This window comes from Coenobita brevimanus, chromosome 25, assembly GCF_032717465.1.
Source record: "Coenobita brevimanus isolate Jiangsu-jjx chromosome 25, ASM3271746v2, whole genome shotgun sequence".
Taxonomy (NCBI): Eukaryota; Metazoa; Arthropoda; class Malacostraca; order Decapoda; family Coenobitidae; genus Coenobita; species Coenobita brevimanus.
In genome coordinates, this window is record NC_136978.1 from 8,295,889 (window position 1) to 8,367,977 (window position 72,089).

A 72,089-nucleotide genomic window follows, 5' to 3' on the forward strand; every position below is an offset into this window, starting at 1 on the left:
TATACTGGTATTACAGGTATGCTGTGAAATAATGCTGATTTTGTGTGTGTGACGTGTAGGGGAGAGAGAGAGAGAGAGAGAGAAAGGATTGATCTTGCTGGAGATTCTCTTAAGTGTGTGGTGGAGTTTTGTTATTTGTGGGATATGATATATGCCGGAGGTGGGCTGGACCTAGCACTGTGACAAGGGTAAGGAGTGGTTGAAGGCAGTTCATGGGGGTGTTGCCTCTCTTGACAGGGTTCTCCCTCCATACTAAGGGGCTCTTGTATGCAGCATGTATAAAAAGTGTAATACTGTATGGTAGTGAGATCTGGGCAGTAAAGGAAGAGGATATTCATAGGCTTAAACACACAGAGATGATGATTAGATAATGATTAATACATCCTTGAATATGAGGCCTGGGAGGCTAGGATTGCAACTGACGAGCTGAAAGGAAGGATGGGATTGAATGTATTACTGTTGTGATGAGAAGGGGTAGACTAAGATGGTCTGGACATGTGAAGGGGATGGCGAATGACAACTGGATGTGGAGGGTAAGAGATGTGAATGTTGATGGTGGGGTTGCATGAGACAGACTGAAAAAGACTTGGGACGGGGACACAGAATGTGACCTCAGAGACAAGGGACTGAACAGAGATGGTGCTAAAGATCGAATTCTGTTGAAAGCCGCCTCTAGGTGACCAAAGCCAATGCATGCAAGCATATTGGAGCCTTTAAAAATGAACAAATGAAAAGTGGTTATTCTGTACAGTGGATAAGTGAAACTACCTTGTGAAATGGAAGTGTTCCTCAAAAAAATCAGTATGCACCAGAGAAAATATGTCTGCATATTCATCAATCCTTTTATTATGAGATGTCCTTTCTGAGCAAAATATAATCAAGCTGCAGTACAAGGAATTAGAGAGAAAGTTACCATCACAGTGAAGGAATTAATGGAGGCTGTATTAAACTTCTGCAGCCAAAGATCTTTCTTGGGCGTTCAGTCTGGAGAAATGGTTAGTTTTAATTTTATTTTATCTCCATATGATTATAAGCATCTAAGAGAGATTTTTAAAACTGATACTAGATACTGCCTTCATTACATCAGTCTCTATTAGGGTACTCTACTAAGCTGAATAAAATCATGTGGAGAGGATGGAGGGTGAGAGACGACGAGGAGAGTATATGTAAGTGAGGTGGAGGGAGGGAGAGGGAGGGAGAGGGAGGGGGAGGCTGAGGATGAGGTGGAGGGATGGAGTGGAGAGGTATATGAGAGAGGGGGGTGTGAGCTGGGAGCAGGGCAGTGAAATGGCGGAGGACAGGGCGACATGGAGGCGATTTGTTTGTGGCCACCCCATACGGGATTAAGGCGTCTGGCAATAGATAGAGATAGAATATAAATTACTTGTACATCAATAGGAGGAAAGGACAAGGGATTAAACTGAATATTAAAGAAGTAAAAAAAAAAAAATGAAATAAAACAGCATAACCTGGAACCAACAAATTATGTCATATTACTGTGAACTTTGAAAGCTTCAAAGAACTTCAATGCCTGAGGATGATGCAAGCTGCAGCTACATCAAAAGAAAATAACGACAGGTAGATGCTGTTCACACGTTCTAAGGTGTTCCTATGTATTCTGGGAGTAACCTGCCATGAGCTGAGCAATGTCTAGTTTTATCAGAAATGGTGACCAATGAAAATGTTACAGAAAGACAGAATGATGATGATAAGGGTGCAAAACATGGGTTGCAATGGGTGATGTAGGCAGTGATAACACCCCCAGAAGAATGTGGATCAAGGGCAACAAAGCTCTGTTCTGCAATGAAACCCTTCTGAATATGATGACATCCTTCTTAATTTATTCTCAATACCTCCAGACAATTATTTTCAACTTATGAGAGACCTTATTTACTGAAGAGGTCAATGGTGTTTAAAAAAAAAAAAAAAAAAAAAAAAAAAAAAAAAAAGGGTTCAATGAAATGCTGAGGTGTTTTACTAACCATTCAGCTACAGATTTGCTGGGATCAACTTCCAGAAAATGCCTATTCTTAACCTATTTAAAAACCTGGTCATTTTCATCACACAGACAGCAGCACTTTTACATATTCCATAATTTTATATTCTAACTATTTGGCACTAATACCACATTTCCTCTGGTATATGTCTAGTATGTCCTTTCATCCACACAAATGCTTAAATTGTAATTCTCCAAATTATTTTCAATCATGTGTTCTATCAGATATAAGTTTGAGTATTCACAAGCCCTTCCATTCCATTCTCGTACTTGCAACTAATGCTTTTCTTCTTCAGTATCTCTACTGCCAGTTCTTCTTCTGTCACTTTTGATGTTAAGAGGCAACTGAAGTCAAATATAAGACAGTATATTTCCTATCCTCCCTGATGATATAAAGGCAACTTTTCTCAATCTTCTAGCTTTCTTCCATAGCTGCCTCCATACTAATATATTTTCATTACTACACAAACAGTTCTTCACTTCCTCCTCCTCCTCTCATATACTATTAACTAACAGAATGTGTTTCATGGGCTCTACACATGTTCAACTTGCACTCAGAAGTCAATCACATGTCCATAATTTTTTTCCTCTGCACGTACCTCATGTAAAGTATGTATCATCACTCGACCACAATCTTTTCCACTTTCACAATGATGGGCTTTTCTCCGGTGACCTATCAGCTTTTATTTCCACTCCTGAAACCTCCAATGACAGAAGCATCCTCAGGAGTTGCTGGACTCACACCACTGTGGTGACTTTCTAGATCACTAGGTAAAAGTTCAGCAAATAAAGAAAACTTGAATTCCTGTAAAGTACACTCACTATTTTCGCGATATATACTCTCGCAAAATATTGTTTCGCGATGGCAAGGGAATGTTTTTTTTCCTAGGAGTCTCGCGATTTTCCTACGATTTTTGTGAGCCCCCACATCTCCGCAATCACTTGTTTTGAACTGACCATTGAGGAGATGTTGGGAACAGACAAACAAGTCAATGACAATGAAGTTCAGGAAGAACCCTTACCTGTCCCACCAGGCGAGTCAAGATCTTGCCAAATCACAGACTTGCTGGCAACCACTGCTCGTTTGACAGAGCAAATTGAGGAATGTGATGGGAGGCAAGAGATCACGGACACCTTCCTTCCGATGGTGGATAGACTTCTGGCTAATTACAAGGACCTTTTCAAAGCCAAAGTTCATGCACATCATCAGACTCTGATAACATCGTTCCTGTCCTCTCGTATTCAACAAGCCAGGCTTTGGAGAACATACAGGCAGAGAAGGACGACGGTGCTGTGGACGAGGACATTGATGACATTGGGGAGCTTGATGAGCTCCCACTGGATTTTGAGGGCTTTGATGTTGAAGCATCGGGAAGTGGTGGTGTGGGGGACTCAACAATGTTGGCGGGGAACAGTGAGTGGTCAGGTGGTAACTAACCACCGCTCCCAGCCTCAGAACTCATCTTCAAGCCCCATCAGGCAGTTCAGCCTAAGTGTCAATGTTAGTATATTCTTTGTTCAGTAATATATTATATGTCTGATTAACTGTATGTAATTTATAGTAGGGGTATTGTGTCATTAATGGGTAGCTAAGGGGGAATGAGGTGGCTGACCCCGGAACCAATTACATTACGTGTAAAGTATACGCACGAATTTCACGAGTCTGACTTTCGCGCCACAATTGCGGTACCAATTAGGCCCAAAAATAGTGAGTGTACTGTATATACCAGTAATATAATAAAAGCCCTATCATTTTCAACAAATATAAAATATATCAGTATCACAAACACACACACACACATGGTATATATACAGGTATATATATATATATATATATATATATATATATATATATATATATATATATATATATACAGTATATATTTAAACACCACTTCTCAATGGTAACTACACCTGTAAAAAATAAAAACAAACAGTACATAACACCTGCAAGAAATATGCAAAGAATTAAAATCTTTCTAATAAAATATAACGTGGCTGCCACTGATAACAGAGGAAAGGTAAAACACTAACTTTTCCCTAGGCTCATTTGTCCAGGCTCGCATTGCCGCCTCTCCTTGGAAACAAAAAACTTGAATTCCCTCCTGGCTATAATACAGCCAGTGAGCCTCTTCTACTCGTGCTAGCAGCGAGTAAGAGCACGGACTTGCTCCATCTTGAGAGGCAGCAGTTGGACCATCTCACGACACACAGCCACCTCCTGAGCCATCACATCCTGGCACTCGGGATGTTGGTCACAGTAGTCCACCAGTCGCTGGCAGAGTGACATAAAAAAATTATTTAACTACGTGTATCAATTAGGCATTACGGCACCACACACTATAACATATAAATTACACTGGTACAAAGATCATAATTCTAACACATAAATTCTTAAGGAGAATCTACATAAACCCTTATCATCCATGAAACCACAAGCTTTATCACATAATACTGTACAGCCATCAGTGCAATAACTAAATAATGTTGAAATTGGAAACAAAACAGATATGTAAAAGGCAGCCAGGAGCCTCTTCTCCCATGGCCATCCCCAGTGGGGGAGTTCCCGGGAAGCAGCAAGGCATCAGTAAAAAAGCTATAAACAGACAAATAGATACTACCAGTGCACATGCAATTGTGAACTATCATTATCATCAACATCATAACCCTATTTCCAACAAAAATTACTTATGGTACGACTGAAATAAGAAACAGGAATTATCATCAAGTAATCCAGTGTTGCCCCGTGAGAAGCATAAAAGCTTGGGGCTAGGCAAGTTGGTCCTGACATTTAAGATGAGACTGGCCACAGAACACTCAGTGAAATAGGACATAGCTACTGTACAATCATTTCCACATCAATCAAACCTTTAAAGTCTTGGCTCTACTTCAATGTGCAGATTTTTTTGTACAGCAAATATTTCATGTGCTTAACATACCTGTGGAATACACTATGCAACCAATACCATGTGCACCTTCATACATACTTCATTCACCTATTTCTATCCTTTCTCAGGTCTTTCCTTCCCCAAAAATTAAATGAAGAATATGAGCCACCTTGTAGTTTTGCAATGACTGTGCCAAATTCTGGAGTTTGGTGTGATGGTCATTGGCCACTAATTTAGACCAGAGGCGACCTAAGTGGAACCACGCCACCAGAGCTGGCCTTATTGAGTCTTCTGGGTACACTGCAGGCTGCTCACCCGTCCTGGGAAGATACAGAATAAAAGGTACATTACACTGTAGTCTTCAACATACAAGTGCTGCATTAATAGCTTTTTAACCTCTTCTCCATGACTGTGTCTCTTCCCTTTAATTCTTAATATCTCTAGAGAATTCTATTCAGCTATGAAGGGACTTTCTGAACTGATGGGGTTAGATGTAGCTTTCACTAACACATTCACCAATAGGGTGCTGTCATCTGTCATATGTTGAATAAACTTGTCTACTGTAGAAACAACCAGAATTAAGCATGACATCCCTGGGCTGAGGGGGTTAATCACAATATAAAACTGATAACAAAGATGTAGCCTTCATTAACAACTTAACTATTAGATTGGTGTCCAAAGCTGAATGAAACTGTTTAGTGGCAACCAGAATTACTGAATGACACCTCCGGGCTGAAGGGGTTAATCAGAAAACTGCTTACAAATTACAAACTGTCTACTCTGTACTGGCAATCAAATCCTTTAAAAAAAAAAGATGCACTATCCAGAATTTTGTGCACAAATTTACTGACATCTGTGACCGTAATGCTTTGAAAATAAATGTATTCAAGAGCACTGTCATGGCTATTGAGAGGGAAGTTTATTTTCTGTGTGAGCTGCTGGTCAATGGCGACTAACTTGAATTGGTGAGGAAGTTTCAGGAGCAAGGTTCTGAAGGAAGAGATGTGAATGTGTAAAGGAAGTGGAAAGCTTTGTAAAACAAGGAGGGAAAGGGCTGGTGCTGACGGTTTTCATACAACACAGAGGACTGGGTGTGGTAGGTGCAAAAGGATTGCATGAAGAATTTTCAGTGCCAGTACCAAAATATGGAGAGGAAACTTTTATGTAGCTTGAAAACACATATAATACTTCAATACAGCCTCTGGAAGCACCTAGCCAAAGCAGGTATGTTCCTAATGGACAATGGGTATGTATCCAGAAGAAAAGGGAATCACAACAAAACAACAGCAACGAATTCCCATCCTATTTTACCTTACCTGTCACTCGCCTGCCTTACACATTCATGCCTCATTCTGCCGTACCAGTATATGAAGTCAATGATATGTCTTACACATTGTCCTTGAGGGAGTCTAGGTAGTGCAAGAAGTGCTGTATGCTGGATGTTGCGAGTGTGTTGATCTTGCGTGCCTGAGGTGGCGTTGGCTGGCCTCCACTTGCTACCTGGGCCAACTTGTCATCCAGCATGGCTGAGTATGTTTCACCAAGCTCATAGTTGATCTGACGACACACCTATGGGAGGAGGGTGACTATGGGATTGAACAATTTCATTTACCTTGTGCTTTCATTTTATTACAAGAGTTTGCCTTCTGCAGCAACGACTATAAGTTTTCATCACCATCATCATTACCACCATCACCTAAGTCCAATTCCCACTAATACATGAGGTGGGGTCTAGAAACAGGAACAAGAAAGCACAAATGACTGCAAACACAGACATGGATTAAGGGAAAATTACAGTACCTTATATATGTTGGGAACTGAACAACCCTAAAATTAAAAGCAAACAATCTTTAAACTACATGAAATACTTGAGCCACCCTTTTTCCTCTGCCTCACAATGGGCAGAATTATCTGAAATATTCATTCCTTATGTTTTTCAACTGTCTTACAGTAATATTTCCACTACTATATAAAATTACTTTATTAACAGACAAATGATGGACCAACACAAAATTTAAATATCTGAACCTGGAGTTACAGGGGTGGCAATACAAGGTAGGGCAAAATATTGACACTCTGGAACATTTAGTACAAGGGGTGGCGATACAAGCCAGCTAGGTAAATGACTCCATAGCGCTTGCTAATATACTGAAGAAATACTTACATGAAGATAATACTGAGGGTTAAGTTCCTTGATTAGAACTGTCAGCAGGTCCACTCGTCGCTTATGCATCTTACACCGCCTGAAGAATAACCGCTGATAATCAACTACTTCACTACAAAGGATCTCTTCTAAGTCAAAGGAAACTGTCTGGCAACAGAAATAAAACAATTAACACGCCAGGCTGAAGGGTCTCCCTCAGGCTGATGGTAATTGTCTGCCAGCTGCAAGAATAAAATATAAAGACACCATCAAACTGAAGGATTTAAAAATATACTGCTGAATCTGAAAACCAATGCGGACAATATATTTACTTTCACTGTACTCGATGGAACTGAGGAGTTAAAAGTTATGTTCATTAAATGACAAATTTACTCAGCTAATGAAGGGTCGCTAGCATAGTACTAGACAAGAGGATGTTTTGTTCAATGGGGTAATATATTCAATTAAAATTAACGTTATGATTCCTATTCCAGAAAATTTCAAATGAGTAGTCGCACATGAGGAATGAATGAAACGTTCATGGCCTCTCCAAGAAGGAACTATAATAGAGGGACTTTTTTTTGGGGGGGAGGGGAGGGGGACATTAAATTCAGATGACCAAAGACCAAATTTCAACTTAATACACATTCTTCTTTGTTTTTCAGGTTTCCAGACTAAATAGGAAGCTCAGTTTTACTAGAATGGATGACACTGGCCAAGCGTGTTGCTATCAAATATCTCCAGATGAAAGAGATAACTTGCACACAGATCCACAAAAATATGGCAGTGATGCCAGGCGAAAGTGTGCCTTCTTATTCCACTGTTAACCCTCGCAGGAACGATAACACAAATTGCGTCATATCTGTTGGGCTGAAAAGTAACTGATGACGCCATTTGCATCACTTTGGACAAAAATATTCACCAAAAATTAAGTACTATATTAGCAGTAAGTGCATCAAACTTGGGTGGGTTATGTGGGTGTACATAATTTGCATACATGTACAGTGGGGCACCAACTTTCGCTACAGCAGGATTCGCGGAATCCACTTTCACGGCATGCACCAAATATTCCCTAACTTCCACTTTTGCTTGAAAAAAATCGATTTTTGCGCACAAATTTTGGGTTTGGGACAATATTTTGAACTTTGAATTTCCTGCACCGCCCGCCCGCAACCCACCGCCATCTTGAATGACGTCATGTCAACACTCTGTCCACCCATTCCCGCCATTGTGTACGAGCGTGCTAGCTCCATTGTGTTGAATTCTCACGGTTCAATGGCCTCTACTATACCTGGTAGTGTGGGGAAAGGGCCTGGTGGTGTGGGGGGAGAGCCTGGTGGTGTGGGGGGAGGGCCGGGAGGCAGTGGTGGTGATAAAAAGTGGCCGGGACATTCAAAGTCGGGAGGAAAGGCCAAGGCTAAAAGAGAGTATCGTGTCGGAGTTTTTATTGTTTGTATCTCACAATGCAATGTACAATAGTGATTTGATGTACTGTATTGCAAGTGAAAATGAAAATCTGATGTTACTTTAGGATAACCGGGAACCAATTAGCCTTTTTGCCATAAAGACAATGCCCCAACTTTCGCTAATTCCACTTTCGCGCATTATTTTTGGACCCAATTAGGCGCGAAAATTGGTGCCCCACTGTACATAATTTATATATATGTGAGTTACAGATTCAATAATAATATAAGAAAAGATAAATAATAAATTTTAGGCAATTTTATTTTAGTTTTAGGCGATTTACGTGAAAACTACTGGTCATATCGAAATTCTGAAAACACCATGAGAAAGCTCATGAAATTCTGCATCTAGACATATGCTTTGCTCTTGCATAATGCAGGCAAAATTTTGCCCACACCACGCAAGAGATGAATCAAATTCTTTGCCTAGTTTGTTCCTTTGATCCTGTGATCTCTGTCCGTGAAAAGTGTAGTCTTCTTTGGTGAAAAACTTATTTTCTTTCTTTTAATACGTCTGCTGGTGAAAACTAGGAGTATCTGAATAAAAGTATAAATCATGAACTATTCATACATATATGCAAAAATCGATAAATACTCATCCCTTGACGTATATAGCCAACACCACAAAACATTCGAACAACATCACAAAGTATTCTGTGACCTCATTATTAGGCATCGGACTCAACTTAAATGAATGAGAAAAATCTGTGCATAATATCATTATGAAAAAACACCCATATGTGAGCGTTATGCAACTGGAAATTCAAAATTCTGGCAGTAGGTAGTATCTGTACCTTACTACGAATGCTCCTATTAAGACAACTCCGGCAAGACAGCACTATATATTTATTTACTTGATTACAGTGTACTGTTCCATGGAACCAGGAATAATATCTGATTTCATTACATATTTGCAGGAGCATCCTTAAAAAAAAAAAAAAAAAAAAAAAAAAAAATCTTGTTAAATAGTGCTGAACTCTTGGTCTTATCTGTCCTTATCTGATATTTATAATGTACAGTACCGTGGGACATGGCCTGAAATAGAGCTTTATGTACTGAAAAATTTTCATGCTTTTCTTTCAGACGTACAATATGACTTTTATTTTTGTACATTTGTGGCTTTATAAATCTGTGACATGTACTGTACATGATTAAATCAACCGTTTTGTCATGACTCATTTGTGGCATGCTTTTTTCCCAACTCTACTTAAAAGTTCTTTCAATTAACTCTTCAACAGAATGAAGTCTCCTGTATTTCTGCTCTGTACTGCTACCGCTGGACAATTTTTTCAGGGTACAGGAAGATGTCTTTTACTGAACAGATTAAAAACAATCTCCATTAACTCCATCATAAATAAAATTGTTCCCTGAACTTTATTACCTGACAGTAGCAATAAAATACTGTACATACAGTACAGTATGCCACACCATCATTGTGATGATGTTAAAGTAACATTTTTACATGCACAACTCTTACAAATGGGGACAACCTATACATAAAAATCAGCACACCTGTCTTCAGCTGGCTCAAAGAATGCCAGAGCTTTATAGAGCTGACTCATCTCCTGCGTGAGTGTGACATGGTCAGAAGCATGGTCCTCGAGTGTATAATACTGGCGCCCTACCGTCATCCACCGCAGCCCACACAGGAACACTCCCCGCGCTTCCTCGAATTCCTTAACTGTACTGGCCGCCACCTCACTCTCAAGGTCACTCACTTCAAGTTGCACAAATTCCAGCTGAAACATCAGATATGGTACATACAGTATATTATGCATTGTATGCTACTGTCTCTTTTCCCAGTTCCTGGATCCTACATCATTTTATCTTTAGGTGGGAAAAAGTTTATAATGAAAAAGACAAAATTACCAAGATGAAAGTGATTGCCAGTCTCATATTACCCTTTCTGTGGTGTAAGGCTCCAAGACTAAACCAAAATAGTCCTGACCACTGAAGGGTAGGTGCAGGGCTACGCATTTTGTGGAACTATATAATTCAACGATCTCCACGCAACTCCTACCTGATATGCATGGTACCCAGTTTTAACTCTGAATGGCAAATTTGATTACTAGACCACTAAATATCATTAGCCCTGGGATGTCTTTCATTTTTTCTTACTAAATACTGATGATTTTATTCAACTTAACAAGTCTTTCTCATGGTGAAGAGGTTACTGGAGACTGTTTCTAACTCTTTCAGAATGATGGGTCTCCACTCGTCTGAATAAAACTGCGTGCTTGTAGCAAACATGTTTGGAAAAAGAGATTAATGCAGTGAACAATTTAACTTGAACATATTTATTACAGTCCAGCCAACTATCCACTGATGATAATGTTGTTACCTGCCTATCTATCTCCATATCCTATCAATTATACAATGATGATAATGATGTCATCTGCATATGGTATCTACCAGTAACTCCTTATCCAACTAACTATGCAATGATAATAGTGCAGTCAGCTGCTTAACTCATATAATCAATTAGATAATTATGTGTGTTATCATCTACTAACCTAACTCTTCATTTACTCACCTCTGCAAGACTGAGTCACCTGCTAAACTCCTCATCCAATCAAAATACACATAATAAAATGCTGCCACATGCATGATTAACTCCTTATCCAGCAAATATGCAATGATACTATATGGTGTCACCTGCTTATCTAAGTCCTCCTCTTGGTCCTGCTGCTCCTGTTGTTGTTGCAGCTCCTGGTGTGTGTCATTGATGCGGTCACATGACACTTGTAGCAGTGCCAGACAGTATCGCCCCCAGTAACGTGCTACATCTGCACGACACTGCTCGAACTTCTCACGTCTGGGTAAAGAGAATCATTAAACTGGCAAGTATAATGTGATCTCAGCCACTGTTTTTATATTGTAACCTCAAAAATATAGCTAAGCTCCTTTTGAGCTGCTTTATATTTATGAATATAAATGTCTTGATTCTTCATACAGAAAAAAAATGCAGGTAAATTAATGGTTTAGTTTAAGTAGAAAAAGACCTTACCAATTTTCTTATCCTTCCAGCTTGCTTTCCATATTTTTCATTGTTTTTGTGGTTGCAAACAACTGTTGTTTTTACTACTGTTTTGCTTTTCCAGTGCAACTTGTTTCTTGGGCATAATGGCTATTCAGATCTACCAAAATTCATTTGTTTTTCCGGTTCAGTGGGCTTAGTTAAGTTATTGTAGGTCAGGTTAGGTTAGGCTAGATTAGATTACGTTAAGTAAGGCTAGGCTGGGTTGGATTGATCGTGAAGTTGAGTTAGGCGTGGTTAGGTTATTTTTGGCTAGGTAATGTTACACTGTTTTGTTAAGTTACATTAGCTCATGTTAGATTAAGTTAGTTAAGTTAGGATAGGATAAGTAGGGTGAGCCAGGGTTGGATAGACTGTTAACCCTATCTGTGAAGGGAGGAGCGTAAATTCTGGCTGTGCACATAACTCTCGCTCGAGAGCTTTCAGAACAGTCACATAGAAATACAGTACTGTATTTCTTTAGAGATTACATCGGATGACGGGAAAAGTCGTCATACTGACGTCAAAGGTTGACTAACACATGACTACCCAGGTCGTCATTGGTAAGTCTAAGAGTTAACACAAGTTAGGTTTGGTTTGGTTATTTTTGGCTAGGTAAGGTTACACAGTTTTGTCAGGTCAGATGAGCTCGTTACTTGTCCAAGCCCTGGAGGGCTCAGGGGTGGGTATTGCTTTCACTCAGTTTGTTTGTTTGTTTGTCTGCCTGTCTGTTAACAACTTTACATGAAAGCTACTGGTGTGATTTTGACTAAAATTACAGAGATAATGGGCTATGTCCCTCTTATCGCCTGATTAAATTTTGGGCCAAACTGGGCCAAGGCCCAGACTGTAGGCTCAAAAAATAAAAAAAAACAAAAATAAATAAAAAAACAAAAAACAAAATCACTTTTTCGCAATAACTTTTCAAATTCGTCATATCAACATGAAACGAAAACCTAAAGGTGTTTCTTTCAAATTTGCATCCTATAACATGCCTCATTACATCAGAGAGGTCACCCCCTACTTAACAGTAGGGAGGTCAATGTCACGTGGGTCGGGCCTAAAATTTTAAATGGGCATAAAATCGTCAATTTTCATCCGATTTACTCCAAATCTCATATGTGACATCTTTGACTAGAGAGCCTGTTGTGTTTATACGTCAGCATTAAAATGACTGCCGGGGAGGGGTTTGCTGTGCCCTGGCACCGCTTCTTGTTAGATTTGATAAGGTTAGGTTACTGATAAGGTTAGCTAGTATGAATTGTTAGATTTGTGTAGTTTTGGCAAGTTGGCCATTACACTTGAGAAAAAAATAAACACTGGGAAATCACAATGAACATGGATAAAAACAACAAGGAAACAATTGTTTACCATCTTTAAACTAATCAGGAAAAACAAAAAAAGGGAGGGGGAGAAAAAGCTAAATTGGTCAGGTGCTGCAGCTGCACAAATTAAATTGCTACTTTTACCATAATACACAATCAAATTCACACTCTTTGGACCAAACACACTAACAAAAGGTACAGCACAGTAAAAAAGATTTATGACAGTCACCCTGGGAACACCAGATGCTGTTGGCATCCCTACGTGTCAAGTGGGGTTGGTGGAGGATTGGTGCCCTTCCCTGTAAAACAATTAACTCTAAGCCCTTGGCCACCCCATTTGGGATACATGGCGTCTGGCAATGGATGGATGGATGGAAGTTTGATAAAACATATAAGGTATGACAAGCCTACATAATACTGATACAGTAACACCTGGTTTATATTAACTGATCAGGGGCAAACCCTGTCTATATTGACTGTTTTTTCTGGATAAAATGAGTTTCAGAAGGGATGGATGGGGGAGAGGGACACAAATGCATGCACACACAACTAGGCCTATGCTCTAACCAGGCAAGTGAAAGAGCAGCATTCTGTGAACAAAGGCTTGATCACTCTACAATACAGTACTAGACCATTTTTTGTCCTCTGCCTTTTGTTTTACTGTAATACACAACAAACACTAAAAAATGTCTTAATTATTATTAATTTATAATAAAGCCAGGGGAGAAGTTATTAAAACAAGCAACCATGTACACACCATAATAGTTGAAGTGAAACTTGCCAGCTGTGGCTCTAGATGTTGGCATGTTTCATCTCAGGTTTATGGTATGTGCACAATTGCTTTTTTTTTTTTTTTTAAATAAAATCTCTGTTGTCTGTAATTTAAACTTAATATGAATTACACGTCCTTGTTGCATTTGCTGTGCAATACAGCAAAACCATAAGCAGAAAAAAGTATTGTACAGTACTGTATTGGAGAATGTTCAAACAACCTCAAGCCTGTGTTGATGCCTCTCAGTCATTTGGCTACAGCACATCTGTGTCTTTCCATGGCTTTAACAACTTGCACATGTCTCATGAACTGTGAATGTCAATTATGTACATTAATAATGACACAAGTATATGTATATTTTACTTTAAGAAGCAGAAGGACCTTACCAATTCAACTGCTGTTTCTCAAGTTTGTTTTCTGTATTTCTCTAACCATTTTCATGGTGGTAAACAACTGTTTTGTTATCTTTTTTCCTCTTGTTGTTATCATCATGTTCCTTATGCCTCATCGGTTTGTAATGGCGTACTTGCTAAAACTAACTAGCATCTTGGTTAAGTTAGGTTAGGTTAGGTTAAACTGCTGGGTTAGGTTAGGATAAACTACAGAACATTACTACAGTCACGGTGAGTGTCTGAAGGTGTAATTATCATGGCCTGGAAACCTACCTGTCATACAGTGCGTCCGATTTCATGTATAAAATGATACCGTAATTCGTGTAATGAAATCCAAAATCAGATGCACTGTTGACTGGCAGGCCGCCAAGGTACGATAATGACACTTCAGACTCGTGCACTGTGACTATAGGTTATGTAAAGTTAGGTTTGGTTAAGTTGGGTTGTAAGGTTAGGAAGAGGTACAGTAAAACCTCAATATAACGGACTTCAATAGACCAGATTTCGCTTTTACGGAACTGAGGAGCTACCGGACTAAATTCTTATACTGTATACTGTATAGAAAAAAGTCCGATAAAGCCAGAAGCAGTCCAGACTGCCTGAGTACTTCAGCTATGTTTACCACAATAAGATAAATAAAAGACACACTTATTAGTGTACAGTACAGTATTATTATATATACTATACCATTTGATTACTGTAGTGAATGTATAATACAGTACAGTACAGGCAAACCCTGATTCATGATACCCCTATACGCAATACCCTGGATTAGCGTCTAATGATGGTCGAGCCCCAGTTTAACAATGGGCTTTGAGGAGGATAAGTGAGCACTAGGGAGCACCACATGTCCCCTAGCTTAGGGGGGGGGGGGATAGCAAGAATGACAACCAGTATCGACCAAGGACTCACAAGAAATAAATGATGAGAGGTGTTTGATATTTGATTACCTCTTCTTCATGATTTTCAGATTTTATTTGTTGGTTTTGGTGAGTTACATGTGTTAGGCTTAGGTTAGCTTCTTTTACAGCTGTTAGACCATCTAGACTGACTTTACGTTTTTTTTTTGCACTCATTTGGGTGGGATTAGGACTTGGTTGGGTGGGGGGGAACCCAAGGCTCAAAAACGCATCCCTATACTTTACATATTACACTGTCACCGATTTATGATACCCCACCTAGCTATGGGTTTTTACTTAACCATTTGTGTTGTTAAGCCGGGGTTTGCCTGTACAGTACTGCAATGGTTCTGAAAACAGCTAAAAAACAATTGGTGTGATCCGGACTATTATCTGATACATCAGAAAAAGTCCGGGATAGCAGGGGGAAGTCCGGATGTTGCTAGTATCGGAAGTTCGCTGTCCTGGCTTGGACCCCGTATCTCTGACTGGGGTAAAAATAATCTGGTTGTTTTTCATGCATCAAAGACTCAGTTTTTGCACCTATCAACCTGACAAAATCTTTCACAGGTATACCCACCTATGTTTAATAATACTCAACTTAATCCTGCATCATCGTTGAACATGCTTCGGGTTTCATTTGCTCAGGACTTGTCTTGGAAAGATCATATTACATCTCTTGTAAAATCTGCTTCCAAGTGATTGGGTGTGCTAAGCCGACTCTGTTCCTTCTTTACCCCTGCACAATTGTTGACTCTATACAGGGGTTTTATCCACCCCTGTGTGGAGTACAACTCTCATGTATGGGGGGGCTCCCCACATACAGCTCTTCTCAATAGGGTGGAGTCAAAGGCTTTTCGTCTCATTAACTCTCCCCCTCTTACTGACTTCCTTCAACCTCTGTCTCTTCGCCGCACTGTTGCATCTTTATCTCTTTTCTATCGCTACTTCAATGGTCACTGTTCCTCTGAACTGTCTGCATGCATTCCTCCACTTCTACGATGGGTGCGCAGCACCCGTCTAGCAGCAAACTCTCACCCCTTTTCTGTCCAACTCTCTAGTGCAAGAGTCAACCGTTACTCCCAGTCCTTCATTTATGCAACAAGTCAACTCTGGAACTGTCTCCCTCTGTCTGTATTTCCTGCTTCCTATGATCTCCAGTCTTTCAAACGCAGTGTGTCCAGGCATCTCGAAATGAATGGATCTTGAATTTGGCTCTCTCTTGTATTTTGTTTCTCTCTTGGAGGGAACAGTACTGTGGGCTCATTGCCTTTGGTTCCTTCTTCCTCACATAAAAAAAAAGAAAAAAAAAGAAAAAGAAAAAAAGAAAAAAAAAAATCAGTCCGTTATAGTGATGTTTTAATATAATAAACGGCAAGCGGGACGTAACTTGGAAGTGTCTGCCATTAGACCAGAGAAATGGCTGACACAGAAGAAGGAACATGGCTAAAAACAACAGGAGAAAAATTTTATTGTGAAATGTTAATTTACGACCTCACAAATAACTAGAAATGTATCAAAGACTATCAGTAAGAACTGATTTGGTAAGGTGCTTCTGGTGCTTAAAGTAAAGAGTATGTTAACCATGCACGTAATACAGTGTACAGTATTATGCTGCAGGCTTGCGATTTCAAGGCGTAACCGACAAGTACAAACGTGTGTGAACCGCACTGCATCTAAGCACGTAAACCATGCAGTGGCTAGCCAATCCGCTTTAATTAGTTTCCAAACAAAACAGTTCCAGATCATGCAGGTCTTACTGTACACAGACTGCTTATATCTCTATCAGTGACTGGCAAAATGTATTCCATCCTCCTCCTCCAAAGCTAACTTCATTTGGGAATAAGGAGATGAAGTCATACAATGCTCAATTTTTTTTAGAACATAACCCAGCAAAGAATATTGGATATGATTTCCCCAACTTTTGTAATGTAAGTAGTGCACGAACATAACTACATGGCAGTGAGGCCACTACATCCCTATGCAAGTTTATGAGGAGGAGGGAGGGGAGGTCTTAGTCCCACTCACATCCCTTTATGTACATTTTACAACATTCAAGAAATACAGTACATGGGTAGCACTCTTTTCCTCTACTCTAACCTACAGCAGGCAGCAAGGAAATGATAATACTGCATGCCCTCGTTTTATGATGAGGAAGTGTTTGAAAAATAAAAAAATCCATCGCATACCGTAACAATTTATCATAAATCGTTAATTATAACAGGTTTAACAGGGAAACATTTTTGGCCATGGGTCACCACCCAACAAAATCTGAAAACACGCTTCCAACTCACCTGAACTGGTAGTTATTTCATGTCACTGCACTCGCTTGCTGCTTACCAACAAGACTAAGTCTAAAAATTACCTGGTGGTCTCCAACTCACCTAAGCTGATACTGTAGTTATTTTACTTCACTTGCTTCCTGAACTCCAACACCACACTATTGTTTCATCACTGAATTTAACACATCTGATAATAATCACAGTCAAAGGGCCATCTCTGAACATACGCCTGACTGTTAGCTTGCACGTCGGCAACTGTACGTGAAAATAACAATCATCCATCGACCAGTAAGGCTCCGTACAGGATCATAACAATCGTATGAGCAAAAATGCTATCATATGTTGAAAAAGGATCCTAACTTTTTCGTCTTCACATAAGCAATTCATTGCATACCGGTTCATCGTATGACGAGGTCTGCTCATGGATTTGCAAAAGTTACAATCCAAACAAACTGTGTTGAGAGGCAGAGCAGTGTGGCAGATTGCTGCAGAGAATCCTCATACTAACTCACCATGTCTTTAACAAAGACACAAAAGGAAAAATTTCCATTTTTACAGTGCATTACCTATACAGGCCTTACTCTATGACACATCATCATCATCCAGACATCCTTTCCCACTCAAGGGCAGGGTGACGCGTAGCAATGTCCAGACAGCCCAAATCTGCCCAATCCAATGGGCCACGCTTCCATTCACTCATCATTCAAGCCCCCGGAATCCTGGCTCTATCGGATACGCCAAAAACATTCATCACGATCTGCAGCTTCACATAAATGTATCCGACTGAGTAAATCCGGACATTGCCACGTTCAAAAGGGGTGCCAAATCTCTGATCATGCACTTCTCCTCACAACATTTATCCAGCCAGCTCAATCTCTTGTCAGTTCCATAGTCTCACCGACTTCAAAACCTCTCTTCCTCACACACTCATCTACCATTTCTCTCCACCTTCTCCTTGGCCTACCTCACCTCCTTCCTCCTTCAAATTCATTCAGATATACCTTTTTCACTACTCTGTTGTTATCTATGACATAAGCTAAATAATGTTTCACCTTTCATTTAGGGTGGTCCATAACACCTACAGACATCACATACCAATACAATATACAGTACATACAAACTAACATTCCTTTATTTATTCCTCATAAACATTAACAACACTACTTACTTATTTGTGGTGTCATCAGCATCCAGTTGAGACATATCAACCTCTACTTCAACTCCCGCTAGAACTTTTGAGGAAGATGCCAACAGATGACGTGCCACCCTGGAAGCAGCAAAAGCTGTGTACATAAAATTATCGCTCTATAAATGTTTACATCAACTCCCAGCAGAACGTTTGAAGATAATGCCAACAGATAATTAGTGTGCCACCCTGGAAGCAACAAATATCCATTATAATAATCACTGGGTAAATTTATGAATATATATTTTTTTCTTTATAGTGTAGGCTATCTACTGTATCTAAAGTCTAATCCTTTCTTGCCATCACAAGGAGCTTAAGAAACTGAGGCTAAACTACTTATCCTAGGCATCTACAGTAGGAGTGCCCTGCTGCTCCATCGTGGGTGGCATTGTGTGGGTAATTTACCCTTACCCACCTGTTTGATGTAAACCCCAGCAGACCACATCCAGCTGGAGTGCCTTAACTTCTCTGACAACTAGGTGTCCATCTGGTCATATGATTATTGCTGTGTAATACATGGTGTTCTGGGCAACAAGAAACCATCTGGCTTGTCACTCAGTGCAAAGATACCTGAAGATAGCACTGCATGAAGTGAGTAGATACTGGAGGCTTCCAACAAACACATACTATATCTTCTGTGTCTGACCTGAACTTTTCCTTGCCCTGGTAGAATTGAGCGAGAGTGGCCGCATTGATGGCCCACTCCAAGGGCTCGTAGTCCTTGCTGGCCAACTGTCGTTGTAAGGTGGAGTGACAGTACCAGGCCGACCGCTCTGCTGCCCCTAGGTGACCATAAACCTGGTGCAACATGCAGAACACAGGAGTTACTGCAGGTTTGTATAATTATGTAATTATTAGCTGCATCACTTTGTTCACATTCCTTTTTGGTATCAAGAACACAACAATTTAAGGAAAGATTGTTTATCAAAGTTCCTCTGCTATCTCTAAAACTGAGTTGCCAGTTTCTCAAAAATGCAAAGAAACATAACCTAATTAACAGGTTATAAATATATACAGTACCTGTACATACGAGGTCTGTCCAAAATGAAACTGAACTCTTTAAACACTGCACCAGCTAGCCAGCATGGCATGATTGTGATGGTAGTGCTGTGTAGTGGCGACTCTGACCTTTAATCTAATACTAGCAGCGTCATACCACGTCTCTTATTCATTGAGGTATGAACATTTTAGTAAATGTGTGTTTAGTGCACTAGATAAACTGTTGCAAGCTGAACAATGAAGGATCTTGAAGAGCAACATGTTTGTGTGAAATTCTGTTTCAGATTGGAAAAAGCTTTTATTTTCTGAAAAATGTCAAAATAGGTGATGACATGTGAGTGTACAGCTACAATGTCAAAATAAATAGGCAGTCGTCACAGTGGTCTGAAACATTGTCACTTTGAATAAAAATAAAAGCACACCAGAGTCACTCAAATGCAAAGGTGACATTCATTGTCTTTTTTGACTGGACAGGCATCGTTCATCATGAGTTTATTCCATGTGGTCAAAGAGTTAATAGTGAGTTTTACTTGGATGTCCTGAAATGTTTGAGGGAGGCAGTGTGAAGGAAGTGGCCTGAGGCATGGACAAACAAAACCTGGATGCTGCACCATGACAATGCACCTGCTCATGTGTAACTCCTTGTCCAAGACTTTTTGGCAATGCACAAAGCAACTATCGTCCCTACTCTCTGGATTTAGCACCTGCGGACTCCCCACCAAAGCTGAAATTCATTCTGAAAGGTAGACAATTTCAGACAACAGAAGAAAATATACCAAGTGCACTAAACATTCACTCAAGCGCGTGTACCTTGATGACTAACTAACGTGGCCTGACACTGCTAGTATTAGACTAAAGCTCAAAGTTGCTGCTACACAGTGCTCCAGTCATGATAATACTATGCAGGCTACTTGGTGCATTATTTAAAAAGTTCTGTTCCTTCTTGACAGACTTTGTGTACGTACATTTACATACATTATATACATTATATATATATATGTGTATATATATATATATATATATATATATATATATACTGCATATATATATACTGTATCTATATATATATATATATATATATATATATATATATATATATATTACTATAGCAGTAGCTGTGTGTGTGTGTGTGTGTGTGTGTGTGTGTGTATTTTGGGCAGCCGAAACTACACATTCAAATCGCACCAAAATTGGCACAAAAATCAGAACAAATTTGCTGATGTAAAAAAACTTGGTCCTATCACGATTGAAAAACTTTTACTATATTTAACAAGCGATCAAAGTTTGACCAAAAAATGCCGCCCCTGGCGTGAGTGCATCAAATCAGAGTTGCGTTCACTGTAGAGTTTTTGATGGCTTTATATCGATGTCGCTTTGACGGCCGATAGTGACAATGTTAGACTAGAACAGCACATAAACGTGACTTGGATTACCTGAAATTATCACAACGTGTGCACGAAGCGTGAGGAAACGAGTGAGAAGCAACGTTAGACTACAACAGCAAATAAACGGACCATCATGGGCCCTTCGATGTCGCCTTGATGGCCGATAGTGACAACGTTAGACTAGAAAATCACATAAACGTGACTCGGATTACCTGAAATGATCACAGTGCGCCCGAAGCGCGAGGTAACAAGTGAGAAGCATGAGGAAACGAGTGCGAAGCATGAAGATGTGAGCATGCAGCGCGAGAGCCCTCCGCAGGAGCAAGTGCGAGAGGGCTCGAAAGGCCCACGAGCATTTACATACAGCATACTGTATATACAGTATATGTATATATATATATATATATATATATATATATATATATATATATATATATATATATATATATGTACATCCATCCATCCATCATCCAGTCCTACATTGCCCCACGAGGAGCGTAGGAGCCTGGGGCTAGGCAGTTGGTCCCGGCATTTAAGATGAGAGTAACCAGCCTCACTCATCCCTGAATGGCATTACATGAGCAACCAACCCCAACCACCCTTTGGATATAAACCTTCACCAGCTCAATCTGATTGGAGCGCAATAATTACCCACTAAACCACCAGGCGCCAAACTTTGGTTGTATGGTTACCACCCAGCATAGTAAATGGTTTCCTTGTGTACAGGAAACCATTTGGCTTGTCACTCAGTGTAAAGTCACCCACAGGCAGAAGGAAGAGGAAAGAATGAAGGAAAGAAAGACAGAAGAGGGAGTGTAAAGTTATCCGTAGGCAGAAGGACAAGGAAAGAATGAAGGAAAGGAAGACAGAAGAGGATGGAAGGAAAGAAGGATGGAGGAGAGGAAAGGGCAGACACCCCAAGAGCAGCACTACATCGAGTGAGTGGATGGTGAACGCCCCCACCTACCACATTATATATACTTATATATATATATATATATATATATATATATATATATATATATATATACAGTAAAATCTCAAATTTTGACAGTTTAGAATTTGATGAATCAAATTTCGATGCATTTTGAAGTGGTCTGGCTACCTTACTTTTCGATGCAAATTCGGGAATTTCGATGCTCTCAGGGCCAGCCTCCAACCAAAACAAGCAAAGATAATATGTTTGATGCAAACCAAAATGCAAGAAGTGAAGGAAAATTATAAGAAAAAGTATGAACCTAACCTAATATTGTATGTAACATGTGCTCTCAGGGCCAGACTCCAACCAAAACAAGCAAAGATAATATTTTTTATGCGAACCAAAATGCTAGAAGTGAAAGAAAATTATAAGAAAAAGTATGAGCCTAACCATATGTGGACATGCATTGCACAGCAATTTAGTTGTGTGTATTATCTTTGTATTTTCGGTGCAACTTATCTGTTTCAAAATGCCAAGCAAGAGTGGTTCTTTGGGTAGCAGTGGTGATGTACGAGAGCAGCCTGGCACCTCTAAATCTTTGCAGCCAAAGGAGAAATGGCAGTACAGGAAAAGGCAGAAATACACCAAGTATACACTTGCTGACAGTATAGCAATACAATGCAGAACTACAGTTACTTTATCACAATTATAGTTCATAAAGTTTACAGGGGGTGTGGGCAAAAAATCATGATTGTAGGTAGTTAGGTTTGGAGGCCCCGGACCCAAGCTAATTTTTCCCATAAGAAGTTCAGTTTAAATTTCGATGTTTTGAATATAGATGTGGTTCTTGGGTACATATGTCCATCGAAATTTGAGATTTTACTGTATATATATGCTGTATATGTATGTATCTAACTATCTAGAGAGAGAGAGAGAGAGAGAGAGAGAGAGAGAGACTCTGTGGTACAATGGTAGAGTGTGCGTTTCGTACACGGGTGAACCAGGATCCACGCCCCGCCAGGGTAATAAACTTTGGGAGTGTTCAAGCGGCCACGTACTGCATTGGTGGACACAAGGGGTGCTGTGGTTGAACCAGTGTCGCTTACTATAAAGTATGCTTGCACCCAGTCGGCTTGCACGGGCCAATTACACTTGGTTCACAGACTACACACACATCCAAAGCCACTCCAACACTACAGTTATGCTTACAAGCACGTCTCACCCTACATATACTCTCTACCAGACAGCCTAAGCCACTTGGTGGAGATACATTGGCTGTATCGTCCCGACTTCGGTCAGGATAGGCTGGTCCTGCAGTGGATACTCAAAAGGCTGATGATAATAATATATATATATATACTGTATATCTATCTATATATATATACAGTACATATACTATACATATATATATATATATATATATATATATATATATATATATATATATATATATATATATACAGTATATATATTATATATATTTTTTTTTTCATTCATTGCCAGACGCCATGTATCCCAAACGGGGTGGCCAACGGCTTAGAGTTAATTGTTTTACAGGGAGGGGCACTAATCCTCCACCAACCCCACTTGACACGTAGGGATGCCAACAGCATCTGGTGTTCCCAGGCGGTCACCCATCCAAGTACTAACCAGACCCAACGTTGCTTAACTTCGCTGATCGGACGGGAAGCGGTGTACTCAACGTGGTATATATTATATATATACTGTATATATTTATATATATAATGTATATCTATCTATCTATCTATACCTATATCTATCTATATAGATATATTTATTTATTTATATATATATATATATATATTTGTGGTAAGTGGGTGCGCTCACCATCCACTCACTCGATGTAGTGCTGCTGTCAGGTGTCTGCCCTTTCCTCTCCTCCATCCTTCTTTCCTTCCATCCTCTTCTGTCTTCCTTTCCTTCATTCTTTCCTCGTCCTTCTGCCTACGGGTAACTTTACACTCCCTCTTCTGTCTTTCTTTCCTTCATTCTTTCCTCTTCCTTCTGCCTGTGGGTGACTCTACACTGAATGACAAGCCAAATGATTTCCTGTACACCAGGAAACCATTTACTATGCTGGGTGGTAACCATATAACCAAATTTTGGCGCCTGGTGGTTTAGTGGGTAATTATTGCGCTCTAATCGGATTGAGCTGGTGAAGGTTTATATCCAAAGGGTGGTTGGGGTTTATATATAGTATTTAAAAAATAAAAATAAATAAATAAATAAATGTCAAGCCTATGTAACCTCTCTGTGATACAGGGGCTCAAAGTTTGTTTTTGCTTTCATTTTTGATGGATCCAACATGCTTGCATGCATCGGCCTTGGTCACCTAATGGTGGCTCTCCATGCTGCTCAATCCCTGGGAGCTTCCCTATTTAGTCCCTTAACCTGAGGTCACACTCAATGACCTCGTCCCAGGCCTTTTCGGTTCCTCACTAACCTACCCCAAACATTAACACTTCTCACTTTCTGCACCCAATTATCATCCCCCATCCTCTCCACATGCCCAAACCATCACAATCTACCTCTCCTCATCACAATACCAATACACTCCAGTCCCATCCTACCTCTCAACTCTTCCATCATAAATCTTGCTCCCCCAGGCCTCGCACCCAAGGAAGACTGCACAACCACCTAATCATTGCCATTTCCGTATGTTTGGGCATGCAAATATCCTCTTCTTTTACTGCCCAGGTCTCACTACCATACAGCATTACACTCCTAACACATGCTGGATACAACGTTAGAGATATTACAGTCATTATAGTCCAAACCTGCACATTTAATAGTGAAGGACCTGCCTATTCTTGCTGGTAGAATAGTGTCAGTGAAATACTTCACATCACACCTTCGGGACTGAACTCATTAAAAAAGCTAAACTGCCACTCCAACTGGGTTATTCTGATCAATTGAACACTAGGTGCCTATAAATTACTGTACTATACAGTACATTATTATACACCAACATCAACAGATCATCAATATCATCACCTTGATCCTTATTCCAATCAAAACATGAAATGAGGTAGGATGCAAAAACCAGGAAACAGAAAGCACAATATGAGAAAACTATTACCTGCATGTACAGTGAAACTGACTCTATCAGATACGTTTATGTGAAGCTACAGAATGTGGCGAATGTTTTTGGCGTATCAGATATAGCCAGGTTTCCGGGAGCTTGAATGATGAGTGAATGGAACCGTGGCCCATTGGATTGGACAAACTTAGGCTGTCTGGACATTGCTATTCATCACCCTGCCCTAGGATGGGAAAGGAGGTCCAGATGATGATGATGATGATACAGAGCAAAGTCATACAAGCATTCAATCCATGTTATTTAAAAATTAAATAAATTAATACATAAATAAATAAAAATGAACACACCTGAGCTAGATAGTAAAAAGTGAGAGTGTGCAACTTCTCCAGTGCAGCCCAACCAGCTGTGTCATCAGGCCCCCCACCATTCTTGTCCCCAGTGGCTGTAAACAGACTCTGGATGGTCCTGGGAGCCTTACTGCATCTCTTGATATACTCAGCATAGAAGGCATTGGCCCGGTCCAGGTGGCACTTAGCCTTGGCATAAATACCGCGGTTTGACCACAGAATACCCAGCTGGTTATGACTGCTTATGGCCAGAGCAATGGTGGGAGGGGCAATGGCTGTAGGACTAATGGATGAGGCATCACTGCTGACAGACAGGAGACTCTCTGTGTCACCTGAAAGTGCCACTGAGGCCACTTCAGCATCACTGACATCCAGTGAGGAGATGCCTGAAGTAATGCCACCATCATCCCCAATAATAACCAATGCCTTGTTCAGATGTTCCTCCCCTGTTGACAGTTCCTCTGTCTCCACTGCTATAACCCCAAGGTGATAAACTACAGCAGCCATTCTTGCTCGTACCAGCCCAACTCCGTCCACACCCTCCTCCACAAATGCACTCTCCTCATCCTCCACATCATCTTCATCTAGTTGCTTGCTCAGACGAGACTTAAGCTCTTCAAAGATCTCCCTTGCAGCATACTTGGACTTGTAGGGCTCTGTGGTTGAGTCAGAAGTCTCATCCTGACTTAGCTGCCATGCCTTCTGGTACTGATCTTCAACTGATGCCATCTGGCGAAACCTGAAACACGCTTCACACAGCGGCAATCTGAAAAATATGCTAAATGAAACAGGTCTCATATAATTGGCTTACAAATCAATAGCTACTAAAAAATGCATATCAACCAGGCATCTGAGATTATATGGGACTGCAAAGACTATTCTCCAGTTGGTGCTTAATAATACTTAACATCAACATAGATATTTCAGTGTAGTACTGTATGATACAGTTCTTAACATACAGCAGGTATTATATCAACACTTAGTACCACCAATGGCACCTACAACATTAATCAAAAGTGATTATAAGTGTGAGTTCATAAACAGTATCCATGCTCCAAAAGTATTGCATCACACAGTGCTACAAAAGATAAAGAAGTTTGTGACCATACATGATTTACAATGCTTTGTTCACAAATTATTAAACTGAAAATAAGGAAGACTGGAATATCGTAGTTATATGCAACATTCATAGACTATTTTATATGGAGGAATAAATTGTCTCAAAGATTAAACACAGGCAGACAAATATCACATGACATCAAACGTTAAGGGGAAAAAAAAAATTAGATAAACACTAAAAGAATGTGGATAAAGTACTCAATAAATGTCAGCAACTACTGTACAAAATGTCAGGGTAGGCATATTTCTTAGCTAAGCACAAAATTAAGCTAGGAAAGCACTGATAAATCATAAACCTTAAAACATGGCAGAATATTACAGAACGGCCTGAATTAGAAAAAATAAAAAATAAAAAGGTAGTTAGTTCACTAAACTGCATGATAAAGCTGGCATATATAAAGTGTATATATATATATATATATATATATATATATATATATATATATATATATATATATATATATATATATATATATATATATATATATATATATATATATATATATATATATATATATATATATATATATATAGCAAAATTATGATGATCAAACTTTTGCATTATTAAAGCAAGATTAACTGGACAGCCAAAATGATGGAAGAGGACTGAGGTGTTATTTGACTGAGATCAGCTCTCACTGAAGTCTGACTAAGTGACTGGCTCTCCTTCCTCACTGACTTAATTTGTGACATCATCCTTCACTTCATGGGTGGTATTCTCATCAGATTATGAGGCTGTACTGAACCTCTTCCTTGCCAGTTTTCTTCTGTATTCTAAGACATTTATCAACATTCTCTTGCTCACTACTTACTATGTAATATATGCCAGTAAAAATATATATATATATACATATATATATATATATATATATATATATATAGTAATACTCATACTCATATGCAAATTAAACTGATATCCAAGAGGTGTCAGAAAGGTTCCGTGTACCACAGAAATAAAGCCCTAAAACACATTAACCCCTTCACTTACAAGGATGCCCCTTATGCTGAATTATATTGTTTGGTGGCAGCAAGGATAATACCGTATTAACCTGTGGATTGCGAAATTACTTTTTTTTTTTTTTTTTTTCATCCCACCCCATGGAGGGCAAAAAATGATTTTTTTTTTTGTTTTTGTTTATTACAAACTTGAAGATAAACATCCTAGGCATCATCTGGTAAAAAAAAAATTCTCTCTCTCTCTCTCCATCTTTCCATAGCGCAATGCATAAGTTTGCATGGGGGTGTAGTAAAAAAAAAAATTATTTTTGTTGTTGTTTTTGTTTGTTATAAACTTGAAGATAAACATCCAGGGCATCATCTGGTGAAAAGAAAAAAAATCTCTCTCTCCGTCTTTGCGTAGCACCATACATAAGTTTGCGTAGCGGTGGAGTAGTTGGTGGTGATGCATGGCCACTTGAAGGTTAGCAAAGCCTAAGCTGTGGCTCACAACATGACACTACCCAGCCTGAGCTGTGGCTTGCAATGTGATGCTACCCAGCCTAAGCTGTGGCTTGCAATCCACGGGTTAAAGACCTCCAACAACCATGGGTTGAACAGATACCGTACAAGCATACCCTGGTTTAACGATGTGATTGGTTAAGTAAAACTGCATCGTTAGGCGGGGTATCATAAAACGAGGTACTTTTAACATGTAAAGCAATGTGAAACGTTTACCAACCTTGGGTTTCCCCCCAAACCTAGACCAAAATCCACCCCAATGAGCACAAGAAAAAGTTTAAAGCCAATCTAAATGGACTAACAGCTGTCAAGGAAGCTAACCTAAGCCTAACACCTGTAAATAACACTAAAACCAACAAAATCTGAAAATCACCAAATATAAGTCTGGAAAAACTCAAGCTTAGTAAACTGTACCCTAAAATGACAATGTTCACCCCACTTATGGCTAAAATACATTAATCTACGTCTAAAAACAGTTTATAAATCAACGTAAACACAATTTTGGACTATCATCAAAATCAGTAAAAAAAATATCAAAACCCATTGTGAAACCGGGGTTTGGCCATCGCTAGGTGGGGTATGGTGGTATTTCTACCCCCACTGTTAAGCCAGGGTACCGCATCTAGGGGTATCGTATACCGAGGTATTACTGTATTCTTTCTAACCCCTTCACTTTATGAGTATTCCCAAAACTAAAATTATTCATGTTGTAGTCACAAAAATGAAATAAATGACATCAGCTTTCCATGTCATTCTGTCCTTTGCCATCAGGCTACCCATCTCCAACTCACGTCACCCTCACTAATATACCTCTCTGCCCCATCCCTGCCACTTTCCCCATCCACATCATTCACATACACTCTTTAAGTCAGTTTTATTCTTTCTCTGATCATTCAATTTTAACTCTAATAGTGACGTGCATATCTAACATATAATTAAAATTTCCAGCAATAGTGTCCAACTAATATCCACAACTCAGATATATAGTATCAGTACGAGAGCATTAGATTTTTCTACACCCGTTTTTTCCACCATAATCGTGTTGTTGTTACCCCAGGCTAATTTGAGCATGAACCCAGTGGACTGCAGGCTGAAGATGCCCTGCCTCCTGCAGTCTTCCATATTCCTCAAGGGGGATAAGATGGATGTGAGGGACATTTGTGCAAATGGAGAGATGACCAGTTTTATTGATGCCACTCTGTGAATGAATCCCTCTTTAACATTATCAACATATATGCCTACAGGTTAATTTAGCACGGCATAAGCCTCTCCCATAGCTTATTATTGCACTGCATAATGTTACCAAGACACTGCAGAATGCTCCATAAGACTGGCAGTCATAAGCTAAAAAAATATGCAGTGGGTCTGAAAGCAGACTATAGATGTCCCAAGCCAGTAAGTCAGGAATGTCAGTAAACATACGGATTCAATACGAGCTACTTACAGTCAAATAACTTGTCATAAATACTTTACTATAAAAACATTCTATGAACCATTACCACAGCGTAACTTGTGTGATCTATTATTTCTTGAGTATGTTAACCCCAGGACTGAAGAATCGCCTGCTCTCTACAACGGTCTGTGTGGACCAAGAAACTATGATATAAATCTTTGAGGTACTTAACCTCTTAATTGAGTGACTTTTTTTTTTTTTTAGTTTGTTCTTGCTGCTACCAGATGATTTTATTCAACTTAAAAAACTCCCTTATTGAAGGGGTTTATTAAGGAAATATCTAACCTCTCCAATATGAAGTCTATCATATGCTAAATAAAATTTCATTAAAAAAAAAAAAAAAAAAAAAAAAAATCTCTGCACTGTATGAATTAAGAAAACAAGATTCCTATTAGCCTAGTCTCCTCTCTAGTCAACATCAATAAATAAATAATAAAAATATCAAAATTACATCTGTATTTACATTCCTAACATAGGCATACCTATGTAAACTCTCAACATTACATCTGTATTTATACTCCTGCAAGATGTATAACCTATATAAAACTCAATATTACATTTGCCAAAAACTCAGTAATACATGTGCATTTATATTCTTTTACCCTATAAAAAAGCTCAGTAGGCCTATTATGTGCATTTATATCCCTAACAGTGGTATACCTTAGCAGAGGGAAAAGACACCAGCACACCGGCCACAGGATGGCATGCACCCACTCTCGGTGCAGGATACTACAAGTTGACACTAGAAAGAGTGCTGTGTTTTAGCGAGAATTTTATAGTCATGTTCATCTTGACTTTCACTTGACCAACACTTACCAGTATGTGTTATTGTGAGGTCTGATTAAAACCACAATATCAATGCGCACATTCATCAAAAAGTTCTTGAAAGCCTGCCTATGCACTCTGGATGCCTAACTGCAAATGGCATTATTTACACTCATATACAGTACTGAACAACTACTACTGAAACATATAATATTGTGTTACAAATGAAAAACTTATCTTCATATTTTTCATTCATTTTTCCAGGTTGCATGGTGCATACAGCATTCAAGAAATTGTTGGTAGGAGTGTACACTGCTCTTTTGACTGAAAACCTCACAAATACAGAGAAAACAGACATGTCAGATGGGATAACACAAGGTCTGTCTGCACTCTGAGAATGAAGATCAAAGTCAAGTGGAAGTCATGTGAAAGTCAAGATAACAATGGAGCTACCTAGACTGTGATTACAATGTCCTGACTTCAACTTGACTTCACCCTACTATTCAGGCTCATCTGAGCTGGTTCTTTTGCCAAAGTCAAAATGAAGTCAAACTGATGTCAAGTGATTTTGACTTAATCATCGCGAAAACACTCCTAATATGTGCTCTGCTGTGCTTGCTAACAAGCCAGGGTACCTCAAATATATCAGCTCTGCACTTATTCCTCTGCCGGTGTTAGAGGTCAGTTACTTCTTTGATGACATGCAGGGGACTGTCTCACTGAAACTTGAAAATAGGACATGAATATTATCTCTTGAGGAAGGCAATGGGAAAATTTCCAGTCATTTTGTTTCCATTAACATGATAATGAACATTAATGCAAGGACTACATGTAAGTATGATTATATTTACGTATAAATACATCTGTCAAGAAACTAAAGCACTGAAATAAAATAGCAATACTGCTGTGTACACATTTATAACAGGCCATCTACAAATTGATCTTTGTCCCTACTCGTATATAACAAACGGCAAATGCAGACTTTTTGAATAAGCAACATAACATAACACAAACCTAATCGACCTAATCACAATGATGAATTCAATGAATTAATAATGTGGTCCGAGAAAAATAGGAAAAATAATGGTTTTTGTAGCTAATTACCCCCGCCCACAAGCCAGTTTGTTTACGTTGCAGTTTCTATGGTGACCGTCAGATGGCGGGTAATGGCGCGCGAAATTTGATCCATGTATAAATTAAAATATTCTAAACATTAGGGCTCCTCATAAACTACAAGGTCAGGATGAGGGATATTATATTGTGATTATGCAACGATAGTCTTCGACGTAACAGGAATACACTTGGTGGTGGTACAATCACGATTCACGTGGGGCCGAAAACCTTGATCCTTCAACCAGACTTTACAAGTGCATTACAAACATCAGTCTTCTGTTATTGTGGATTTGGATATATTTTAAAATAAAAAACAACAGAAACAGCAACGGATTGTCAACAGATAAATCAGGGCGAATTTCGTAGGCACCGAAATCTCCTCGTTATCCGGAATTACCGATATTGCATCACCGACTGAGCGACGTCCTGTTAAGGCCACCGTAAACTAGCAGGTTAGGGATTATTTTTCGTGGAACCCTTACTAAAGAAATACTAAGTTGTCTTCACATAAATCATGATAAATATGAAACTGCCCGTTAATAGATGAAATAATGTACGGTAGGTAAGCACTTGTAAAAGTTGGGTAGACTCAATGTTGTCAGTATACTGTGGTTAGAATTGCCATCCATAACCAGTTTGACTTGCAGACTAACTGACAAGACTTGCCAGGTTAAATTACCACGCAGGGCCATTTTACGCTGATAAGCTTGCTGTGGTGGTAGGGCCCAAGTCATGAATACAGACACTCCAACTAGATGTTCTGTTGCTAGTTATACGTGAAATACTGAACTTGAGACAGAGGTAGGCCTAGTTGGTTTTATGAATGGTACGTGAACTGGAAGGAGGTGTGGTGTAAGTGACGCATGGGGCTTATCATCAGTGCATGCAAGTGTGCATTAGTGCCACTTATTGCAGTAGCAGCTCTCCCTGCCTTTAGTATAAGAATACTGTATTTAACTTTTAGGACATTATTGGAATCCTCTTTAACTATTGAAAATTGTAAAGGATGGTTTAAACTGTACTGGATGTTAGAGGAAAATGAAACTTACGTTACCATGAAATAACACATACTGTGGTACTACTAAACTACTTCATTTGGTGCATTTCCTTCAACCCCCACTGCAAGTCTTTGTGTTGAATCAGACATTACCCCCCCCCTTCTCTAATCATCATTCCCTTCTCGCTGTTAGGTCCTATGCATTTATCCTTCGAGTTTCTATTAATACGTTACTCAGCCCTCCCGGCTTTCTCCAATGCTCTTTTTGTTTAATCTCCCATATCCTTCTTTCATTCCCCCTTTGGGTCCCCACCTTTCTTCAGTCTATTGATTTTGCCTTTCCTCCTACTCTTCCACTTCATTCAGTGTCCTTTCCACCTTGGCTTCTAGCTCCTGCCATGATCTGCCTTACTTATATCCCTGGCTCCAAGTCTCTTCCTCCAGACACTCTTCATTTCCATTTTCTTGAGTACAGTAATACCCTGATATATGATACCCCTAGATGCGATACCCCGGCTTGACGATGGGGGTAGAAATAGCACCATACCCCACCTAACAATGGCAAAACCCCGATTTAACAATGGGATTTGATTTTTTTTTTACCTATTTCGATTATATTTTAGACTAAAATTGTGTTTCGGTTGATTTATAAACAGCTTTTAGACTTAGATTAATCTGTTTTAGCCACAGATGGAGTGAACATTGTCGTTTTGGAGTACAGTTTACTAAGCTTGAGTTTTTCCATACATATATTTGACAATTTTCAGATTTTATTTGTTGGTTTTAATGAGTCATTTACAGGTGTTAGGCCTAGGTTAGCTTCTGTTACAGCTCTTAGGCCATTTAGACTGGCTTTAAGCTTGTTTTTGGGCTCATTTGGGTGGGTTTAGGACTTGGTTGGGGGGGAAACCCAAGGCAGAAAAACACATCCCTTTACATGTTAAAACTACCCTGATATACGATACCCTGCTTAACGATGGGTTTTTACCTAACTAGTTGCATCGTTAAACCAGGGTATACCTGTATAATGTCTTGTCACACTTCAAAGTGGGGTTGGTGGAAGATTAGTGCCCCTCCCTGTAAAACAATTAACTCTAAGCCTTTGGCCACCCCATTTGGGATACATGGCATCTGGCAATGAATGAATGATGTCCAAATTTTGCCATGGTGTCAGATTTGCTGTTGTGTTCCCTGACTCCTCCTTCCACAGAACTCTTCCTTCCATTGCAAGTATTCTTACTGCAGAACTGTTTGCCATTCTTTTTGCTCTGAAGTCTCTTCCTACATTCTCTTCCTCTACCTTTGTTATCTTCTCTGATTCTCCTAATGCGCTCACTTCCTTACACACCTTGTCAGTTTGCTTCTGCTGGGTCCCTAGCCATACTGGGATTACTGGAAATGAACAAGCTGACTCACTGGCACATTCTTCTACTTTTTCCTCAAGGTCCTCTCTCCACCCCATTCCAACACTATCTTCCAAACCCATCTATTCCATGAACGATGGCAGTCCTCATGGGACCTGCAGGTTAACAACAAATTTCATAGTATTAAACTCTCAGTTCTTCCCTAGCACACATCAGCCCATCCCAATTGTTGATGGGAGATTATCTTTGTTCATCTTTGCTTGGGTCATACCCACCTCATTCATGGTCACATAAATAACGAGCCATGACCCTCAGCCTCTACATTCATACTGTAACTCCCATGACTATCCGTCACCTTTTTCTTAAATGCTCATCTACACTCTCAGTTTTCCTCTTCCTTTTCTCATTATGTCGGTCCACACTGCTTACTGATTTCCTAGGTGATTCTTCCACTGTTTTTATTTCCTATATTATCACTTTTCTTATTGCTCTTCACATTGTACATTTAATTTAATGATATCTCTTGCTCCTTTCTGCCTCAGTGCTATATAATGACTTGGTGCTAGTTCTTCATTATTCCTTCAATCCTGCTTCATTATCAATATCAAGTACTGTATGAGACTGCATCATCCTCCCACTTCCTCCACTCTCCAGGCACTCACACAGTCTCTCCCTCTTCAGAACTAGGATCTTGATCCCCTTGCCCATTCCTGGCCAGCATATCACTCACCATTTTTTGTCCATACCTTGAGGATGCTTAATGATCTGTCCCTTTTCTCTCGCAGTGCCACCAGTTATGGTACCTCTTGCACTCCCTGAAAGGACCTGTTTGTGGCTGTCTTCCCTCACCTCTCTGCAGTCAGTCTGCTAATGAGTGCAAAGCCCTTCATATCTTCCTCACATTTTGACTGCCGAGGTTAAACAGGGTTTCTTCCCTATCTTCACAGATGGTTCATATGGTCTCCCTGGTACCTTGAGTTTGTCTGTGTACTCCAAGGATCTGTCTTTGTGCTAGACGTGGAAGATTGGCAGCCAACATGCTCCCCTGACAGCAGAATTCTTCATTTTGCAGGCTTTTTCTTTTGTCATGCAGGATCCTCCTATCCAGGACATTGTGTAATAATTATAGTGTAAGCTCACTTACACCTGACAATTTTATCGGGCTAAGTCTTTCCACTCATCAGTTCATTGCAGACTGTAGTATTATGAGGTTGCACTGCACATAATTTTACATAAAGGTACAATTACCATAACTGTGCCATACATAGGAAAAGATTCAAAATTTACTTCTCCCATTCCCTCAGGACAGCAGCAACATAAGAATGGTTGAGCTAAGTACTGTGGCCATTGCCCTTCTGGTGTCCGTGGATTTGGGTTACTTCATCAAAGTGGCCATCTGCACCATCGGCTCCAGGTTCTTCTGGAGCCGCATATCTCCCCTCCACCCATCAAGTTTCTATGGTTGTGTATATGATTGTTGTTATTAATGCTCTCTGCTGTCATGTTCTAGGGTGGAGGTGAAAATTTCAAAGGCTTGAATGATGAGTGAATAAATGTTGGCCCATTTAACTAGAGACACTACTGAAGGTTCTCCCACTCTATGCTTTCTTTTTTTGGAGCCTACAGACCCCCTTTATGATGGAAAATAGGGTTAGGATGATAATTACAGTGATCATGATCAAGATGCTAATGATGCTGGTGGTTACTGCTCTACAGTACAGTACCTCTGTATTTCATCACAAACTGGACTCACAGGTATGTAACAATGGAAGTAATATTGTATCTCCGATGTGATATAAGCAGATTGTGCACAACTAACTTCTAATAGGGAATGGGATCTTTGCAGACTTGTTCAGTTTTGTAGATGGGTGCAAGAGAGAGAGGCTCTGAAAATAACTGCAGATAAAAGTGATGACTGTTGAGCTCGAGGGTGATGCAGTGTGTGATGTGCTGAGTACCTGAGAGAATGGAAGTGGTGGAATTTTGAAGTACAGTGGACTTTCCTAAATCACAGTCTTATGAGACTGGGCACAAGCCACAATTTAGAAATACTGTATTGGTAACTAATCTTATGGGGAAAATTACTTACGGATCTGTCATCTCCAAAAAGCTGCCCCCCATATCCCCTAACCTACATCAAACTGGTCATCAGCGTACACTAAAAACCCTCATGTTGCCCTGGGAAGGAATTGCTGTGATTGGCTTATAGTAAGTGCTATGACTGAATGTGATTGGTTTAGTAATTGCCATGCTTGACTAAGATTGGTTTATGCCCACCTAGATGAGTGGGCTTGAAGTAACGATGGTGCGTATTACACGAGGCATTGAAAATGTGTCACTTTTGATGGCTGCATCCACAGATTATTTGTCATTTCTGTGATATACTGATGTTGCAAACTTGCATGATGTTGCTGCGTATTATAAATCCGCTATTTTGAATCGCATGATTTAGGAGATTCCACTGTACCTTGGTGCTGTGACAGGTAGAAAGGAAGAAAAATTGGCTGTGCTATGGAAGCCCTAATATAAGACAAGACTACATGAAAGCACACTAGTGTCCATATTAAGCTATGAGTGTGAAACTGGTATGGCATTAGTCTGAAAACTGATACCGTATTAGCAAAAAAGAGAACTGTTAAAGAATATATGAGGATGTTTAGCCTGAACAGAAGTAAACCAGAAGTGTACACTACAGCACTGTACACCACTGATATTCATAGTTGCTGCTGCTGCTAAAATGAAATTTCCTGTACTACAAAGACAAAGAATTATTCCATGCACAGTTGTCGTTAATCCCTTTACAAGTTGGGTTCTGAACCTGTGAAGCAAGATGCCAACCATTCAAACTCAGTCATATTTAACTAGTTAGTTCTGCAAGATTTTATAATTAAGGTTTGAAAGAGTTTCAAAAATGATAAAAGTTCTCTTCACCACACCCGCACTACACTTAACCGTGTGTGCAATAACTGAATGTCATTTATGTTAACTTTGTGTGCAATAACTTAAGTCCACTGCTAATCTTTTGTGCAATAACTGAATTCCACTATGTTAACCTTGTGTAATAACTGAACTCCATTATGTTAGCCTTGTGTAATAACTGAACTCCATTATGTTAACTTTGTGTGTAATAACTGAACTCCAAAATCTTGTGAATAACAGCTGAATCCTATCACCAGGAATTTGCACAGTGCGAGATGTCGACTTCCTCCTCAACCACATCAACAATGCCCGGTACCTACGAGCCATGGACTTTGGCCGTGTGGACCATTTTGTCCGCACGGGACTTTACCGCAGCATGAAGTCTTACAGTGCTACATTTTTGGTGGCCGCTAGCACCATCAGATACCGCAAGCCTGTTTATCTCTTCATGCCATACAAGCTCCAGTCTCAGGTGTGTATGGGTCAAGACGGACTGCCTCGGGGAATGGTATCTCTATTCTGTCTCTCTTCATTCAGATATGTAAGGGTTTCCATCTAAGGGAGGGCTAGGGTTTCTTGCTTGCATAATGCTACTCAAGGGCTAGATCATGATTTACTGATTTTGGGGGGATACATAATTATAAGAAAAGCAGGAAATTCCTAGGTCAGAGTCTCTTCCCTCCCCTGTCATAGGAGTTGAAAGCTGCTTACACCACAAGTGGTGGTAGTGAAGTTGCCAGATCCCTATATTTGTTCAAGAAAGGGAATTTTCATTCCAAGTCCCTCAGTTCTTTCAGGCAACCTTAATAATATGCAGGGAATACTGTACATAGGTACTGGGCTTTCTCTCATCTCCACAGTTATCTTTAGGTGGAAGTAAGGGTCAGGATGATTACGGTATGATCCTAATACAGTGATCCTTCCAGATTGTTTACTGGGATGACAAGAGCATTTACTATCGACAAGACTTCTTCACTATCCATGACAATTTCCTGCGTACCACTGCATATGTCAAGATGGCCGTCGTGGGTTGCAGTCCTGAAAAAATTATTTCTGCAGTCAGTGACACACCCCTACCCACTCCACCACAGGCATCCTCTGACCTCCTCTTATGGATACAGTACAATGCAGAAAACAGTGACAGTCTCAAGAAGCTCCAGTAGGGTTAAGAAGTTTGAGATAAAAGATATTTCCTAAAGAGTAGAGGAGAAGAATTAATATATGAGAAGTTAATGTGGAAAAAAACAACTTAGGATAAAAGTCATTAACCCTTCACAACAATGACTTCTACATTCCTTGCTACCTCCAGCTGATTTTATTTGGCTTAGGAAAGACATGTAGCACTGAAACAGTTAAGTGGGTGAATGCAGTTTCTGTTCTCTTCTTTACTAGGTGTCTCTCATAAGCTGCATGAAACAGTATGTTGACAGCAAGACTATATCTGTTTTACTCTAACTTGGCCTGAAATTGCCCTCTCTTCATCTTGAATACTGAGTTGTAATGACAGAGTAACACTGGAATATGGTGCTAGTCATGAAGAAGTGCTGAAGATATGATGTACAGTCATAGTAATATCTTATTCTGCCACTGAACTGTGTGAAATAAGCTGCTAAAGAATGAAAATCTAGGCCAAAAATAGGTAAAAAGAGTATAGTTACAATACAAATGATGTCACTGTATGATGTGTTGTGATCACTTATGATAAAGTCTTGGGATATGATGTCAAACAAATCCAATGTAAAAAATGAGAATCTCAGGAACACCAGTAGGCTGCTGCTGTTACTAATGAATATCCGTGGTCTGTCTGGCTGAGCAAACCCATCAAGCAGATGCCTGTGCAGGACCATCCTGTGCAATGAACTGATGTTCCCTTGTGGAGGACAGTGCCTCACTACAGTGAGGCACAAAGAGGAGTATGGAGGTTTGATTCCTGGATGTGTGCTGCATTTTCATCTCCACCCAGTTAACAGGGATGCCATAGTACTTTATGCTGCAGATCACCCCATTATTTGGCTATAGGTTACCACCCATTGCTGTAATTGGTTTTCTGCTTTACAGGAAACCATTAGATTTGTCTCTCGATGTAGAGGTGGTAGACAGTGGTGACCATCATCCACTCACTTTATTTAATGCTGCCTACTTCTTTTATCACCTTAATCATCCTTTTTCTCTGCTGCTCTTCTCTCTTCCCATTTCTCCCATCCCTCCTATCACTTTTCATTATTCTTCTCTCCACTTCAGGTGGTTCTACATTGAATGACAAACCTAATGGTTTCCTGTAACCCAAGAAACCATTTACAGTGCTGAGTGGTAAGCACATAACCAAATTACAGGGTGATGTGGAGCCTACTGTGGTGCCTCTGTTAACTGGGTGAAGATACGCATATGTGGATGAGTTGAGAGGTAGGATGGGACTGGAGTGTATTGGTGTTGTGATGAGGAGTGGTAGATTGAGGTGGTTTGGAGATGTGGAGAGGATGGGGAATGATAATTAGGTGAGGAAGGTGAGAAGTGTTAATATTGGGGGTGGGGTTATGAGGGGTAGACCGAGAAAGACATTGGACGGGGTCATTAAGTGTGACCTTAGGGTTAAGGGACTGAACAGGAAGGCTGCAATGGATCGTGCAGCGTGGAGAGCCACCATTAGGTGACCAAGGCCGACACATGCAAGCATGTTGGAGCCTTTAAAAACGAAAACGATCGGGAACCAAAGCTCCGTAATCTTTTCTGTGCCTCACCACACCTTGTGGCAAGGCATTGTCTACCGCGGGGAATCATCGGTTCAGTGCACGAGGCAGCCTTTCAGAGGCAGGTGTTTGCTTGTGGTTGATGGGTTTGCTCAGCCAGAGAGACTGGGGTTACTCAGCAACAAAAACAACTCAGTGCAGAGCCACCTGATATGAAAAGACAAGTTTGACAGGAAGGATGGAAGAAATAGAAAAAGAGGAGGGCAGGCACAGGAAAAAAGAATGATAAAGGTGAAGGAAGAGTAGGTAGCACCACATCAAGTTAGTGGATGATGATCACCATCATCAACCATCTGCCAGTGGACCGTAAGGAAGCAAATTATTACATTCTTAAGGTTATGTAATTATATAGCAGATCATTATTTTCTTATGGTTATGTTACTTTAGTGATTATTTATGTTAGTTATGTAAGCAAATCACAGTAATCTCAAGACTGGTATATATTATTTATTTATAAATTTATTCACTTATTTATTGAAATTGCCTTTCTTAGAACAGCTGCAGGTATGGGGAGGATGGAGGGTGTGAGAAATACATTAGTCATTGGATGATGATCACCATCATCAGCCATCTGCTAGTAGACTGCAAGGAAGCAAGTCATTATATTCTTAAGGTTATTTATTTATTTACAGAGCAGATTATTATTTTCTTAAGGTTATGCTACTTTAGTGACTATATATTAGTTATGTAAGCAGATCACAATACTCTGAAGACGGGTACAAATTACCGTACTTATTTATATATAAAGTTATTCACTTATTTACTGAAATCACTTTTCTTAGAAGGGCTGCATTACATGACATTAGCAAAATTTATAGGCTTAATGGAATGGAAGAAAAAGGTTTAGGAAAGAGACATGGAATTGCTGAGTGGATAAAGTGGAATACACTGGGATGGTATTGACATGTACAAAGACTGATTATAGATAGGGTGCCAAAGAAAGTTTGTGAAGGTGAGGTAGAGGACAGTGTTGTTATAGGCAGACCTTACTGGTACTGTATGGAAGAAGAGAGTGGAACAGCTCTGTACACTTATGAATGATTAGGAAGGGGAAAAGGACTGACTCTGCCTAACAGTTATTTATGGGATTATGTATGGAAGGTGTACCTGCAAGGTGGAACGAGGATTCTCAGGCTTGAATGATGAGTGAGTGGGTGTGGTCCATTTCATTGGGTATGCTGTCGATTGATTCTCCTAGTCATTTTTCTTCCTTTTCCATTCTGGACCCTGCATCATCCAACCTGCAGCTGGGAAAAAGAAAGAAAGAAAAAAAAAATAAGATGAACTACTGCACTGGTATTATACTTTATACAGTACATTACTGTCATAGTTCATTTGCTGTCAAAAAAAAAAAAAAAAAAAAAAAAAAAAGTCCATGATTGGGTCTACTGTCATGCAGTAATTAAGCCATATAGCTCTGTGCCTATAAATACCTACACTGCATATACAGCAAGGATTAAATACCAGCACTCACTGTTCACAAAGACCATCTGAATCTCCAGTGCAGAACAGGCCTTAATATAGTTATAGAAATTCAGTTTGTCGTCCTATTCCATTAGGTATTTAACAAGTCACCAGATTTAGAACACAGTATAGTATTATGTACTATATGCACAACTATTTATTTTATTTGTTTGTGTGTGTGATTGTCATGAAATAGCAGCCGTGGCTCAGTGGGTTAGAGCGCTCCGTTCTGACCGAAGGGTCGAAGGATCGAATCCACCCAAGAGTCATTGGTAGACATCAGGAAGGGCATCTGGTCATAAAATGCTACACGCTCCAGTCCCAAAGTCCTCTACCCAGGGGCAACGCCTTAGCCCTTCAGGGATACCAGGCGTAAAACCAAATTATTTTATTTTTTATACCCTCGTTTTACAACCGGGATTACATTTTTAAAAAACGATTGTATGATGATTTTTGGTGTTGTACCAATTGTATAAGTAAGAAAAAGACTGGACTGAACAGATACAGTGAGAAATTGGGCATCACAGTGATCGCACAAAAAAGTGAACAGAAAACAAAAAAAATGAAAAAAGGTCCTGAATTCTTATCGATGGTATAAGCGAATGATCATTTAGCGAGGGATCGTATAACAAGGGTGTACTGTCTAAGGAACATGTAGAATTAATATATCTTATAACATTAGGCTGTGCTAATAAGCTTGCAACAGTTTCACTGACTTTGCCATTAATATAATTTTATGTGGTACAGTATACTATATATTTCATCAGGTGCAATTTAGTGTTACAAATGTTCTAGTCATGGATCACAAACATTACCTAAAAATCAACACATTTTAAATAGTTTTGTGTTAAGTAGATTATGTACCTGATAAATGTTTCTTTTCTCAGTAGTTGTTCTCAGTGCACAATATATATGTCATTATATACCTTAAGGCTTTGATTCATTCCAAATATTTTATGGGTGGATGGGAAAGCTGGTGACAGAGCTGGAGCGCCCATTTCATTTGTTCTTAGGACTAGCTCCTAACCGTCCTCTTTTGCTGACTTTTTTCAAGTGTCAGACACAGAGTAGGCCAGCACACTCACTGCTACCTCATAACTAAGGTTTTATCAAATATCAAGCAACCCGAGTTAGTATTCATGCAGTGAGTGGCCCAGTTCTATAAAATGAAAGCAAAGTAACGATAATTTACCTCACTTCTGACCCATTCACTGTGCCCAATACCACACATCTAACAAATACAGGATGGAGAGTCCCTGTTAACTTTTTTTTTTTTTAATAGGTGGTAAATTATTATAAGATTGCCCATTAACATTCCATTGCAGTATGTTCAGCAGATTTTCCAGTTTACAATACCAGTTAAGAAAAAAATATGACACTGTAATTTGGAACATAGCCCACCATACAACAAAGACTTACTGTGAAACAGTCATTATATTTCAAAAATAAGCCCCCAAATATTAAAGCTTATATCCATTTAGCTAACTGGAACTTTATCTGGTAATTTTTCTATACTCTATTGCAGTCTTACAACAAAAGTGCCACTTAGTTAGGATTTATCATAGTTGATTATTGCTCAGGTCAAAGCTGTTGTTACTTTACGTTTCCTGGTTTCACATAATGTTGAACCTTCATGCCTCAAAATCTCATTTTCATGTATCTATTTGCATCTGGTCACTAAATAAAGTTCCATCTTAGGTTGTAGTCATTTTCACATGGACTTCTATCTATCTATTGCCAGACACCACAATCCCGTAAAGGGTGACCATTTGACACTGAGTTACTTTTTTTTTTTTTTTTTTTTTTTTTTTTTTTTTTTTTTTTAAGTATATAATTCTAATATACCCTATCTTTCTCCCGTTTTGCATTCATTGCAAGCCAAGCTGGTAGAAATACTGTATTGATAATGAATATACACTTTGTGATATGCCTGTCAGCTTTTGCTGGACAAAATCAAGGTTAAAAACTTATGGAAAAGAATCCAGTATGGCATCCCACAAGTGCAAGCACCAACATTTAAACTCTCTGATTTGTATCTGTCTCTATCTATCTATCTATTGCCAGACGCCTCAATCCCGTTTGGGGTGGCCACAAACAAATCGCCTCCAAGTCGCCCTGTCCCCTGCCATTTCACTCCCCTGCTCCCAACTCACACCCCCCTCTCTCATATACCTCTCCACCCCATCTCTCCATCTCATCCTCGGCCTCCCCCTCCCTCTTCCCCCCTCCACCTCACTCACATACACTCTCTTCGTCAGTCTTTCACCCTCCATCCTCTCCACATGGCCAAACCACCTCAGTGTGTTCCCCATAACGCTTCCTATCACATCCACATCAACACCACAACGCTCCTTTATATCCTCATTCGTCAGCCTGTCTCTCCATGTGACTCCACAGGCTCCTCTTAAATAACTCATTTCCACTGCTCTCACTCTTGACTTGTGTCCTTCCAACAACGTCCAAGCTTCACTTCCGTACATTAGAGTTGGTATCACAATACTGTCATGTAGTAACTTTTTCACTTCCATGCTCACTTCCCTGTTTCTTATCACTGCTTTCAAAGAACCAGCAACCTTTCTTCCCTGCTGTACCCTTTCAAGCACTTTACCCTCCAAACCTCCATCCTTACCCATCACACTACCCAAGTACTTAAACGTACTCACATTTTCCAATTCCTCACCATCCAACCTCGCTGTACATTCACTGACTTCACCTCTCTCAAAGACCATCACTTTACTCTTCCCTACACTCACCTTTAGATTCTGTTTCTTACACACATATTAATGGTGGTCATAATATTGTACTGTATTTCCATCATGCCTCACACAGTACTTACCTTTCTTAAGGAACTCCCCCAAAATTTTAAAGGAACTGACCATAAATTGCCCATCAAGTGATGTAGGGCCAAACTAGGCCTGACTACCACTTACTGTACAAAACCAAGTCACAATGCTCAAGTTCCCATGCACATCCCACAAGGGATGCCTCTGGGAAGAATAGCTCATAGTGACTTCTTATACTGCAAGCAGTTCAGCTGGATTTGTATTCCCATGACATAATTAGGAAAATGGTTTCCTTAAAAAAAAAAAAAAAAAAATGCTGACTGCTGTTGAACCCAGTGAAATCCATCAAAGATGGCTGGGGTTCATAAAAGTAGTTTTTATATTATTTTCAATGTGGTGTGACATAACGAGAGGCACTTTCAGTTCTTACAAGCTGCTTATTGTCTGTGAATGGTATTGTTACCCTACTTAAAGTATGGTATGGGAGATGGTCTGGCAAAACTGTACTTATGATTGAGAAGCAAATGCAGAGGAGAGGTGTCTAAGTGCTGTGGCTATTCTCACAAGTTTTCCCACCCCTGACGCCTGGGGCCTGACCTCTCCTGTTCCAGGCAAGGCATTTACAACTGGGAACAAAACACTCGGGTTACCCTTAGTAAACAACAGGAAACCACTCCGGGAAGATTGTATTGTCCTTTGGTACTGTGAGGTGAGGAAAAGTATGTCTGGGGTCTCTGGAAGGATAATGAGGTATTAGCACTAGGCCATAATATGGCTATATGGTACTGTTGGACCAAGGGGACAATAAAGGCCGCAATTAACACCGAAATATCAAGAACAGCGGTAGGAAATGTGTGACCCCAGGACAGAAGAGCAGAAGAGAACAATAAGGAGAGAAAGACTGGAAACAAAAAGTCCCTTTATAGTCGCCTCTTACGACATGCAGGGATACTGGGAAAGTATTCTTTCCCCTCCCTCCCCTAGGGCATCTCTAGTGGACGAATCGGTGTCGTTCACGGAGTCTCAAGGTCATGTATCGTGCGAGTGGTAATGGACTTGAGAGATGGTTTGCTTTAGAGAATTTAAGGTAAGGTCATTCTTGGCTGACAAGGTGTGTTCTGACGTCCTTGATATGAAATACAAGTGACTATAATGAGGGAGACGGTGAAGGATAACATTTTGAACATAATGTACTGCATTCTTTTGAAAGATATCAATAAGCAAATACGATAAGAAAGAAGTCGCTTATGTCCAGGAAAATGTAACAGGGACACAACAACTGTATGTAAACTTCCAAACCCCAACTACTCCCCCCCTTGCCCTCAACCACACACGAGAGTCTGCCGATGAAGTATCACAACACAGTAAATATTTGCAAGCTAAATGGCTCACGAAAAATCCACGCACTAATTCGTGTACAATAGAATGGTACGTGAGTTACTAACATAAAAATAAAGTCATAGTTTAGAAACTAATAATCATGAAAGTACAATGTGGAGATTGGCAGCACTGATTGTATTAGGTTGCGTTCAATATCAGGTTTCTAAATGGTATTTTTCAAAGTCTTCACCAACTTCTGACCCGTACCTTCCCTTTCCAGAGGTAATGGCATCTTATTAACATACCTAAAGCATTGTGATGGGTGGAAATATTTGCTGGTTTGGAAGATAAGGAATAAAAACAGGATTAGTTTGATACGCTATTCAGACTCTAATCTCCTTGGGTTGCAAGTGAACGCGGTCTATATTTTGTTTCCGGCCACGTATTTTAGCAGAAGACGCGGACGTGACTGTCAAACCAGCGAAGACCAGCTCCCGTGTCCTGCCTTCGAATTCCCTGATCGTGGAGGCGGCGGGAGGATGTGCAGCTGATGCTTGTGGTGAGAGGAGGCCGCCAGAGAGAGTAATAAGATGGAAGGGGGCGTGTGGAGGCGAGTGTTGCTAGTGCTGACTTGGCTCTACCTGGCCGCCGGAGTTGAGCTGACGTTTGAGCTTCCCGACAATGCTAAAGAGTGTTTCTATGAGGAGATACAGAAGGGCACAGAATCCACTTTGGAGTTCCAGGTGAGTAGGAATTTGGTATAATATCCATGGTTACCCGCTGAACTAATTTATTCACGCCACTAACCTTTAAATTATACTCCCATATTGGCGGCAAGCACATATGAGTTTAAGTGTGCATTGGAGCAAGGGATTTTGTATTAAAAATACCTACATCAGAACCAGTTTTCAAATTCACTCATATATATATATATATATATATATATATATATATATATATATATATATATATATATATTTATAAATACAGTAAAAGTACATTAATCCTAATGTCAGTGGACCAAGAATCATTCGTATTATCAGATTTTTGGGTGGGACCCCTAAGACACTTAATTTCATCTTTAAACTGAAATTTACCAAATGGATCACTTTTCATTCATTCATAATACAATATGGCACATACCTGTATTAACATTACGTATTACACAAATTTTTTACTTAATGTATTACTGAAGACACGAACTGTAAGTGGTAAATTGAGAAGTTATGGGTTGTTTAACTCACCAGTAATGCGCAGTGTTGAAAACAGCAGTTGTAGGCAGATAAATCCAATTAGAGAGAGTAAGTCCTGGGTCAGTAATAATATGCACGTATTGTAAAAGCACAAAAACTTAATATGTATTACTGTGGAAAATTCCTTAAACGTACGGTACAGTATATTTCACTTTGTCACTTTCACTCATCATCCTCGAGCATCAGCTCAGGACTACCTGCTTCTTCTAGGTTTCCTTGAGGTGCCTTCTTTGGAGTGTGTGCAGCTGGTCTTGGGTCATCATCAGTGGATTTACCTGCCTGGTTGCTCATGCACTTCAACCAGTCTCAGATACCAGCCTGCCTGAGAGCCTGCGCACGTTTCTTATAGAACTCGTTTCGCAAGATATGGAAATTGATCACCTCAGCCCCATTGTAATGATTATTTTGTTCAGTGAAATGCACCAGTTTATCAAAGTATACAGAAGCTTCCTTCCATGAAACTTCCATGACCACACCACTCGGCACTTCGACGCATTTTGCGCCCGGTTTGGATTTTTTAATTTTGATTTTTTTTTTACTTTTGGAGTTTTTGTCAGCCTTCTTCAAAAATTCGTATTATTGGGATTTTCGGATTAGGCTATCAGTGTTCGGATTAATGGACTTTTACTCTATATATAATAATTATTTTTCATGTTCTGATAAATTCTGATATTCACTTTGGTCAGAAACTCCCCACATTTTGCAGCCACTCAAACCCTTGATGTACTGTACGTATCCTCTCAGACCAATCCTAACTGTGAAAGACGCATATTGTAGGGTGAAGGCACAGTTTCAGCTTATTCATCCACCTCGGCACATCTAGAGATGGAAGCCTATCTGACTTCCCAAACATATGCATCAGACAGGAAGAAATACAAGATAGAAAGTCATCAGTGATTTTGTTCAAACCCAGGTCAAACAATGTAAATTTTAATGATAAGAAAAGAGTTAGGGATGGAGATACTGTACAAGATGTGACGTGTGGAGTTGAAAGTGAATACCGGTACAATATCTATCTCATTTTATATTATGGTATCCAGTGTACAGAGAAGAGGGGATTAAAAAGTAATGTTACAGAGGCCATATGAAGGGAATAAAGTTAACTGGAGAGTTTTGTTCGATTCTTTACCAGACGGGCACAACCTTTCCATATTTTCTATTGATATGAGTCTTTCACAGGTTACTTGTTATTATTCCCAGATTGCCACAGCTACTTGGGATTTTATAAACTTACCTCTGAAAGCTATAAATGAGGATTTAGAATGCATAAATATTCCACCAACGTCTGCCAGTAGCCAGCCATATTTAATGTTCATAATGTGCATTTTTAAATTTGAAAGCTGGCTGTCAAATGCAAGTGAGGTTAGGTTGGATTAGTTTTGGTTTGGTTAGGTTAATTTAAATCATTAAGTTCCCTTTACTTTTGACACGGGATACACTGATGCATCCAGTTGGAGCGACGTTTCATAAACAGTACGGCTACTCGGAGAGATCATTGGTAAACATTGCTGCGGGCGACCTGGTTGCTTCCTTAAATATCCCAAACTAGGTATATTTTGTCTTTTTCAAATCACGTCTTGTATTCACAATGGAACAGTTAACTGTGTGTCGTTTATGTACCAGAATTACTTACCATGGGATCGTGAGTTTGTTATGATGCACACCTACCGCAAGTTGACTTAGGACCTACACACAAAATTGGTATGGAAGAGTTGTCTGTCTTTGCTTTGTGTTTCTGCCTCTACCAAGTGAATTTTTTTGGGCAAGAAGTAACTGGCAACTCCTCTGGTGTTGGCGGGAGGTGATGAAGCACTCAGCACGTCAGTGCTTGCTCTGAAGCGAGAGGGGGAGTATATGTTCCCGTCTCTTCGAGCTTGCACCTCCCTCTTTTTTCGTATGCATTACTGTTTGCCCTGTTATTTTCCTAGAGTGGAGTTGTCATGCCTGGAAAGTACTGCTCAAGGGATGAGAGGGTCCATATCATTGCATGGAGGCAGGATAATGTCCCTATCAGCACAATTTATGAACATACTGGATGCACAAAGTTGACCGTCATGAAGATTCTTGCTGCAGAACACTGCCTGCCACCTGATGCACAAGCATGGCAGCGGAAAGAAGAGGACGACTTCCGAAGGTACAGATATGCTTCTGAAGAGGGAAGTAATCAAGAATCCTCGACTGACAGCAGCAGAATTGAAGAGAATGCATCCCCAGCTGTTACAAGAAGTCTCAATTTGAACTATCCGATAGCGTTTGCAGAAGGAGCTGGGTTTGCCAAGCTGCATAGCAGCCAAGAAACCAACCGCATGAAGAAGCAGCGCATTCGGTTTGCCAAGAAGTATGCACACTGGAGATTGGATGAGTGGAGAAAAGGTATGTTTTCCAATGAAAACACATTTCAAGTGTTTCGGGTGTGTTCTGCCAAGGTTCGTCGTCCTGCCTCCCGTAGTTGATATGACCCTGCTTACACAGTGCCGACTGTTAAGCACCCACAATCAGTAATGGTATGGGGGTGTTTTCGGTTGAAATGGGAAGGGGAGGCCTCTACTTTCTTCCTAAGAACTTGATGATTCATGGTGGCTGGTACATTCAAGCTCTGAAAGATCATTTGTTAAACTTTTTTGCTATTCATGGGTGCGACTTTTTCATGCACGATTCAGTTCCATGTCACAAGTCAAGAAAGGTGACAGAATGGCTTCAGGATAGTCGGATTAAGGTCCTCAACTGGCCTGGCAACAGTCCGGATCTAAATCCGATAGAAAACTGCTGGGCAAAGATGAAGAAAATCATGGCAGAGAAGAAGACACCCAATCTGGATAACCTCAAGACTGAACTTCAAATGTTTGGTGCAAAGAAATGTCCTTAGATTACTTTAAAGAGCTGAGTCATTCCATGCCAAAATGCATCCAACTGGTTCTAAAAAGCGAGGGAAATATGAGTTCATATTAATGAATGGCATTTCATGAACAAACATTGTGATATACTATTATTTCTGTGTTTTTTAATACCTTGTGGGGGGAGGTCCTAAGTCATTTTGCGGTAGCTGTAGTTGGAATCGCCACACCCGCTTGGTAAAGAATTACCAAGTTTTGTTCGGGCTGAATATCAGCCTCCAATTTGCCGGAACTGCGCACCTTGTACCCTCATTGGTTGTTTCAAAATCTTTTCCGAGAATGGACAAGTAGTTCAGAGAAAGATTAAAAGGTACTGTAACAGAACCATCGCACTTCATACTTTTACACCGTCATAACAGGGACCCATCATGACCATTTCCTCTCCTATCTACACACAAACTCCATCTTCTGATAGGCTCCCACCCTGCCCAGTACCTCTTCTGTCTGCTTAACTCTGTCCCTGTCCTTTGCAGGTGGTCACAGGAGGCCACTATGACGTGGATGTGGTTCTAGAGGGGCCTGCACGACAGATCCTGTACCGGGAGATAAAGCAACAGTATGGGCAGTTTCAGTTCACTCCTGATGTCACTGGCACCTACCAGGTAAGCCCTCCTCAGTAGTTTATATGTTTTTTTTGCCTATGCTTCTGTTTGTCTCATTTTGCGCTTGATTTGTATTAAATCATCCTGCAGCCACTGGATAAAATTAGTGAGCGTCAAGTAAGCGAGGATTTTGTGTAGATAGCTACAGTGATCTGCATTGTGTAGGAAAGGATGAATGGGAATATGCTTCAAGACACTGTAATTTATGAAGCATATAAAGACACTGTAATTTATGACATATCCATCAGTAAAGGACTTTTCTCATCTTAATCTTTTGTGTACAGTTGTGCCACATAAGTTGTGTGCATATTCAGCATACAGTACTAGTAGTGCATGAAGACAGATATATACAGAATAGTATCACAGTTCAGTGTGTGTGTGTGTGTGTTTGTTGGTTGGTTTGTTTCGTTTTTAGAGTACAGCACAGTTATATCTTCATTCCGTTTTTGCATTTTGCATCTCCCTCATGCAGGTGTGCTTCAGTAACGAGTTCTCTACATTCAGCCATAAGCTAGTGTACATGGACTTCCAAGTGGGGGATGAACCACAGTTGCCAGGTGTGGGGGAGCATTACACTGCCATGACTCAGGTAATCCACTTCACACCAGTGATTTTTCATTTCCAGCTGGGTGTGACAAGCCACCCTATTATTCTGCATGTTGGATCTTTTTTTCTTTGACATTATCATTAATATGGCATGTTTTTTTAAAAGTAGGTGTTAAAATTGATCCATGTCAGTGGAACTCATTAAATATTTGGTAGTTGTGTGTATGTGCAAGTGTGTTTTGTAAACACAGCAAATTCCAGTCTCAAGGACAACTGTACAGGTAGCTGTAAAAGGAGTGACGAGATTTCACACAGCTAGTTTGCTGTTTGTTCTTGTATATATCTTCATTATAGTATTTCAGCTTGTTTACTTTTGTATAATGTAAATGATGAAACTCCAGACAGACAAGTGTGTACATAAAAAATGTATTCATAAGTTACCATTTATAGGCACATGTGTCACACATGTTATTTAGAGCTGAAATTATATGCATATGATTGTGTTATCAATTTATATAAGAACATTACCCAGGCATCCTGTACCATAACCTCAGAAACGATTGTTATTTGATGTAGCTCTTAGGTTTTTCGTATATCCATATGTATTTATCTCACACACAGATGGAGTCATCATCACAGAAGATTCATGAGGATCTAAACTCTGTGATTGACTATCAGACACACCACAGGCTGCGGGAAGCTCAGTCCAGAAAGCGGGCTGAGGATATGAATGAGCGGGTATTGTTTTGGGCAGTTGGAGAGACGCTGGGCATCCTTGTCATCACTGTTGGGCAGGTTATGGTCCTCAAGAACTTTTTCGCTGACAAGAAAACCAACCAAGCATCCTATTGAGCCATGGGTGATCTGCTAAATACTGTGGTGTCCTCTTAAGGCACAAGTGTTGTGACTGGTTCCCATGCAAAAAGTTATATTTCCAATTTAAAGACAAATTGAGTGCTTTTATAAGATGCCCAGTGTGAATCGGGGATGGAATTATTTTGTGGGAAGGAGTTGTTGTGACTGTAACACTGGATTAGTGTGACTGCTATATGGGATTTCATGATGTATGGTACACTTGATCAAAAAGAGTATTAGTGCACATTTCTCATGAAACACTGACACCACAGATGGTGGGTATGGCAAAATACCAAATGCAGTCCTACTTTCAAAAGAACGCCCAATTTTAGTGGCTTGTGATATTTACGATCTTGTCCATAGTAAGTGCTGCACATTGTCATATGCATACTCTGATGAAAACAGATTAATCTTGGGACTTCATGAGCTGTACTAATAATGTAGGATACCATCAGACCCCTCCTGCACAATACTTTTTTGGCCATGTGTACTGATGCAAGAGCTGACCAGTGTTTATTTCTCTAGTATTGTACCACACTGTCCCTCATTCGTGATCACAACACACTAAAGGTCTGATTTATGTCCTCTCAGTTTCTTGGCTCATTTTTTCTGTAGACCCTCAGTAATATTTATTATAAATGTTGAATGTTAGTTTTCCTATGAGAGTTTTAATTAGTGTAGGCTAGTATGTTTTTTTTTTTTTTTTTTTTTTTTTTTTTTTTTAATGATTGGCATCTGTAAAATTGAGTACATAATCATCGCATAAGCTGAATACATGACTCCAGTCGGGTTATCAAATGCATCACAATCATGTGTTTAGAGAGATGGTTGACTCATGGAATTGTTGGTTTAGATAAAAGTAATGTAAATCTGTTGCACTCAGTCTTTGCCTGTATGGTTTTGAATATTTATGGCAAGAGCTTGAAAGCATTGATCATTTTGTTTGAATTTGTAATTTGTAGGTTGTTAGTATTGCTGTACAAGTACTTTTTTTTTTTTTTTTTCCCCATACTGGAATTCATTCATCAAGAGGGATGGAATCAACATTTCAGCTTTGCCAACTTTTTCAGACTTTATGTAGCAAGTGAAATGGGACCTGTAAAAGTGATGTGTTGTAGTTTATATACCATGTAATTGCAAGAAGCAACTCATTAAGTACAGATGCAGTATGTATTCAGAATTTCCTCCTTTGCAAGTACCACTATCATCACTTTTCCCAGTATGGTATAGCAGCATAAAATATGCTTTATAATTTTTGTTTAAAGATGCATATCAGCTTTATAATGTCAGTTTTTCAAGTAATTGTAAATAAATATTGTACGTTTGAGTCATTCTGCATTTTCTGAAGATTTCCACCATCAGCCAGGTTTGAAATCTTGGAGCTTTTGTACGAACAAGGAGGCTAAGCAGCCACAGTTGGATTATGGACAAATTTCCATAAACCTTTGACATGTGAATTATTTTGTTACACTAGTAAAAGAGCTGAATTTATTTTCTCATTCAATATGTACTTATAGTATATAAAGAGGTTTGGATGTTCAAATTTTTTTCCCCTAGCTTTATGGCAGCCTTACATGTAGACAGAACTATTTTCCAACATTCTTAAACATTTCCAGAAATCTATTTTCCTTGATTTGGCATCTTTCTGTATGAAACTTATCTGTAAACTTTGTGTGAAGATGAGATTGTTTGTATGTAACATCTTAATAAAAAAAAATAACTAGTTAAAACTTACCTCTTACTACCACACAGTGCATTAGAACCTGAAAGTTAATGGTTGCATTATTAACCCCTACAGTCTGATATTATTAATTTATTCTAGCAATTTCCCCATGACTTTTTTTCAGTTAAGAACTCTTGTACTGAAGGGGCAAATCCATCCATCATCCAATCTTATGTTGACCCGTGAGGAGCATAGGAGTCCAGGGCTAGGCAAGATGGTCCTGACATTTAGGATGAGTGACCAGCCTCACTCATCCCTGAGTGGCATTACGTGAGCAATAAACCCCAACCACCCCTCAGATATAAACCTACATGGGCACAATCTGATTGGAGCACCTTCATTACCCACTAAACCACCAGATGCCATAATTTGGTTCTATGGTTACCATCCAGCACAGTAAATGGTTTACTGGTTTACAGGAAACCATTTGGCTTGTCACTCAGTGTAGAGTCACCCATAGGCAGAAGGAAGAGGAAAGAATGTGAAATACTCACCCGACGGAGCGACCCCGACATCACCACCTCACAAGGAGGACATGGGGAGGTGATACCCACCCCAAGAGGAGGCCACGGGGAAGTTTATAGGTGTCCCGCGCTACACCGGCTCTTAACCCCGGCTACCTTATGCCCCTCTTACACTCAGTCAGACCCACGGGAAGTGCATCAACCAGGTGCATTACCCTCTGACGGAGATAGCGCTTGCCAGACTTGGGGTGGGACTTGTTTTAAAACAGCCAAAGTAGGCCCTCGATAGCAAAGTCCACCAGATCTGCTTCCAAAACAGGAAGGGCGACCTCTGGTGCTCGAAGCCCTACTTTTCCCCGAGGGAGCAGAGGCGCAGTAGTATCCACTGGATCTACTGTAGAAGGAACGTCCACTGAATTTCCTTCTCGTGCCACCCACCTTTGGGACCAGGCATCTCAGACCGTCAGCCAGACGGCCTTCGCCTGCAGTCCCCAGGAGGGCGGCAGGTCTGTGGTAGTCCACCAGACCTGCTACCGGGAGAGAGACCATCAGTTGTCCCCCAGCTGCACTTTTCCCCTGGCAGCAGGAGGATGGTAGAGTCCATCGGACCTGCCGCGAAGCCAGAAAGTCCGCTGGACTTTCTCCTTCTACTGTCCCTGGGACGAGTGGTCCCCCCGACAGTGTCCTCCGGACCTGTCAGCTCGAAGGAGTGTCCCCCAGACTTCCTTCGTCCACTATCAAGGGAGGGAGCCTGGGTAGCATCCCTCGGACCTGCCCGGCAGAAGGAGTGACCCCCGGACCTCCTTCCTCTGCCCCGGAGTGGAGTTCTGGTAGGGTCCGTCGGACCTGCCAGGCTGAAGGAGATAGCACCGGTCATCCCTCCTCCACTACCCCGGAGGCTCCCTACGAGGGCGCAGTCTCTGGCTCAACCCGCCCCTCCAAAGATGCCCTTCCTGCTCCCCCTCCTCTACTAAGGGTGTAGACTGCTCCCTAACAAGGCCCCCGTCGCAGAGTACCTGGAGCAGACCCATCGTGAGCTTTGGTGCCCTGTCCCTGCAGCCCAGCCACCGACAGACTCCCCAAGGGTGTGCGGCTGCAGACAGCCCCTGATGGCCTTCCCCTCCTGGCAAGACTGCAGCCCTCAGACCTCGAGGGGCGCCCTGCATCAGACCCCAGGCCCAGTCCAGCCCAGTCCCTTCTCCAGGACACCCACCACAACCAAGGCCAGGCGCTGTGCAGCGCGCCTCTCAGCCCTGTTTGGCCCCAGTCCAGAGGGCCACCACACTCCCAGGGCCCCCACCAGGAGAGGGTCACCCACCACACTGCCCTCCAGCTTACACCGGCCTCCTGACCAGACCGCCAGAGACCTGTTCCCCTATCAGGAGTGCACCCCTGACAGCCCTCCACCCACACCGGACCGCCACCTGTGCTTACCTGCGCCATCGACTCTGTGCAACACCCGTGTCCCATCGACAGTGTTATAGACCCTGCGTGAACCCCATTCCCCTCATCCAGAGTGCCGTGCCCCTGTGTAATACTGTGACCTCCTTAGCGTATCACAGACCCTGTGTATATACCTCCCCCGTGCAGCATTTGTACCCTGTCCAAACCATCGTGGCATGTGCAATACTTGTAACCCCAGTATCGCCCCTGTGTGTGACCTACTATGTTGTGCCCTACACCCCTGTGTAATATCATGACCCCTGTGTAATATTTGTGACCCCTGTATAGCACTGTCCCTGTGTGATACCTACTGTGTGTAATACTGTGCCCCATGCCCCTGTCCCCCAATTGTAATGTTATGACCCCTGTATTATAGCGGTGTCACAGCCCTGTGAAATACCTGTCTCCCCTTTGATATATACTGTTGTGTAATATACCATACTTGTGCCATATATAGTGTTGTTTATGTACTAATTGTGTAAAGTCCACTGTATTTGTTTATAAGGTAATATACGTGTAATCTCCCGTCCACACAAGCGGGCTGCGCCCAACGGGCAAACATTGTTACCAAATCACATTGTACACAACGCAAAACTTTTAGCTTTAACTGTCCTGTGACGGTTCATACTGTAACCCATGTTGTATTGCTCTCAGTTCCGCCAAGCACCTACTCTGGCTGCTGCCCAACTTCGACTGCCCAACCACTGCCCGGTCTGTTCCCAAGTGGACAACAAACCAGCCCAGTAGTGGCCACAGCCCGCTGGGAACTGCTCAATTGGGTAACACTGCTAAAGAAGCGAGAGATATACTCTCAGCGGGCAGTTGCCACTCGCGTGGACAGGGCATTAAGACTGGTTAGTCCGTGTTTGCGTCATATCCCTTGCTTGCATGCTCTAGCCCGGTCCAGAACAAAAGAATCCAAGTCCATGCCCGTATCTGAGTTCAAGGAGTTGGACCCAGAATACGATGCATGACAGAATGAAGCAAGGAAAGAAGAGGAAGGGAGAAAGGAAAGGACAGACACCCAAAGGAGCACTACATCGAGTGAGTGGATGGTGAGTGCCCCCACCTACCACCCACAGTTAAAACATGTTGAAAAATGATATTTAGCTCATTTGAGTCCTTATCACAGCAACAAACCTCCTAGCAGGCTGAATCCCACTGACAGTTGGTCACTCAGTTTGCAAAAACAGCCAACATGTTAGCCATTTTCTGCCCAGTGTGACGTTGGCTTTACGCTTTCTATTCATCCACATGCTCACCACAATGCTCTTTCACTTCCTCATTTGTCAGTCTGTCTCTCCACATAACTTCACATGCTCCTCTCAGATAAGTCATTTCCACTGCTCTCACTTGTGTCCATCCAACGAGGTCCAAGCTACACTTCAAACGTTAGGGCTGCTATCACAATACTGTCATGCAGCAACTTGTTTACTTCCATGCTCTCCATTCTCTATAATACAGCCTTTTTTTTTTTTTTTTTTTAAGAATAACTGGTCACTCCCAAGCTCAATAACATTGGCCGTTGCAAGAATAACAACTGATGAACCGTTTGGCTGATTCCAGTGCCTGATTCTGGTACCATAACATACAAAAGTAAACACTCATTTTACTAAACTCTGATTATTTGATTGGATTTACTGAATGCCTCTGAGCCCACTGGCTATATTGGACTAATATACATAAATGGGGCACTCTTCCACACCACTGACAATGCTTGAGGTGACACACCATATAGCTGCCGAGGTTGCAGTTCCTCCCAACTGGGCTAGGTTGGATATCTGCCAGTGGGATTAAAATGCCAAGTTGGGCTATTTGGGGGCTCCTTCTGGCAAGACTGGACAGGACCAGTGTCTGCAGACAATTTATGACATGATCAACCTCAGTCTAGCCACATCTTTCGTTGTGTTCAGACCATCGCATTTGTGTCTCACATCTCTCAACTTTGTTAAACATTTTCCTTTGTGATGAGTTGCTTCTAGTAAGGAATCTCTGACCAACACTTCAGGGAAAGCCAAGAGGAGGAATCTTTCCACTGCTGAGGTGCCTGCAGCAACTAAGGCTCACAAAAAAGGCACAAGTAGGGCTGAACTCATGTGCAAGTATGACCTCAAGACAACAACTATCCATGACATACTGAAGGTGAAAGATAAAGCAAAGGAAGCCACACAGCAAATGTCCAAAGAGAATCTGGATGAAGCTGTGAATAAGTGGTACATACAGGTGAAGGGGAAGAGTGTCCCTGTTTGTGGCCTGGACATGCTGTTCAATCTCTGGCAGCCTCCATGTTCAGTCCCTTATCCCTCACGTCACACACTGTGATCTCGTCTACGGTCTTTTTCGGTCTGCCTCCTGCAACCCTACCCACAGCATTAATACTTCTCACTTTCTGCAATCAACTATCATCCCCAACCTCCCCACATGCCCAAACCATCTCAATCTACCTCTCCTTATCAACACCAATACACTCCAGTCCCATCCTTCCTCTTAACTTTTCCATCGTAAACTCAGCCCCCCGGGCCTCACATTCAAGGATGCACTGCACATCCATCATTGCCATTTCTGTACATTTTAGCCTGTGAATATCCTCTTCCTTTACTGCCCAGGACTCACTATCATACAGCATTACACTCCTAATACATGCCACATACAAAAAACCCTTCACTATGACATTTCTCATAAAATGAATATAGCTGTCTGCCAGTAGCAGGAACAATATTTTATAATCAATGTGTAGTGAAGGGGTTAAATGCTATCTATCTACATCTGGCACTGATGCCAAGCTCTTAACTTCCCCATAGGAGATGGCTGTTCTATTCAATTTCTTGCAAACTTTTCACCCATTGCCAACTTTCTCCTAAATAATAATAATATTCTGGCCTTTTGTTTCTCAAAAGCGCCAGTTCTTCCATTGGGAATTCACTAGTGCTCGACACACATACATTATTTTTACAATTACAAGAATTGTGATATTTCTCGTATATTATACAAACTACATCATATATATGTGAAAGTGGCAATAATTAAACCCTATAATCATCCGTCATAGTACCTCTCTCCAGGTAATAGCATTTTGAAAAAAGAAAGGCTTTCAGCTGTCTCTTAAAGGATTCAATAGTAGAAAGTTGTCTTATGGACAATGGCAATCTGTCATATAATTTAGGGGCTCTATACACAAAAGAATGATCAGAGAAAGATGACTGGTGAATGGCTCCTGGCTTGTCAAGACGCAAGGAATCATCTTCACTGCGTAACATCACACCCTGGAATGCCGATGGGAGTTTTAACAATTCAGCAAGATACTTTGGTTCACCAAACTTAAGAACCTTAAATGTAATAAGACACAGTTTAAATTCAATTCTAGCCTTTACTGGTGACCAATGCAACTCAATCAGAAACGGGGTAGTTGAGGTTCTCAGGGGGAGACCAAAGATGAGCCATGCTGCCCTGTTCAACACACACTGAACTTTTGTTAGTACAGTATATCATTTGGAAGACCAACCCACTGTGAATTACAATAATCAACACGAAACAAGACCACTGCAAGGACCTATGTTAAGAGGCACCGTCTATTCAAGAATTTTCTCATAGAGTACAGATTTCTGGTATGCAAGTTACACCCTCTGACAACCTGATTAACATGTTCTTTGTAATTTAACTTAGAATTAAAATAAACACCCAGATTTTGAACAGAACTGACTGGATGAAACTGTGACATGCCAGTGTTCAAAGCCAGGGCATTGTCAGTGTCATCACCCCTTCTGTTTCCTCTGATGATGATGATCTCAGTTTTACCATCATTCAGCTTAAGTTTCCTCTTAGCCATCCTAATCTTAATATCAGACATTAAAGATTCAAACTTTGTCTTAGTATCATTGATATCCGACATCTTAATATAGAGCTGGATGTCATCAGCATAAAAATGATAGGACACATCGTGAGCATCAAGTAGAAACGATTAACTACTTGTGTAGATAGTAAATAGAAATGGACCCAAAACTGATCCTAGAGGGACTCCAAATAGAAGGGGAGCAGAATCAGGGTTGGCGTAATCAACAACCACTCTCTGAGATCTGTCCGACATATATGACTTTTTGCTGGTGATTTATGCTAGATTGCCTATCAAACTTCTACTGATACCTAAACAACTGATATCCGAGTTTCATAAAATATCCTTACCAATTATATGGAAAAGTGAAATATTATAAAATATTCCACACATAACAAGGGTTACCTGTACTGTATTGTTTGACCTAGTCTGTGTGCATGGATTTTTGTTACCTTTTAATTATCCTAACTTTTGGCTTATCCAACCCACTCTTGCTTCCCCTCCAATATAGTTTGAATAATTGAGGGACCACTAAAATAATAATGGGTCAGTTATGGATGTAAAGATAACCATGTGTTTAAAGCCTTTTATGAGCCAACTTCAACATGACAATGACTAGGCATCTAAAGATGGAACATACGGTCAGTCATTTAATGTTACATAAATGCTGACAGCTGATAAACCAGACAGTTACTCAGGATTTATGTGCACTGCACATTTTATGCTGAGTTACATTTGTGCATAAATCTCTCAACATGAATAACACATTAAGATCCAATCTCTGGAGTAATAAAGTTAAGCAAAAGTGTTTCATTTTTGCTTCATTACATATGACTAGTGGCAGCTGCTTGCTTACAGGAAGAATGACATTTAATGAGGTAAGTAACTGGGTACTAAAATCCATGAACAACTTACCACTAATGTTTGAATTTTTTTTGTAACAAAATGGAGCCTAATATTCTAAGCACCTAATGCCGCACCAGTTAAGATAATAACTAATGCATGATCAAAACCCTCCAGTCAGAAATGATACACTACAGTTTGATTTTTGTAATATGTGTATAAAGAAATCTCCTCGTCATGGGATAGTACAAATGGTAAACTATGGCAAAGATATTTCCAGAATGTCCAAGAAAAATCTGTTTACAGCTTTACGTACCATACAGAGATATATCTAAAAAATTATCCAAATATAATTTGCACCTCCAGAAATCTCAATATTGCACATATAATTTTTGTTAAAAAAATGTAATCTAAATGAACACTTTCCTGTACAAAAACTACATCTTGTCACCAGTATTGTACAGTACTTGGAGAATCAACAAACTGCATGATAAATAGTAAAGTCTACCCCTCCAAGCAGCTCCACACCTGTCGAGTACAGGTATTCTGCACTCTTGATCAACATAAAATATCTTCCCACTCTTAACAGAGAATTAAGAGCAAAAGTTCGCCATGAAAAATTCTTGACCAGCATTGTACATTGTGTTTTGCCTTCCAGATACCTTTTTCCTCTTTGAATGTCATGGTAAATACTTTCTTCTCATACTCTTCAGCTGTGTGTTTCACAATGCTATTACAAAAATATTACATGCAACACTTCCACTGCCACAGCCTCCGGGGTAAGTGTTGGCACACTTTTGATCGTGATGGTACAGTACTTGACACTGGATTTAGCTGAAGTAATACAGAAGTAAACTGACTATGAAGAGATCATGGAAGTAAGAATAGGAATCCCAACAATAAGAAATACAGAACTACTGGGACTTAGATGATGAAGAAAAAATTATAAGAGTTTTAGAAGGAATTATCACTGGACATTTACAGCCCCCCTCAAAGTATGTTGATATGGCACAAGAAATAAGTTGATTGATAACATTAATGCCAGTGCAAACATATGATTAGGTAAAGAGGGTGAAAACAAAGAAAAAATAAGAGAAATAACAATAAGGAAGGCAACAGCATTTAAAAAAAAAAAAAAAAAAAAAAAAAAAAAAAAAATGAAGAAAGGTAGTGTTGAAATGGAAGAGAGATACAGGAAGAAGAATATTGGGTAATAATGGAGTTAAGCAACACAGTCTTATTTATGGATACTAGACAGATAAAACCTAACAAGGCCTAACCTAACCACGAAAACAATATACTGTACAGTACTAATTTTTTCCTTCTCTGCCATGGTTGATGATGGATACCAAGGTTTGGATTGCAGTATGTGGCTTGCACAATTACATGAGGTCTTGTTTTGTTTGGCCGGTTTATGTTTTTGTTGCTGTGTCCACAGGCTCAGCCAGACTTACACCCACTGGACTGCAGGATGAAATTGCCCTTCTGCAGTTCACCACCCACCTTTTAGAGGACTGGCTGGGTTCGGGGCACCTGCATTACCAGATGTCCATCAACTATCTCTCTGTCCCCTGAAGGAGTTACAGGGTTTGTGTTGTCGTTGTTGTGCTATTCCAGTCTGTCTGATTAGGCAGACCCATCAACAGCAGGCAAGCAACTACCCCTCCAGGGCTGTCCCACACAGTGAACTGATGTTTCCATGCAGATGATAGCGTCTTGCCACAAATGAGACATGGGGATTGGGGTTTGTGAAATACACTATCCGTAAATAAGACTGTGCAACCAAACTTATTAATTATCAAAAGCTGAGGTATAAGTGAGAGAAATGAGATCTTAGGTAATGACGGTGGGTTTGTCACGGCCGGTGAACTGTTTGAGCTTGGACACACTGAGGGCGATCTCCACTAGAGGCTTCAGTACATCCTGATAAAAAAAATAAACGGTCAATCTCAAAATGTCAACACTGAATTTTTGAACCTTCATTATCATTCTATTACCCACTGAAAAAGGGCCATATTTAGTATCTATTTACTCATCATTCAAGCAAATATCAATCATTCATGCATCATTTGAACAATAATCAATTTTTAAACACTAGCAAGGAAAAATTATGAACCTTAATTTCATCCTTTTTCCCACTACACAATAGGACTAGTACAACAAATGGAAAATAACAGAAAAGGAGACTATCAGCAGGGGATCCTGCAGAAAGGAACATGTATCCATTCGCTTACCATTCAAGCCTTCAAAAATAGATAAACAACAAAATGCAACACTGCTATAAAGTGTGACATGGTATAAGAGATTACTCCTTAAACACATGAAAAGTTTAACTGAAGAGCAAATTACAGTTGAGAATAACAAAACTACCGTACTTCATTATTTTCAATGTGTGAATTACACAAGGAAAATAGCAAGCAATCAGAAAAGGAAAAAGACAAGACCATTCGTACACAGAGCAAAGGTGATTCTTTCACTGTGATTATGTACTTTATTCCTTACTCTCTGCCACTTCATGGTTTTTCTCCACTCAAGACTTTTTCAATTGGGGCATCAGATAAAACAATCACTCATTCCTTCAACAGAAAGTAATCATTTCCTCAGCTGAATACAATTATCCAGTGGCAACAAGGAGAAATTTAAAATTATTTTCATATTAAAGTGGTTTATACTATATTGATAAACTGCCACTTAATAACAAGATATACAATGTGTCTGTGTACATATGTACCTGAGCATCCTTTGTGAAGGTGGCTGGGTCTGACTCATAGCTCTCAACATACATGCGCACCGTGGCACCGGAGCTGCCAGTGCCACTCAGTCGGAAGACAAAACGTGACCCGTCTGTCATCAGCACACGCACACCCTGAAAGTTATATACATCATCACTGTGATGTTAAAATAACACAAAATGGAAACCGTGAATGAATGAAAGATCTATCTATCTCCAGATGCCTTAACCTGGAAGATGTACTCAAGAACAAAATATTCTCTCTCCGTATCACCCTGACTTCCATCATCACCACTTTCATATACCTCTCCATCCTACCTCTCCACCTCATTCTTGTTCTTCCTCTCCTCCCCCACCTCACCTACTTTCGCTATCACTAAAACACTAAGGAAATTCTACAGTATGTATAGGGTGGCCCATATAAGACACTGCTCTTCCACTCTGTCAGATGTTTTCTGTTGTTGAGGAGATGGCTTAATCAGCACTAGCAGTGCATAACTTATATCAAATATTCAATTCTAACTCCCACTGCCACATCCACACCCACAACAGCAGACCGAGCTGTCCCCACAACACATGAGATAGCATCAGGTGTTTCAGGTGGAGCACTATTTCCAGGCAACCCTATATACCAGTATTTATACTGGATCTGGATAAAACCCATTGGCACATTTTTACATCAATGTGCTGCACATTTCAGACTAAGCTACTGACAGTGATTCAGATACACAACATGAACAGCTTCACAACTACAATACTCACACCAAATCTATAACAGCACAACTCTTTACTATATCTACAGGCAGACGCCTTAACACCGTAAGGAGTGACCACATAAAAATCACCTCCACGTCACCCTATCATCCTCCATTTCGCTGCCCTCCCCGCTCTCTCATATACCTCCTTATTCCATCCTAGGTCTACCACCCCTCCCTCTCCCCTTCTTCACCTCACTCACATACTTTCCTAGTTAGTCTCTCACTCTCCACATGGCCAAACCACCTCAATGTATTTCTCCTAACATTTTCTATCACATCCACATCCACACCACAATGCTCCTTCACTTCCTCATCTGTCAGTCTGCCTCTCCATGTAACTCCACATGTCCCTCTCAAATATCTTTTCCACTGCTCTCACACATGACTTCTGTACTTCCAGCAAGGTCCAAGCTTCACTTCCATACGTTAGAGTGGGGATCACAACACTGTCGTGCAGCGACTTTTTTTTTACTTTCATGCTCACTTCCCTACTACTTATCACAGCTTTCAATGAACTAGCAACTTTTCCTCTCTGCTCTACCCTTTCAAGCACTTCATCCTCTAAACTTCCATCCTTGCTCATAACATTACCCAAACAGTTAAATGCACTCACATTTTCCATTTCCTCATTATCCAGCCTCACTATACATTCAGTGACTTCATTTCTCTTGAGGACCACAACTTTACTCTCCCCAGCATTCACCTTTAGATTCCATTTCTTACATATTTTCCCAAACTCATTCACTGAGCCTTGCAGTTTCCCTTCGTCTTCACTTTCACTTGCAAACAAAAGAACAGGAAGTTTCCAAACATTGCCCTCTCTCAATAGGACTGTTCAAACATCCACTGCCCTAAATTGTAACTCTTTTATAACTCCATCCATACACAAATTTAAAAACCATGGAAAGCATCCCTGTTTCAATCCAACATTCAGATGGAAAAATTCATTCGGTTTACCATCCACATGCACTGAAGCCTTAGCACCCTCATATATACTCTTCACAGCATTCAACAGCTTCCCATTTACTCCATGAATTTTGAATATTTTCAAATTCCCTGTCTATCTACTCTGTCATATGCTTTCTCCAAGTCCACAAAGGCAGCATCCAACTTCTTTCCCTTCTCGAGAAACTTTTCCATTAAACACCTCAGGATGAATATCTGATCTACACAACCTCTTCCCTTCCTGAAACCTCTCTGTTCTTCTCCAACTAATTCCTCCTACTTCCCTAACTCTGTTGATAAGTACCCTACCATATATATACTTTTCCTATTACACTAAGAAAACTGCCCCTATGACTACCACACACTTCTTCTCCCCCCACTCCTTTCCTTTGTACAAGAGAATAATTATATCTGGATTCCAATCCTCCAGGATTCTACCTTCCTCCCAGGCCAATCTGCACATCTTCCACATCTATTCTACTACTATATCCTCCCCTGTGCTTCAACATTTCATCACACACTTTATTCCTGGGACTCTCCCCATTTTGACTTTCTTCTTTGCTTCCACTACTTCCATCCTACTGATCTCTTCATCAATTTTCATCTGCCTCCTTTTCCAAGCCATTCCCCAACTACTTATACTAGCGTTACCCTTTACAATATATAATGCTGTATTCTAATGCTGTACACCTCTCCAAACCAGTAACTTGCAGTATAGATCATTTACACCACACTTTACCACACCAACACTCTTTCTCACCACCACATAACCTCATAACCAAGGAGTCTTACCTGTTTCTTTGCCAGTGCTCCATCAATAGGGTCAGTGTACTCGAAATTGTCGATCTTTGCAACTGTGTACCTCTTGTCACCATGTGAGAGCTCCTTACCAACAACTGATGAGTCTGAGCTCATAGCATCTAGTTCTGCCATCATCTGGTTGCAAGGTGCACTTTCACAGTTCTCATAGTCATACCTAGACAAAAAATATATATAATATATAAAACTGTACAAAAAAATAAATAAATAAATAAATAAATTATAATACCTAACATTTACTGCAAAACTGTGAATGCACACATAATAATATATTATAAACATAAACAAACAAAAGAACACTCCAAATATTTCCTTGTTGTGGATAACTTAGCCGTCTTGGAGGCAATAAGATGAACAGACAAATGAACTAATGGTGGAGAGAAAAATGAGCAGACAGAGGAATAATCCATACAGCAATAAAGACTGCCACATTCCCAAGCGAATGAAGGATGGTCTCCACAAAATATTTCTAGTACTGAAAAAGATGACTGTTGTCAAGCATCCTCGCAAAAGGTGGCAAAATCTATGGATTCATGTTGCCATATATTAATAAATCTGTTTGTCTGGTTAGATCTACAAACCCATAAAACTTTTTAAAATACCAATGTCCAAAAAATGAAAACTGTCTTTGGTGGTACCATATTTGCCCAAGGAACAGTTGCACCAATTTTGATGGGAACTGATGAAATGAAGATATGGAACCAAAATGAAATGTGTTTGGAAGAATGAAAAAAGAAACTGATCAAATACAGTTTAATCCCCTCCAGACTGTGGAGACAATATAAAGATATGGGAAATATATTTATGTGGTTATTACTGATGTTGCCTAACCCCAGCCGGTCTGGCTGAGCACAGCTGTCAACCACAGGTAAGCAACTGCTTTTGTGGGGCAGTCCTGCAGGTACAGTACAGTACATACACCATGTAGGGATCCAGCACCACCTTGTAGCAAGGTGCAAGGAAATACAGGAAGGTTTTGCTCCTAAGTGGATGCTGCAGCTGTTCCAACCAGTGTGCACAGTACCACCACTCACAGACACCCCTTCAAAGTTACAGTAACATGGTAAGGACATATTCAAAGAATACGTACCTCTTAGAAAGTGAGACTGGGGTCTATGTTAGAAAAGGAATGTATGCAAGGACAAGAAAAACACTGGCATAAGAGAGGGATTAGGAAGAGGGACTAAAGGTGGAAGCTGCAAGCAAAGACAATGTAACACAGAGGCATATTTATCACAACTGTTCCCAGATGAGAGTTAGCAAGAAGGATTATGGCACTAGAGACAATGATTATAATTTAAAAAATAAATAAATAATTAATATCAAGATACAAAATATACCAATATCACTCTCACCTTAATTTTTGCCTAAAAGCTGGGATGATGTGATAAATTTAAAAATGGCTTTAACATCTGCACCTTGTGAAGAAGTTCCTGCCATACGTGGCCCAGTGGTCGAGTAGAACCTGCTCCACGGTGGTGTTACGGACGGCCAGGATGGAAAGCCACGCCAGCACTGCCCAGATCCCATCCTTCTCACGAATGTGGTCACTTCCGGTCCTGGGGACCATAACAATCATAGTAATACAAGGGTTAAGTGGTATACAAGTTAAAAGGAAATGAAAAGTAAAGGCATATGAGGGTGAAGGAAGATGTAAGTGACGCAGACAAAGGTCAGAGGAATTATTGGCTCAGAATGATGAGAAATAAAAGTGAAAGGCAACATGACTGGCTCAGAATGAAGAGAAACAAAAGTGCAAGGCAGCATGATTTGCTCAGGATGAAGAGAAATAAAAGTGAAAGATAACAAAATGTCAGGGAAGTATGTGGGTGATAGGAGATGAAAGTTTGGTGATGCAGCAAAGCTTATTATGCAGGTGGAAAGAAAGACCAAAGTAAATATACATACATTACAAGGATAACACTCACATTATAAAGTATGTCAAAAATCGGACCACAGAATTTCACATAATATGTCATTTCACACTTCACTCTTTCAAGCATTCTTTATCATCATCATCATCAAATCCAGTGTTGCCCCATGAGGTGCGTAGGAACCCGGGGCTAGGCAGGTTGGTCCTGACATTTTGAGAGTGACCAGCCTCACTCATCCCTGAGTGGCATTAAACACTAACAATAAATTTTACTTGTGAGAGTTCTGTTTAGAATTCTGTTACTTGTTCAACAAATTTTATTATTATTAAAGAAGCACATACACTTCCAGCCAATATCAAAGATCACTACTAAGGCTGCCTATGAAGATTCAGACAGAGCCCCTATATCCTAACTTTATTTCTCATCAACTGGGGTAAGGTGATAAAAAGCATAACAAGATAAAAGGCACAGCAAGACAGTTGAGAAAGCACTGCAGTTACTCTTGCCTGACTCATAGGCTCTTTGAATTTTCCCTGGATTCTAAATCACTGAAGACTTCACGAGTGCAAGTCCCTGCCTCTCATTCCTATATCCGATGAACCAAAAGGATGTTTGCACCACAAATGGAATAAAATGTTACATACACCAAACACTGTACAGTATCTCATTTGCTAAATACTGATGCAACAGTGGAATAATCTTTTAACTTTAATGCAGCAATTTGCAGTTAGTTAATCAACACACTACCTACCTAACTACTGACACCCTCACACATTTTTTTTTTACATGTCTTTCAAAATCTTCCACACTCCAGCAACCTTTCACTTAACAGTACCCACCCAAAGCTCTCCTCCCCACAGATGGACAGTCGGCCAGCATCCATCAGATTGCCAAAATACTTCCAACCAGTAGGAACTTCAAACACCTCCACTCCCTTCTTCGTTGCCACCCTGTTTGAAAGGATGAAAGAAAAAAAAAATTCACTTTGTTTATAAAGGCCCAACAGGCCTGGATGCATCGGCCTTGGCCACCTAATGGCAACCCGGCATGTTGTTCAATATCTAACAACCTCTTTAGTCAGTCTCTTATCCCTGAGGCCACACTGTATGATCTCATTCAAAATCTTTTTTCATCTACCTCTAAACTCTATCCCAACATTCAATGCCGGGACTGTATATACTTGCCTCTTCCTTCTGCCTGTGGGTGACTCTAAACTGAATGACAAGCCAAATGGGTTTCCTGTACATCAGGTAACCATTTACTATGAATGGAGAAGTAGGCAATGTCCCTGAGGATGATATAATGGGTTGCAATGGAGTAGCAGGAGAAAATGATAATGGGAAGCAACTGAAGGATATGTGTCAGGAAAGGAGGTACAGACGGAACGGGGAACTTTCTGAAAGGAGCCTGATTGATCATCTACTCGTAGAGAGGTCAATGCTGGGAATTGTTGCTGATACGAGGCTGTGTGAGGATGATGTGGAGATCTGCCAGATCATATGATTGTGGTATGCTAGATCAAGCTTAGAGGGGTGAGGTGGACCAGGAGAGAAAGGAGCAGTCAGGGAGAAAAACTGAAAGTCAAGAAGCTGACGATCAAAGAAATGGCAGATGAATACAGGACCAAAGTAAGAGAGGAACTGGAATCAGTGAACTGGAATGAAATGGATCTGGACAGCCTGTGGAATGCATGTAGGGACTGATTAATTAGGAATGCTAAAGAGGTGTGTGGTGTGGCAAGAGTAACAACAAAGAAGAAAGGTATGGCATGATGGGATGAAGAGGTTAAGAGAGCAGTGGAGGAAAAGTGGAAGTGGCTAAAGTGGTTACAGAACAGGGGTACAATTCAAATAACTAAATATACTGTAAGCAAGAAGCACGTAAAGAGACTGATGAAGAGGAAAAAGGAGGAGGGAAATGATGATCTAGGAAGAAAAATAAATGCAAATTACTTTGAAAATAAGAAGTTATTCTGGAAAGAGATGCAGAAATGTAAAAGTGACAGCAGAAAGAAATGTGAAAGTGTGAAGGATGTAAGTGGTGATTTATTAAGCCATGGAGATGAAGTAAGGACCAGATGGAAAGAATATTTTGAAAACCTGATGAATGGGAATAGAGAGAGCAAAGCAACTGTAAACATGATTGGCTTTGGGGATGTGCAGAGAAGGAATACAATGCCAGGAAACACGACACTCGCACAGGTGAAGAACACTTTGAAGCGACCGAAAAATGGGAAAGCAGCTGGGGTTGATGAGGTGGATTACTGTATGTATATGTATATGTATATGTATGTATATATATATATATATATATATATATATATATATATATATATATACCTATACAGTATATACTGTATATACAGTAATCACTCCAATATCCGATGTAATAGAGCCATAGGTAGGTCCGGATATTGGTTCTGTCCGGATATTGGGCCCCAGCTTATGGACTTGTACTTATGGACCCTAACTCAGAGAAACACCTATACAACTACCTCTGGACATGCGTAGCACCTATTTAAGACCCAAATCACACCAATAAGGCACATAAATGACTGAAATAAATGAAAAAGAAACATAAAATGAAGGTTTAGAAGTAGGTTCATACAATAATAAACATTCTGGTGACTGGCTCCTGGACTGGTACTTATGGACCCTAACCTAGCCTAACTCAGAAAAACACCTTCCTACTGCACATGCACAGCTCCTAACACCCTATTCACACCAATAAAGGACATTAAAGAGTGAAATGAGGTAAGTATAGTATGGAAAAAAGTACAGTATGAAACATTCTTATGTCCGGATAGTGGGGATGTTCGGATATTGGGCGTCCGGATATTAGAGTGATTACTGTATATATAAAAATCCATCAATCATCAAACGTAATAGAACCATCGGTAGGTTCAGATACAGACAATGTCTGGATATGGAACAATACCATTCAAACCCTACCTATATGTAAAGTACCCCTCCCAATTTTGGCAGCGTTCTTCGGTCTTTCAGTTATTTAGACATCAAAACACACAAGGGAATATCTGATATAATGCTAGACACTTAGAAAACAATTAATAAACAACAATAATTCACAAAAAAATAAATGAAGATGAAGGTTGCAAAAAGAATTTTAATGGCTAAGTACTATACTGCACTGTACCTTCCACCCAGTGAACTGCGGACAGGCGTTGTAACCTGCTAGCCTGTACAGTAACCCCGTGTGGTCTAGTGGTTAACGTAATCACTTTACAAATGTCGGAAAACTCCTCCTCCTCCACCCGTTGGAGCTGGGCAATGAGTGGGGATGTGCGGCGAAGTGATGGACGTCTGCCCATTTCAGGAAACCCCGAAGAAAGCCGCAAGCTCACATCTAGCGGCGACTCAACAGCTGTCGATGTCCTTGGTTGTGGGGCCAATAGTGAAGATGGGATGAGGTGGAGGCGGGACGAATGGGCTCACATGCGTAGGAGTGACAGGCTTAAAAAAGAAGTCGATATCAGACTGACGATAAATGCGACAGTTCTGACAAAGGATGACAGTGTCCCTGACTGCCCGCAGATCCATCACCAGCTTCAGTGGCACCATCTCCCTGTTGCAATGCTGATTTGCAGAGCCTCTACTAACTTTCAGTGTTCTTGTTGTTGCTATGGCTCCAGACTCATCTGGCTATAAACCTGCTGGACAGCAGGACACCAACTACTTCAGCCAGGCACCCCCAGATATCTCTTCTTAAGGTTTATGCTAAAGGACTGATTGCACTGTGTGAATGTGCTGTGATGTGAAAGGTTGCATCAATAAAAATTTGGAGCACATCCCTGATTAACACTGAGGATTGCCTATACCATATGACAAAATCTGAACTCGTCTCCCACCTGTCAATAGCACACCCAGTGGGCATACTGCGAGCTAGGCCCTTCACCCCAGTCTTCTTGAAGTATGGGATGCAGTCAGTATTATTGGCAATCACCGCAACAGAGTCAGAGGGAGTCACGAAGAATGCCTTGTGGCCTAGAATCATGTTGCGGTCCTAGGGGAGGGGAAGGCAGAGTTATGCCTAACTGAGATTCTGTAAAAGACAATAATGAAACACAACAAAAGAAATTATTAAGCTCAGGCAACACACAAAACTACGAGGAACTATACCAACGACGTTCTTTCATTCATTCAAATTCTAATGACATTACTGAAAATACAAACACACTCTTCTAAGCTGCAGTGGAAAAATTTGTCACTGCTGGTGAAATAAGGTACATCAGTAGGAAAGTGAAGCAAGTTTTATGAAAAAACTTATGGAAACAAAACAAGTCGAATGAGCAGTTATGGGTGCTATACACTACCATGGTTACGAATGGACAATTTTCGTACAACCTCCTTTCCTCAGTAGGCAATACCAGTGACTGATCTCATTTAACTGAAGAAATCCCCAGGTAACCATATTATTAAAGGCATCTGAAAACAAAGGGCTAGTTTACATGGAAATTGTAGCGACAGGACATATTGAAAATTTGACTGCTGAACACTGTTTTCTCCAATCAAACCATAAATTATGTGCTATAAAACCATCATAAGAATCCTGAAATGCTAATCCATGTTGCATCACAGTATACATGAGTTCTCAAATTCTTCAAAGCTAAGACCAAGGCTAAAAAACTCTTTAACATGATGTATCAATGATACTTACACCATCACCATCAAAGGCTGCCCCAAACCCATACTCTCCTTCCTTCATTGCCTTCACCAAGTCTGCTGCATAGGTCAGGTTCGGGTCTGGGTGATGACCTGGGTCGGACAAGATAGGTTACTTAGCTGATAATTTGCTGCACTATACTTTATCTATTACTGAAGCTATGGCTGAATTAGCTGATACTTTGACTGCACTGTGCTTTATCTATTACTACAGCTATGGCCAACTTAGCTTATACAATGATCCCTTGGTTACTGCAGTTTTAATTATCAATGCTAGATGCAAATATGCACTCCTGCAGTCATTTCACATTTTTTGGGCTAAAAAACTTTGTTATTGTGCACCTGAACTGGTTTCTGCTGACAATGATGGTGCAAAATCTGTGGTTTCTGATGGTTTTGAGGGCTTCAAAGATGAGGCCCTACTCAAGGAGCTAATCCCAGGTTATGGAGACACGAATTCTCCAACCTCTAGTCTCAGAACCCCTTACCTCAAGCCTATCTCAGGTCTCTATATGATATGGTACATGTTTTGACCTTATTGTGCCCTTTCCATAATTTTCTAATAACCTAACCATGCTTATATGCATTTCTGATACCATAACAGTGTGTATGTATTTAGTGGGTTTACATCATCATCATCATCATCTGGACCTCCTTTCCCACCCTAGGGCAGGGAATAAATTGTAAATGGGAAAATTTGGGTTTATAAGTGGGGTGCCCAGTATCAGTTGAGATAAATCCCACAGGTTCTGTGCTTTTGTTATTGCACAATTTCATCATCACATACAAGGTGCAGAACCAATTATGATAACCAAGGGATTACTGTACTATGACTGCTCTGTGTAGTGCATTACCTATTACTGAAGCTATGGCTGAAGAAGAAGAAGAAGAAAAAAATGGTTTCTTTTACTGAAAAATTAACGAGTATCTCTTGGGATACTGGAACAAAAACATGAACAGAGTTTATAACACATACACATGGCACTGCAAGAAAACTGCCACCAGTATCCCTTAAGTCTAAGCTACAATATGGAATACACGGTAACAGCCTCATCACACAGGAAAAATAACTGATATCAAGTTCATAGGTGCCAACTTGCCTCCGAAGTCTTCTAGAGGTACAATGTTAACTACACTGTCTGGACTGGCTCCCAGCTCCTCCAGGAAGATGCGCTTCACGTATGGACCCGTCACTGTCCAAGAAATGGAAGCAGGTTAGCAGAGTCAACGAAAATACACAATACAGCAGAACTCTA

General features: G+C 40.3%; 4 protein-coding genes and 1 pseudogene across 4 annotated transcripts in view; 2 read left to right on the plus strand and 3 right to left on the minus strand.

The window, feature by feature from the left end:
- Positions 1-4,139: 4,139 nt before the first annotated feature.
- On the minus strand, positions 4,140-31,013 carry LOC145393704 (KIF-binding protein). Its single transcript, XM_080267751.1, has 11 exons — positions 30,973-31,013; positions 30,504-30,593; positions 25,074-25,839; positions 19,009-19,160; positions 18,345-18,443; positions 11,146-11,305; positions 10,003-10,229; positions 7,049-7,127; positions 6,275-6,453; positions 5,054-5,204; positions 4,140-4,271 (listed from the first exon to the last, which is right to left on the minus strand). The coding sequence occupies exons 3-11, from the start codon at positions 25,800-25,802 to the stop codon at positions 4,140-4,142; spliced, it is 1,908 nt and encodes a 635-aa protein (XP_080123877.1). The 5' UTR covers positions 25,803-25,839; positions 30,504-30,593; positions 30,973-31,013.
- Positions 23,267-23,383, minus strand: LOC145393888 (5S ribosomal RNA; annotated as a pseudogene).
- Positions 31,014-31,392: 379 nt separating the features above from the next.
- On the plus strand, positions 31,393-37,559 carry LOC145393770 (protein THEM6-like). The gene is made up of 4 exons (XM_080267818.1): positions 31,393-31,433; positions 34,647-34,803; positions 36,519-36,733; positions 37,188-37,559. Exons 2-4 carry the CDS (start codon positions 34,665-34,667, stop codon positions 37,422-37,424), a joined length of 591 nt encoding a protein of 196 aa, XP_080123944.1. The 5' UTR covers positions 31,393-31,433; positions 34,647-34,664; the 3' UTR covers positions 37,425-37,559.
- Positions 37,560-45,020: 7,461 nt separating this feature from the next.
- On the plus strand, positions 45,021-52,467 carry p24-1 (transmembrane emp24 domain-containing protein). The gene is made up of 4 exons (XM_080267914.1): positions 45,021-45,318; positions 49,196-49,324; positions 49,797-49,913; positions 50,492-52,467. Exons 1-4 carry the CDS (start codon positions 45,166-45,168, stop codon positions 50,720-50,722), a joined length of 630 nt encoding a protein of 209 aa, XP_080124040.1. The 5' UTR covers positions 45,021-45,165; the 3' UTR covers positions 50,723-52,467.
- A 7,622-nt stretch (positions 52,468-60,089) lies between these two features.
- Pgm1 (phosphoglucose mutase 1) overlaps positions 60,090-72,089 on the minus strand; it is a 22,389-nt gene continuing 10,389 nt past the window's right edge. The window contains exons 6-13 of the mRNA XM_080267915.1: positions 71,934-72,026; positions 70,829-70,926; positions 70,020-70,174; positions 66,994-67,104; positions 65,699-65,839; positions 64,254-64,437; positions 61,759-61,893; positions 60,090-60,950 (exon numbers count right to left, since the gene is read on the minus strand). Of these exons, the coding sequence (XP_080124041.1) occupies positions 60,861-60,950; positions 61,759-61,893; positions 64,254-64,437; positions 65,699-65,839; positions 66,994-67,104; positions 70,020-70,174; positions 70,829-70,926; positions 71,934-72,026 (1,007 nt within the window). The 3' untranslated portion in view covers positions 60,090-60,860. The remainder of the gene's footprint in view (positions 60,951-61,758; positions 61,894-64,253; positions 64,438-65,698; positions 65,840-66,993; positions 67,105-70,019; positions 70,175-70,828; positions 70,927-71,933; positions 72,027-72,089) is intronic.

Bases quoted from the DNA above. Each gene is read 5' to 3' on its own strand.
- LOC145393770 (XM_080267818.1), top strand. From the start codon at position 34,665: ATGGTTGAGCTAAGTACTGTGGCCATTGCCCTTCTGGTGTCCGTGGAT. The intron at 34,804-36,518 runs GTTGTGTATATG...TCCTATCACCAG, and splicing joins CCACCCATCAAGTTTCTATG to GAATTTGCACAGTGCGAGAT. The intron at 36,734-37,187 runs GTGTGTATGGGT...TGATCCTTCCAG, and splicing joins CATACAAGCTCCAGTCTCAG to ATTGTTTACTGGGATGACAA.
- LOC145393704 (XM_080267751.1), bottom strand. From the start codon at position 25,802: ATGGCATCAGTTGAAGATCAGTACCAGAAGGCATGGCAGCTAAGTCAG. The intron at 18,444-19,008 runs GTCAGACACAGA...TGCTGCTTCCAG, and splicing joins CAGGGCAAGGAAAAGTTCAG to GGTGGCACGTCATCTGTTGG. The intron at 10,230-11,145 runs GTGACACCATAT...CTGATGTTTCAG, and splicing joins AGGAGGACTTAGATAAGCAG to CTGGAATTTGTGCAACTTGA.
- p24-1 (XM_080267914.1), top strand. From the start codon at position 45,166: ATGGAAGGGGGCGTGTGGAGGCGAGTGTTGCTAGTGCTGACTTGGCTC. The intron at 45,319-49,195 runs GTGAGTAGGAAT...TGTCCTTTGCAG, and splicing joins AATCCACTTTGGAGTTCCAG to GTGGTCACAGGAGGCCACTA. The intron at 49,325-49,796 runs GTAAGCCCTCCT...TCCCTCATGCAG, and splicing joins ATGTCACTGGCACCTACCAG to GTGTGCTTCAGTAACGAGTT.